The 62,279-nt window shown below is 34.9% G+C and overlaps 2 protein-coding genes across 2 annotated transcripts; both read right to left on the reverse strand.

Moving 5' to 3' along the window:
- Nucleotides 1-17,834: 17,834 nt before the first annotated feature.
- On the reverse strand, nucleotides 17,835-25,460 carry LOC133296087 (peptidyl-prolyl cis-trans isomerase CYP21-4-like). The gene is made up of 8 exons (XM_061495037.1): nucleotides 25,290-25,460; nucleotides 24,649-24,805; nucleotides 24,059-24,098; nucleotides 23,751-23,801; nucleotides 23,510-23,595; nucleotides 19,108-19,233; nucleotides 18,835-18,985; nucleotides 17,835-18,331 (listed from the first exon to the last, which is right to left on the reverse strand). Exons 2-8 carry the CDS (start codon nucleotides 24,798-24,800, stop codon nucleotides 18,245-18,247), a joined length of 693 nt encoding a protein of 230 aa, XP_061351021.1. The 5' UTR covers nucleotides 24,801-24,805; nucleotides 25,290-25,460; the 3' UTR covers nucleotides 17,835-18,244.
- A 24,058-nt stretch (nucleotides 25,461-49,518) lies between these two features.
- Nucleotides 49,519-51,758, reverse strand: LOC133296084 (membrane protein PM19L-like). The gene is made up of 3 exons (XM_061495032.1): nucleotides 51,632-51,758; nucleotides 51,147-51,324; nucleotides 49,519-49,741 (listed from the first exon to the last, which is right to left on the reverse strand). The coding sequence occupies exons 1-3, from the start codon at nucleotides 51,756-51,758 to the stop codon at nucleotides 49,519-49,521; spliced, it is 528 nt and encodes a 175-aa protein (XP_061351016.1).
- Between the last annotated feature and the right edge of the window lie 10,521 nt (nucleotides 51,759-62,279).

Genomic DNA, 62,279 nt, shown 5'->3' on the forward strand with positions numbered 1-62,279 from the left:
CAAATCCAGAACATGTAGGGACAGCTTGACCGTCTGAGCATACAGGGTGATTACTGGACACGCATGCTAGAGGGCATCTGTCAAGTCACTCGAGTGGATACATCTGCTTATCAGCCACATTTTCCACCACCACCAGTTCCTGAAGAGCCCATTGAGACCACAGTTCCTACTGAGCCAGCAGCCGAGCCTATAGAGACACCACAGGCTGCAAGAGGGAATGACATGGACGAGTCGTGGCTGGATCACTGATCACCATGCTCACCATTTATCTTTTTTATTTTTTATTTTGGTTATGTTTTTACATTTCTGTTTTGTGTTGAGACAATTGAGATGTTATGATGTTTAGTTGTTTTTTCAGTATGTTGAATTGATGTTTTAACCAGTGTGAATGTGTTACCTGCGCAGAAATTCTTATTCTTCGACTAGTTTAGTTTTATTGCTGGGGACAACAATTTTCTAAATCTGAGAATTGGGCGCACAACATGCGGTACAGAGGAACCAAACTGAAAAAGACCTCTAACAGAAAATTTTTCTGAATCAGGGGAGATATCTGAACCCTTCTGTCTCATTCTCTTTTGTTATTTTTGTCTTGATAGAAGAATTCTCTAAGCAACATACCTGGATTTACATTAGCTATTCATGCAATAAGATGATTAAACCCTATAGAGCATATAAGATACTGTGTGAAAAGTCATAATGGATAAATGTTTTGAGTAATGCATTAAAGTATAAGAGTTATTATTTCTCGTTTGATTGAATTCTTTGTTGAGAGTTACAGTTGATATGTGATGATAATGGAATTTAGATTCTAGTTTGATTGCACAACTGTGAGGTTTGCGGCTATACAATAATTTTTCCTTGTAGAGAGACCTCATTGTGATAATACTCTAGAACTTGATCTGTTTCTCTGTAATACATGGATGATCTTAAATGATAAAGGAAATTCTTTCTTGTTAACTACTTGGCCAAATAGCTGACCTTAAAAATTTCCATTATTAGCCCCTTTGAGCTTTAGCCTGTCTCTTGTTGAATTTCACCATAAACACTGAACTTATCTCCCTGTCAGTATATCCTGAATGAGATTGAAGCACTAATTATAGAGATTCAAGGAAAAAGTTCACAGAAGTTAAAGTGATGGCAAAAGCAAAAGCTGAGACTAAAGAGAAAAAGAACAAAATGAAAAAGTTGCATAGCAACGAAAAAAGCATGAAAAGGTCAAGAAGAAGAAGAAAAAGAAAAAGTATGAATAGAAAGGAAAAGACTAAGTGAAATTGTGTCTGAGGGTGAACAACTGAAAATAAATAGTTGTGTTCCAATCTCATATACAGTAAAAAGTAGCCACTTTCCCAGATATTCCTACCTTAAGCCTAAGCCAAGTTACAACCCTGCAAAGACCTTCGGATCTAATTGTGCATGTTTTACATGTTCCTCATCTTTAAGAACTTGAGAATAGGATCAAGCTTATGGTAGTCTTATTGCACTGATGGATTGAGAGTTTAAACCCTATACACAAGAGTGAAAAGTGCAGTGATTATCCCAGTAAGGAGTGATTAAGCTAGATTCTAATTCCTTATACAAAAAGTGATTCTTAAAATTCTCAATGTTGAATTTACTCATGCATATCATTATAACTCTGAATCTCTTCCATGTAGAAAATTGCATTAATGACATAAATTCTTCTCACAAAGCTTATCATTGCTGCCTAATGTTTGATCTTATTTATTGCTGGGGACAACAATATCTAAATCTGAGAATTGTTTGATGTGCCTTCGGCATATAGGTATTCCAGAGTAAAAAGAACAAGGACTTGATAGTAATTCAGTGATAAAAAGTATTATTTTTAATGAATTATTAATAATCCATCTTCAAGCACACTTTCACTCTGATTTTATGTTTTTATAGGAGGAAAGCATGGAAATAAGCTGTGTTGCAAACAACCAACTCACGCGAATAGCATGAAAATGGCGCGGATCGCGCCAAATTAAGGAAGAAAGAGTCAACATCACTGTAACTTCACACTAATAGCGCGATTTTCACACTAGTTGCGCGAAGCACAGGAATCTCAACTTATCGCCCGCACGAATCGCGCGAATCTGGCGCTGATCGTGCGAGCGTCGTGATTGCAGCTTCCTAATTTGCAGATTAGGACAGAAACAGAAAGAATAATCAAATCTTTTGGAAGATTATAACCTGATTGGGTAATTGGTTATAAAAGGGAGTCAGAAACCCTAAGAAAAATAACTTTTTGCACGGGAGAAATTACGAACAACAGAAATCCGAGCAAGCTCTTGGTGACTGAAGATTCAAGATTTCTTCTTCCCATTCTTCTGGTTATTATTTTATTTTATGAATTCTTTTCTATACATTGAATTGTCAGACATGAACATGTCTGGCTAGTCTTTTATTATTGTGGTAAGGGTCACAATCCTTAATGTGAACCCCTTGTAGTTTGGTTAATTTTTATATTTAAATATTTCAATTGCTTTTATTTTATCTTATTCTTCATCTTATAATTCTTTTAGAACCAATCACTCTATTAGGATTGCGAGGGTTAGAGTTTTCAATAGGAATATTGAGATTCTAGTTCCTGACAACGGGTAAAATAACAATTCATGTACGTACTAGGGATAGGCCTCATGAATTGCAAACGTGAAAAATTCACTCATTTAAAAGGCTTAACTTGAAAAGGAATTTTTAAGGGATTAAGATTCTAATAGGGTTAATAAAGTTAAGATCACAAAGGAATTAGGACTTAACTAATCCATTAACATATGGTGAATTGTTTGATCAATGGTTAAATTAAATGTAAACATTAATTCATATTGCAAGGTGGGGATCATAAAGGTGTTGGCGTCTTTTACCACAATATTCTTTTAAATATTTTCTCAATCTTAATCTGTTATTCTCAAGGTTTGTTTTAAAAGCATATTTGAATTGTTCACAAGTTCTTGAATTGTTCTCAATTTTTACAACCACAATTATTCTCAAATCAATTTTATTAATCCAACAAGAGAGAAATAGTTATAATAATTTTGGTGCCTCAATCCTCGTGGAGACGATACTCTACTCATCCCTTTATTACTTGGAACGATCGGTACACTTGCTGATTTTTCGCAACAAGTGTGTTGAGGAAGTCATGTTAGTCTGATTCAGCATCCCTATCAGTTGTTGATATTATTCCTTTGAAATCTTGAAATTTTCATCAGAATCTTGAATTTCTTTATCATCTTCCAACTCATCAGATTGCAGGTAATTGGCTATGTGGGCTGTTCTGGATCGATACCTTGGTGGGAAACCATGCTCATGATAGCAATTCTCAATTGTAGGATTTGGCTTCTTACAATGAGTGTAGAATTTGGTTCCAGTCTCTTGCCCTTTGCCTGGATTAGGATTAAAGCGATCGGAATTTCTCCCTCAGAAATCATTTTGCCTGTTGGAAAATTCATTTCTATCTTTGTGTTGATCAAATGCATTGACAAAAGCTTATGACTCATTCTGGTTCACATTGACATCAAGATTGAGACTTCTTTCTTGTTGACTTACTAAAGAAAATACTTTGTTGATGCTGGGTAGAGGATCGATCATCATCACCTGAGAGCATACGTGGAAGAATTGTTCATTGAGACCCTTTAAGAATCGAATCACATAATCCCTTTCTTGCTTGTTCTTGATCTTGTTCAAGAGTCCATGGGAGCAAGTACATGCTGGTTGGCACTGACATTTGGGCATTGGCTGTAGGCTATCCAGCTCGTCCCATAGAGAATTAAATTCTGTGAAGTATTTTGCTACCACCTTCTTACCTTGTTGCACTTTCAAGATTTCATCGTGGAGATCTGAAATCTTGAAAATATCTGATTGTACAAATCTTTCTTGCAAATCTTTCCAAATATCTTTAGCCTTATCCATCTATAAGACAGATTGAACAATTGTATCAGCAATGGAGTGCTGCAACCATGACACAACCATCGTGTTGCACCTGTCCCAAGCTCCATAGGAAGCATCATCGATTGCTGGCATAATGATAGTTCCATCAACAAAAGAAAGTTTATTTTTATATCGCAATGCAACCTTCATGGCTCTCAGCCAAGTATGAAAATTTCCTTCCATTCATTGGAGAGGATACAAGAACTAAACCTCGATTTTCATTGGGATGAAGGTAAAACGGGTTCCCAAGATTGTTAGCATTTTCAGTTGGGTTGATATTTTTGGTTTTGGGTTGCCATCTTTCTCAAAAAGAAAAGGGAGAAAGAAAGGTGTTCTTGGGAGAAATACCATAGCTCTAATTAAGCTCTGCTACCATATTGAAATTGAAGAAAAATAATATTATTGAAAACTTGTTTCAATCAATTACAAGTACTGATATTTATATCAATAAAAAATAAAGTGGGAAAACAATAACTGAATAACTAACCAACTAACAATAGCTATTAGCAGTAACTAACTAAACTAATAATACTGTGATATATATATTCCCAACAATTGGCATTAGAATAATTGGAAAATCAAGCTAAATATGGACAAATATGGGGTTAAGAACTATTAATTAAAAGAGGAGGGTTATGTTTATAAATTTTTTATTTACAAATTACACTATGTATTCCAGGAAGTACACTCACTTAGGAATGTATTCCCAGAAATACATCGTATAGTTTGCAAATAAAAAGTTTGTAAATATAATTTATCTCTAATTAAAAAGAGAAAATCAAGTATTGAAGTGCTCTTCCTCTGTTTTGCATGTTTCCTCCCCTACGATGAATCACCCTTGCCTTCCACTCCGACAACTTTACACCAGTCATAGAACCACTCTCTTGCATATGACAGAACAAGAACTCCGATGGTCCAAAAAAATATTTCACTAAGAAATAAAAACATGGTCTACAATGTTACTAAATTCGTATTGGCCAATGATTCGGTCAAAATGTTCAATTAATGAGTAATTGATTCAAATAATGAGTAACTAATTCAATTGCATATAATTAAAAAATATAGAATATTATATCTATTTATATATATATATATTCTATTTATTACTCTCTAATACTGTTAGATCACAATCTCAATTAATTTTTATCATTTTTCTCTTATCTTGAAATTGTGATTTAACGGTATTAGAGATGAATAAATGGAATAAGCATTAAAAAAGATAAGCTTAATATCCTATTTCTAATTGAATATATATAAATATGGAATAAGATTAAAATACTTCAAAACTAAACATGTTTACCACTGGTATTATGATAAAAACTCACAAAACATAATGGTTCCTTTCTTAGGTGGCTAGGGGAGCCCATATGACACAGATAATTATTAATCGGCTAAGTGATAAGTTTAAATTATTAGATAACTTATCATATGAAATAGGTTTGATGCTATATCTAAATCCAAAATTTTAAAATATTAAATTTATAACTCATTCCATTCTCATTTAATTCATTCATAACCAATGTGAAAATTTACCGTTGACATTTGAAGCTGGCGTTATGCTTAAGCATATCTCTACTTTGTTGTCCACGGTGTAATAACATGATATGTTGTATTTCTCGGGGTGGAGAAATTGCGGTGGAGCAACGATGAATGCGGTTGACTTTGGGTTCGAAAATTCCAGCCACATATATGTCTGGATATTTCTTAAACATTTTAAATATATTTCACACATCTTTACTTTCTTTCATATGTCATATTCTCCAGCCAACACTGCCCCACGTACGTCTGTTTATGTTTACAGCTTTCTGGTTTTAAGATTTTTTGCTTTTACACATACTAGATCATTCTTTGAGCGTTTTTAAGAATACCTCCTCGATCGTATTGGCTTATATATATGTTTCGTAAAATTAATTTCCTTAGTTGTTAACTCAAAAATGAACTTGAATAGTAGTGTAGTACATCTCTCTAACTACTAGCTAGCTAGGTTCTACTAGGTTAAAAAATAATATATTATAAAGACCTATATATGCAAGTCATATATTGTGGTTCAAAAATAGAGTTATGACAAGGAAATGAAGGCACATAATAATGAAAATTTAGAAAGTTAAAAAGTAAGAGCATATGTGCATGTTAGTTTAAGAATAAAACATTCTAATGGATGAAACATTTTATTTCTTTGAACCTACCACCACACATCCATATATGTACAGTTGTGGTAGCAGGTGATATAATATAATTTCCTGTTTTCTTTTTTTGAAAAAAAAATTCTGAAGTTTGTCTTGTAACTATGAATGCCATTGGCTCGATGATGGAGTATACGTACCTTTTTGGTTGGTGTAGCCGCCACTAGAAGCAAATGCTCTCTGAGCCATATAGTCCAATATTCAATATGTAACATATAATAGATTAATTAGGATCTACAGTGAGCCATAATAACCAAATAATCCGTATACTTTAATAGTAATTAATAGCTTTTTGTCAGATAGAAAGTTTGATAAGGTTCATGATCATAGGTTAAGTGACTCAATTTGTTCCTTTTGATAGAACTAATTAATTAGAAAATAATTAGTAGCCATGAAAGGGCCGGTTCCATTTTTTATTATTAAGATGTAAACTGAGAAAGAAAGAAGGAAAGAACGAAACAAACGGTGATAATACACTTGGTAATAAGAGAGCTGAATAAGTAAAAAAAAATGATTTCGGTTCGATCCTCACATATTATTTTTGGAAGTGATTTAAATATTACAGCTCAAAATGTTACGTGAAGGAGATAGTTACAGCTCAGCCTGAAGAGAAGGAGTTGTTGAGATAATAACAGTTTTGTTCTCTTCTTTGAGTTTCAAGGTTTATCCATGTTTCTCTATATATCTTTTATGGGAAAAGGGTACCTATGAAATCACTACCTCAAAAATTAGTTCAAAAGATGGGAGTGCTCAAAGTTTTATAAACACCATATTAGTTATATAGGTAATGTAACATCCCGTGTATACCCGGTTTGTTATCATATCATCGTATTAAACTACGCTTAATTAAAATACGGAATTAACTTTTTCTTTTCAATTATGACGTCATTAACATTAACCAAGTTGATTACTCATTCCTTTTTCATAAAACATTGCCTGTATGTAAATTGCAATAAAACAACTAACTAAAATACCTCAATATATAAATAACTGTGAGTATCTAAATCACGGAGCTACAACACGTAGTCCGGACCATAATCCTGATACAATTATACAACTCGAATCTAAATCAACAAAGTCAAAACAATGTGGCATGGACGATGTAACATCCCGAGCGCTGACGAGGGCGTGGAGTGATCGCCGGTGCAAAGAGGCACAGACAAGGAGCGGCTCCTGACAGGCTTCCAGCGGGGGTTACATGCATGAATGAATCGAATCGACACCCGAAAGAGAGAGAGAGATTCCAAAGACTGTGCAAGTATGAAACTGCACAGTTTGGGATAGCTTATAAGAATTAATTGGTACTACCTATACTAACAAGATGCATCTGTTTTTCGGTAGCCCGGATCGGAAGAACTCCACAGTTAAGCGTGCTTGACTTGGAGCAATTCTGGGATGGGTGACCTACAGGGAAGTTTTCTCGGGAAGTGTGTGAGTAAGGAAAAAGCACACTGAAAAGTCTCGTGTTAGTATGTGGGATAGTCATTGATTCTTGAAGCGGTCGGGCGTTACAAGTGATATCAGAGCAGGCCTCTCTTCTAGTACGATGTGGTTCGAGGACGAACCAGGCGGAAGTTAGTGGGCATGTAACATCCCGAGCGCTGACGAGGGCGGGGAGTGATCGCCGGTGCAAAGAGGCACGGACAAGGAACGACTCCTGACAGACTTCCAGTGGGGGGTTACATGCATGAATGAATCGAATCGACACTCGAAAGAGAGGGATTTCAAAGACTGTGCAAGTATGAAACTGCACAGTTTGGGATAGCTTATAAGAATTAATTGGTACTACCTATACTAACAAGATGCATATGCTTTTCGGTAGCCCGGATCGAAAGAACTCCAGAGTTAAGCGTGCTTGACTTGGAGTAATTCTGGGATGGGTGACCTCATGGGAAATTTTCTTGAGAAGTGTGCGAGTTAGGACAAAGCACGCTGAAAAGTCTCGTGTTAGTGTGTGGGGATAGTCGTTGATCCTTGCAAGTTCCCAGACATTACAAGTGGTATCAGAGCAGACTTCTCTTCCAGTACGGTGTGGTTCGAGGATGAACCAGGCGGAAGCTGGTGGGCATGTAACATCCCGAGCGCTGACGAGGGCGGGGAGTGATCGCCGGTGCAAAGAGGCACGGACAAGGAGCGACTCCTGACAGGCTTCCAGTGGGGGGTTACATGCATGAACGAATCGGATCGACACCCGAAAAAGAGGGATTTCAAAGACTGTGCAAGTATGAAACTGCACAGTTTGAGATAACTTATAAGAATTAATTGGTACTATCTATACTAACAAGATGCATCTGCTTTTCGGTAGCCCGGATCGGAAGAACTCCACAGTTAAGTGTGTTTGACTTGGAGTAATTATGGGATGGGTGACCTCCTGGGAAGTTTTCCCAGGAAATGTGCGAGTGAGGACAAAGCACGCTGAAAAGTCTCGTGTTAGTGTGTGGGGACAGTCGTTGATCCTTGCAAGTTGCAAGGCGTTACATGTGGTACCAGAGCAGGCCTCTCTTCCAGTACGGTGTGGTTCGAGGACGAACCAGGCGAAAGCTGGTGGGCATGTAACATCCTGAGCGCTGACGTGGACGGGGAGTGATCGCCGGTGCAAAGAGGCACGGACAAGGAGCGGCTCCTGACAGGCTTCCAGTGGGGGGTTACATGCATGAATGAATCGAATCGACACCTGAAAAAGAGGGATTCCAAAGACTGTGCAAGTATGAAACTGCACAGTTTGAGATAACTTATAAGAATAATTGGTACTACCTATACTAACAAGATGCATCTGCTTTTTGATAGCCCGGATCAGATGAACTCCACAGTTAAGCGTATGGGTACAGGTAAGCTTTCGTGTCCTCGGTTTAGCCACTGTGTGGTTCCACCATACCCCATGGGGGAATGGTTTATATGCATGAAGTGTTTACATGCTTTGATAATTGAAAATGTTGTTGAGCTTTATGTGCAATTGCTTATAATATGTATGTGTTGTTCCACTTTGACGGTTAGCCTGAGTATGTGGCGTCATACAAGACGGTGACACTGTGGGTGGGTGCAAGTGGCGTCTTGTATTAGTGTGGGTAATAGATGTATTCCTGCATTTCTCTGGCCAGTAGATTAGTATTGACACACATGACATGATTATCTGTTGCATTGCACTATTTTGGAACTTATACTATTTAACTGTTTTTGGAACTTATATTGCACATGTAAGTGAGCTTGGGGTGGAAGATCCTTGAGGACCCCTTGCCTTACTGAGATTTCTGTTTAGAGATCTCACCCCACGTTTGTGGCACATTTTTCAGGATCAGGTACCTCGGGGGTTAATACCTCGGGCGGCAAGAGGCCGGAGCTGAGTTGAGATTTATGCTTTTATGATGATATGCTTGGATGCTGACATGTTTTACATTTATTATCATGTTATTGGATTTGAGACTCTATTGGGCTTTGTTGCCATATTTGGTGAGCATGGGGATTGTCCATGCCACATTGATGTTAGTTATGTTTGTAGTTTTGAGTTGTATAAACTATCAGGATGGTTCGGTCTACGTGTTGTAGTTCCGTGACTAGAAACACAGTTACTTAATATATGAGGTATTTCGGTTAGTTGTTTGATTGCAAATTACATACAGACAATGTTTTGAAAATGATTAAATAATCAACTTGGTAAATGATAATGACATCATAATTGAAAAGAAAAATTTTATTCCGCATTTTAATTAAGCGTAGCTTAATACGATGACATGATAACAAATCGGGTATACACGGGGTGTTACAGACAACCCACATGCTCACCAAATAAGGCAACAAAGCCCAACAGAATCACAAAGCCAATAACATGGTAATAAATACAGAGCATGTCAGCATCCAAGCATATCATCTAAGAGCATAAATCTCAACTCAGCTCTGGCCTCCTGCCGCCCGAGGTATCAATCTCCGAGTTACCTGAACATGAAAATGTGCCCCAAACGTGGGGTGAGATCTCTAAACAGAAATCTCAGTAAGGGAAGGGGTCCTCAAGGATCTCTCCACCCCAAGCTCACTTACATGTGCAATATAAGTTCTAAAAGCAGTAAAACATTATAAGTTCAAAAATCAGTGCAATGCAACAGAATAATCATGTCATGTGTGTCAAATATTCTACTGGCCAGATAAATGCAGGATTAACATACGTCTATTACCTACAATCAGTGCAAGACACCACTTGCACCCACCCACAGAATCACCCTATTGTATGTCTCCTACATACTCAGGCTTACCATCTAGGTGGAACAACACATGCATATCATAAGGCACTTGCACATAACAGCTCAACAACATTTCAAATATCCAAACATGAAAACACATCATGCATATAAACCATTCCCCCATGGGATATGGTGGAACCAACAATGGCTAAATCGAGGACACGAAAGCTTACCTCTTAAGCAATCAATCCAAGCCAAGTCCACACAAGCTCAAAGTCACCAAACAACACAATCACAATCTGTTTATACAATAAATAATCATTGCCCAAGGTTCCATTAAGTGATTAAGGCTTTCCAACTTGTTTTAGGTGATTTCATGCAAATTATGTAGGAGGTATTCGAATACTCCTCGATGAGTATTCGAATATTCCATGTCTCCAGAAAGTATCCGAATACTTTCACTTAAGTATCCGAATACCACAAGGTATCCGAATACTTTTCACTCAGTATCTGAATACCAAAAGGTATTCGAATACAATTCCCACAGTATCCGAATACTACCCAGTATTCGAATACTTCTTCTAAGGTATCCGAATACTTTTCTTCGCAAAAAGTATCACAATACTCCTTCAAGGAGTATTCGACTATCCTTTGATAAGTATTCGAATACTACACGAAAAGTATTTGAATACTTATCAGAAAAAATGCAAAAACTCGAGTTGTTCACTGCATAATCCTATTTTTAATGGTCCAAAAGCGATTTGGAGTCCAATGACTCCGTAAACAGATTTTCATTAACATATTTTAGACTTAGATTAACAGTCCTTATCTCAAATGATCAAAGTTTCCCTTTTTAATGGATTAAACAAGCTTAAATCATGAAAATACCAAAGAGGTGATCAAGGTATACCTCAAGTGTCTCAAACTCAGGAAAAGAGAGTGACTTTGAGCCCTCAAAACAGCACCGTGATTCTGACTTTCAAGGACCACGAAAATGCAACACAAGATGGGTCATTTACACTTAAAGATGGCTCCTTGAAGCCTTAAGTGCCAAGACAATGGCTCCCCCAACCAAACTCAGAAACTCAGCACCTTAAATTCACCCAAACTGAACCTACAACTCAGAAATGAAGTCTTCTACTCACTTCCAATGCTAACTTTCACTCACACAAGATATTTTGTTGAAGAGAACAAGAAGAGAGGTGGCCCCTTTGGCTCACAAGAGGAAGGGAGGAACGGTGGCAAGGGCTGCTCCAAACTTCAGAAAAATGGAGGCACGTAGGAATACAAATTCTGACCTAGAGACTTGTGTCATGTCCTTATATAGTCCACTTAAGTATTAATCGCACTGTATTAGCTCTAATAGCTACGCTTAACATTTTAATCCCAAATTTTAGATTTTGAACCTAGCCATTTTTCTAGGATTTATCATATTTTTATTTTATTTTTCGCAGCACTTTGCTGGTACGCGCTTTTATGAAGCAGGTATCAGTTCTGACACCAATTCTCATTTATTTTGACCTGAAACGTGACATACTAGTCCTAAATATTATTCTAAGAATATTCCCATACTTATAATAATTTTCTAGGATACTTCATCGGTACGCATTTATATCATGAGGCAGAATCGGTATCTGCACTTTTCGTCAGAAAAATGACTTTCAACATTATTAATCACTTACCATAATTATTTAAGCCTTCTCATAATTATTAGGGTCAATTATGAAATTATCTCATTAATCTCATAATTAATTAATTAAATTCCTAATTTAACGGAGCGGGTTCTTAACATTTGTAAGATTTGTAACATTGCCACCCCTTTAAGGGTTGACGTCCATAGCGGCATTCACTCTATCAACACTGACCCGACGGTAGCCCTTTCCTCTTTTGGGGCGGCTTCACTCATCTATCAATATTTAGTATCCAAAGGAACCTTAATCCAGCCTATAGATAGCTCTTTCTGTGGCCTCAACTCTCAATGAAAGCATCAATTGTTACGGTCACCACCTCAAAAGCTAGCTCAAAGGATAAGAGTGTTCAAGGCCTTATAAATCTCACATTAATTATATAGACAATCAATATGAAATTTATAACAAATATCGGAGAGAGTCAACTCACCTTAAAAAAATAATTATGGTTGAATTAATTAAAAAAAATAGAAGGAAAGAAAGAGAAAAAGAAAGCCACCAGCAGAGCTAAAGAGACACGGCTGCCGCAAATTTTCTTATGCAACATGTATATGACACAAATTCGTCCATAGGATTGAAAGCTATCATCGTGCTACATTTCATAAAATTTATATACATCAATCACTGAGATCGATTATTATTATTTGAAGTTATGAATAAAAAATCTAAATACATACACCTGCTATTGATACTGACTTGAGCGTCGGAGTGTCATCGCATGTATCCCCCTGTCTGAATCATCGCGTCAAAGGAGAACCAGAGTCCTCACATCATCAACTACAACCTCAAGCCTAGAAAGCTGATCATCCCAAAGGCCTTCTCCATCAACCGTGTGTGATTTGGCCCAGTACACATTGGTCAGCCCATACTGTATTTGGCCTGATCATTTGTGTCATCGCAGGTACTCCCCAGTCTGAATCATCGCGCCAAAAGAGAACCAGAGTCCTCACATCATCAACTATAACCTCAAGCCTAGAAAGTTGATCATCCCAAAGGCCTTTTCCATCAACCATGTGTGATTTGTTCCAGTACACAATGGTCAGCCCATACTGTATTTGGCCTGATCACAAACTAATTTAAAATTTAAAATCCTAAAAATAAGAAAAAAATTGAAGATAAATATAAGGATAGTTATAGAATAATAAAGATTCTAAAAATAAAAATTAATTATAATTAAATTAACCTATTATTTGATAATTTTAAATTTAAAATATTTTCCAAATCTTATACCTCAAAAAAAGTTAAATTTGTTGCTTTCTAATTTTATTCCCAACAAATTGTAACCAAATTTGCTGCTTCATTTATATTGGGTTCCGGTTGGGATCCACTAGAATTTTGATGACTACCTCTTTGAACATTTTGGCCATGCTTAATCAGCCATAGATTTGATTGAGGCTAGAATTCTTGAATCAGTTCATTGAGTGTTCCCTAATGAGCTCTCACAACTTTAACAATTAAGACTTAGACTGGATCCCTTGATGTCCCACCCTTATTTACATTATTCTTCCTTGCTAGAAAAAGATTTGTTGTCGAATTTGCATTGCTTCCGGTGATATTGACTCCCTCAAAATGCTCAGGTTTTTCCGGTATTATATCAAGCAAGAGTAAAACTTTCTGAGGAATTTCGGACATGTCATTTTCATGCAGCTCCCTTCATCTATAATCATGTTACAAAGTTATCAAAGACGGGACTATTATCATAAACTTCAAGTTTAGGAATCTCGAACTTTATCGCGGTATTCTTTCTTTTGTTTTTTAAGATATTTCAATCGATTCATCATTTCGTGACTAGTTCGATTCGGGACGAGTCTCAGGATTATGACTTTAAACCCTTTCCAAAAATAATATTGGAGAGGATCGAACATATGCTCTCATCCCCACCTTCTCAATTTCTTAGCGCCAACTGAGTTATCATCATTTAATTATTATTGCAATATTTAAAAGTGAACCGAGAGAGTGAGCTCCCTCTATCTATACTCTTTCTGTGCTAGACATGAATTTATCTATTCAAACCAGTGTTAATAAAATCAGACTGACCCAGCCGGGTCGACCCGGAACCAGTAAATCGGTCATATAACCGGTCCGGTTGAAGCAACGGACCGGCCATGCATCAGAACCGATGCGACCCGGCCGGTTTTCATGAAAATCGGTGACCCGGTTGATTAACCGGTGACCTGGCCCGGTCCCAAAAAAAAACTCCAATTTTTTAAAAATAAAATAAAATCATAATAGATATATTTGAATATTTTTTTGCTTATTGACTTACATAAATTATGTAGCTACAACAGTAATATTATCTCAATTATGCACTATGCAGAAAATTTTGATTTGATTTATAATTAGAGATGTCATTTTCTGAACCTAAAGCCTCGTATCATGATCATTATATTTTTGTTTAATCCTTTATTGGATAATAATATGTGATTTATTATTTTTATATTAAAATATTTGAAATTTTTATCATTTTTTTTAGATATTTTAGTATGTTTGTAATTTTTTAATATAAATTATAAAATTGCATATAATTACTGGGTCATGCGATTGAATCAGTGATCCACTGGTCTAACCAGTGACCCAATACCTCGACCGAGTCAATGTCGGAGTCAGTTTTAATAACATTGATTCAAACATTTGAGCGAGTGAGCATTTCATAAAAATTGCGATAAATACTTTGTTTATTACAAGTTTACAATATTGAACGAGTGAAGGCTGAGTTACAATAGTTTGAAATATGTTTTTCTAATATTTTTTAGGAAAAAATATTTCTCCAGTTAGCGGAGATAAAGTTATCTCCAGTAAGCTCAAAATGACGTCATTTTTATATTATAAAATTAAAAATTTATAATGATAAAGACTAATGTAACCCTGCAATATATTAGAATTACAAAAATATCTCATTTTCGCTCCAAAACAACGTCGTTTTAGATTCATCGGAGATAACTTATCTCTATTAGTTGAAGAAATCCTTTACTTTTTTTATGGAAAAAACTATTATCATGTTACATAAGATAAGTTTTCCCTTCTACACATCATTCGATAAATGTGCCATTTTTTTTTTTTCAGGTGGTGGAGTCCACAAATTTGTCTCTATAACATAAAATAATTTATCTCCTTTAACATGAGATTAATAAAACTTTTTTTATTGCATTGATTCATAGCTATGATTCCACGGGAAATGAATCATTTCATTTGAATTTTCATACAATAAGATAATGTAAAAGGTAAGACGAATGTAAATCTTAAATAAAATTACACAAATTTTGAAAGACAATGTTACTTTTATATAAGCAAGATATTCTTATATTGGTGTAAGAATAAGAAATTTTACATCAAATTTTGATCATTGATTTACTTATATTTAATGGTTTAAATATATAATAAATCAAAATCGTTAGATATAAATTTAATAAAACCAACAATCAAACTTGAGAGTGTAACTTATACGATATAAAATAAGGAAAATATGTTTGTCTTTTAAAGGATATAACTTTGTGTTGTTTTAGACCATAACCGTTGATTTCCGTCAATCAACGATTATTACTTATTAGGTCAAACTTATTGATTAATTAGTAATTCGCAATAAAATTCAATAAATACAAATCATTAATTAATGAGAATCAACGATTAAAATCTAAAATAACACAAAATTATATCCTTTAAAAACATAAACATTTTTTTCCATAAAATAATCCTCACCCATTTTATATTTATTTCTGTTATTCATTTGCTAGGTAGTTAATCTACCCTTTAGCGAGAAAACTTCAAACAACACCTATGATAAGAGAGAAGGAATCCTCTAATTTTCAATTAAGACTTTTCTTCTGATGGGACAGGTTTGGATTGTAGCCATTGCACGCGCCCTTTGAAGTAATCATTAAAAATAAAATAAATTTGTATGACTTCTTTTGGAGCAGAAGAATACAACACAACATAATTATTAAATTAGAATAACTTACGGTCTAGTGGATCATGCTTGTCTACATTATGCAAGCACAACTTGGAAATGGAATCTGTTATTTAAGATGATTATGTAATATGAGATAATCATAATCATACAAAGATAAATTAATAGTGATGATTTATAATTACCTATTTCAATATTTATTTTTCTCTTTTCGTTATTATCATTGATTCGCATTTAAATAATTATGATTCTTTCACAAAACAAAGTCATGTTAAATAATATATGAGAGAATTCACTCTCTTTTCATGTTAAATATTCGCATATGTGATCGAAATTTCTAAAGTTCTCAACTATCAAGGACAGCATATGGTTTCATGTTTAATCTTTCAAAAAGTTAAACTTTATTCATTTTGGATCTAATAGCTCATGGTCTCTAAGATATCCTAATTATCAAAACTGAAATTCAGAAGCATATTTAGTTGTTTTTTCTGAACTAATCTTTATACGGTGTTAGAATGACTTCATTTAATATATATACATATATAATTTGGACTAATCTCACAACTCAATATTCGGCCAGTCACTAAGCCTCAATATAGGGGTTGAATTTATACATCCCTAAAGTGAGACAAAGGCTCCTTGGTTATATCACATTTTTATCTCATGCACACCATCTCACACACACAAGTGAGAGCCTGCTACCTTAATCTCCTCCACCCCCATGAATACCCTTCTTCACCTTTGAAGACACACCTTTTGTACACTCTACTCTCTTTATTCCGGCGGATTGTAGCCTCATCAAAACCACCGTATCCTCACACTCGCGTCTAATTCTCATCAAAACCTTTATTAAGACCCATTCACCAAGTACGTCAACACTTAGGTTTATGTTTTTTTTTTAAGGTTTGATATTTCTCATATTATAGAAAATAAAATTATTTCTTATATATATATAAAAGTATATGCGGGAGAAAATAAATATGGATAAAAAGACACCAAAAAGTCCAAAACAGAGCCCTAGCCTCTTGCTGCATACGACCCAAAGATACAAGAACAAATATAGCACATTTGTCCACCCCTAGAATCATCTCGGTGATTTTACTTATAAGAATTTGAGGTAGGATATTCTTACTACCAAATGTCTTTACTATCAATCTACCACCATTTTAATATAACTATGTACTTTGGAAAATATATTAAAAGCTGTTTTTTTTTTCTTTTCAAAAACTTTTAGAGATTGTCAGCTGAAAAATGGAATCCAATGGTAATTAGAATAGTAATAGATTGATAGTAGAAATATTTGATAGTAAGAATATTCTACCTCTAAGAATTTTTCTTCTGCCAATATTTTTCTTTACTGAAATAATACTGGTACGTAAGGTGCAAGACACATAAGTCACAAAAATAGGGGGAGGCCATTGATGGTGGGTGAACAGAAAAAAGAGAAAGAAAGTAAAGAGTAAATATTCAGTGATCTAGAGAATTATGTGAATTATAAAAGAAAAAATTATAAGTGGCATTATTTTCTGTATTCTTCCCTTAGCTGATTAAGTCATGACAACTTAACCATATTTTATGTCACGAGAAACTCCTCAGGAGAATGTCCATCTATAATATATTAGCACACACTATTTCAGACCTATGCATGTACGACATTTGATGTGTCATCATATGCCAACAGCACACAAATAAAAGTTTTGCAGCCCTCATTTTATAAGACTAAAATCCTACCAGAATATTTGAGTGTTCAAAGTTAACTTGAATGGCCAATTTCTTAAAACATCAACAACAGTAAGGATGAATTGCGTTACCAAGAAAAACTAACACTGATTGAGCAAAGCAATAGGAATCAGTTCTCTGGTTTTTTAACTTTAAAACATAATACACATCCTACTAATGCTACCTGTAATTTACTTCGTGGTTGTCGCTTATATAACCAACTAAAAATGTGAATTGAGCTTCATTTCAAAATAGATTACAAAACCAATCAGTCTGGCTCACCCCTAAAATGGCCACCAATTGAGACACAAGATACATGAACTGCATAATAAATAAATAAATAAAGGAACCATTTTTGTGATTTCATCGTACCCCTTTGAGGTTACAAAAGAAGATTCATGCTACAAGAAAATTGAAAAGGTGATATCACCAAACCAGCAACAGACCTGCCTATATCCCCCATTGATCACCTGACAAGAAGACCAAACAAAATGACAGAAAGGGGAAAAAAGGAGATTGCATAATGCCTGCATGAGTATTGATTGAGAATTGTGGTTCGTATTCCTGTACAAAAGATTTGACCAGAGTACCAAAACAGGTTATCAGCAAAGAAGTATGAGAAGTCATTATGCTATTGATTCAGGCAGAGAGCCTTCACATCATCTGCCTAAGAGCCACATCAAGTATCCCAATAGAAATTTTTGGTTGGTAATGTTCATCTGTATCCACTTCTTCAATTTCCTGGCATAGGAATGTGAAACTATCAATATTAACTGCAATCATGAAACGGTGTTGATTTTGGACAAAGAGTTTGCGAGCATTAAAAACCATAATTTTTCAGAAATAATAACAAAAATCATATATAAATTATAATCACACAACTTGCTGTTTTTTCATTCCAATCCAGATGTTACTGTCTTTAACCAATTTATCCAGATGTCAAGATTAATATGGTATCTAACTTCTAAAACCATTATTGCTTTTATTACTTTATTTTCAAAAAATGATTACAAATACAGGCAAAGTGATGAATCAACTAATAACGGCATTAAACATCAAATTTAACCTTTATTCTGTCTGAAAATTAGTAAAAATGATATGCACTAACTGCCAATACATGGAAAGATGCACAAAAAGCCTTCTTAGCAAATAGGAATAGGAAAAAGACAAACTATAGGAAAGGGAAAACAAAATTCCACATACATTATCAGACATAATGATGTGAATAAAACAAATTCAGTCACCTGAACAACATCCTCTCCCTTAATGACCCGCCCAAACACTATAAGCTTCTCATTTAGATCTGGTATTGGTGCAGTTGTGATGAAAAGATCAAATCCTTTGTTAAAGTATTTGCCCTTGGAAGTTCCAAGCATGAACGCTTCATGTTTCATACTAGTTAATCATCACAATATTTAGTAATTAGAAATATTATGCAAGTCACAGATGGATTATCACTACAATGGTCTATGGATATCAGAAACATCAAATTGCAAAAACCAAAATGATCAGAAAACCTTGTATATTTCTTTCCTCTCAGGTTCCAATCTTCAGTAGCTCCTGGCCCTTGGTTATGACTTGCCTGAATCACATAGTGCTTAATTACTTGGTGAAAAAGCATCCCCTTGAAGTGCCCTTTTTGACTGAAAACACAATTGTAGTTTGGGCAGGAAGCATAAGCTAGATTCGAAGAAATTTTATACAACAAATCAATTTTACAAAAACAAACTACTAACACAAATTGATGCCAATAAAAGCTAGAGAAATACTACATCCATTGAGCTGTACTGCACTCTAAAGGTTGCTTCACAACCAGCTTTGATCTCTCCAGCCAAGACAGAACACATTCATTTCAGGCTGCGGATGGTATGCTATATCCAGCAATATAGCAACACTCAAAGTTTAGCACTCGACTCAGTTTTCAAACCTGTCACATGGCTTTATAATACCTCCCACATAATCTCTGACAAGGAAGTCTACTCACACAAAATGGGAGTGACCTTGTAGAAAGCCTATAACAGGTAGTGACTAGACTTATGGGTCTATGATTCTTTAACTAAAAAGACCTATCCTTCTTAGGTACTGGAGTGATGAAACGGGAATTCATGCTTACCCCAACAGCTCCAGAAAAAAGCAACAGCGAAACCGTTGTTCTTGGAGCTTTTTCCTTATCCATACTCCAAATAGCTCTCTGAACCTATAATGCACTGACACTGACACGGGACACGACACGATACGCCGACACGTTAATTCTTAAAAATGTCATATTTCGACACGTTGGGACACGTTTTGATATTAAATAATAATTTTAATATATATAATATAATTTATATTTAATACATATAACAGCCCATAATAAGCCATATAAACAATCAAATATTCAAATTTCATAACATAAATATAAACAAAAATAATTTTTCGTACCTTATTAATTTTTCATGTCAAATTTCGTAACAGAAAAAATTGATTTATCAATTATTTTTGTATATTTAGTTAATAAAAAAAAAATGTGTCGGAACGTTGACTGTTTGTCCAACAAAGTTGACTGCATGTTGAAAAAGCGTGTCGGAACGTATCGGAGCGTTGACCGTGTGTCCCAAAATGTTGACCGCGTGTCGGAACTTGTCGGTGTCCGACACACATTTTTTGAAAAAATGTCGTGTCCGTGCTTGCTTGCTCTGAACTTCCTGCTCTTCAAAGGGCCTTTCCAACCATTAATCATCAACCCTTATCCTGAAAAAAAGGACACCAGACTTTCAATAAAGAGCCTGTGGGGGTTTTACTCTGTAAATAAAGCCATATGGAAATGGATAGTTTCTCTTGCAATCACTCAAATGTCTCTAATAAGACTCCCATCCTCAAGAGCCAACCCCTTAGTATGACTTTCCCTTCTTCTTGCTCCATCATCTAACCAAATGAGCCATGAGTTCTATTGCTCATTGGTTTCCACTCTGAGTAGCACCTCTTCAAAATCAATCCTAAACCTGACCATTTGTTTCAAAGAAAGAGGTCGTCTGATTCTAATTTTCCTAAAGAATAAGGGTCTGTTTGATTGTGTTCTGGTTTTTTTTCTTTGTTAAAACTATTTTGTAGAATAGTTATGGAAACAAGTGTTTTCTATGTTTTTTTTTGTTTTAAAAGTTAAAAGTTAAAACACAAAACAAAAACAACTCAGACATGTTCTTTAAATTTGATTCTAAAAACAAGAAAACAGTTACAATTTTTAATATTTTTTTTACAAAACAGGCATCAAACGAGTTTTTTTGTTCTGAAAACCAAAAAACTGTTTTTCGAAACAGTATTCAAACAGGGCCTAAATCTCTGATAATCATAGAATCTCCTCTGTTCTAGTCCCAAGGTTTCCAAAAACATTTTGATTCGAGTCTTTTAACCTTAAGCAACTCCAATTTGTCACAAAGTAAGGACCTTACCACTGCTCTGCTCTAGACGCTTGCCACACTTCCTTAAGAAAAGGAGGAAAGATGTTCAATCACAAGTTCTCAAAGAGGAAAAGGGTGGAGCCAATTTGATATTGCCAGAGATAAAAATAATGGGGTAATGATTAAAAAAAGGAGCAGTAAGGTATCATGCACAAACAAGTCCATGATGTTTTAGTGCAAGAAAAAGCAGTATGCTCTCTAGTAGCTGACCATGTAAAATGGGGATAGGTATTAGATAAGGGTATGGATAGGTCCCTTAGTTTACAAGCTTAAAATATGGTCATCAAAGCTCCTCATAGTAGAAGTATCTGACCACCTTCCAGTTTTTCATTATGGATCTCAAGACATTGAAATTGCCACAAGATGCCAAGAAGGAGCACAAAATCCAAAAACAAAAATTTGAACTACCAGAAAAAAGAGTGTAACCTAGGTCTGGTCGGATTGTAGGCTGAAGTGAATCACAACTGCGCTCTTCCTTTCACATCAACCAAGACCAAAACCAAGAAAGTCTAATAAAGGGAATCAACTTTTGAAGCCACTCCAGTGTCCCATAAGACTAGCATCTACTGAATGCCTCACAAGAGGAGAAGCATTCCCCATCTCTGAACCTCCAATACATAAACTTCTAACCAAGAAACCATCTACCTCCTCTAATATAGTCTATTGAAGCTGAATTATATCGGCAATAGCCTTAGAGATTATGTCCTTAACTTTATTACATTTCCTTGGTTCCCCTAAACTTCTAACATTAAAACTAAAATCTTCAAGAGAACAGTTTATTCCGTACTCTTCCCTTCAAACCTCCATAGTTTACCAATTTTGCAAGTTCCTTCTATCTTTCATGGCATGGTGTTTTCTAGTAGCTTATGAGTTTGGATATTCCACCACAAATACCTCCACCCCATAAGAATGGACCATGCTTAAATTTAAGGAATGAACCAAGAGATGTAATTCTCGGTGATACCTCATTGCCCAGCTACTTAATGGCCATCACATTTTCCTTCAACTGGAACCCTTTATGATCACCATTCAAAATCAGAAAACATCTCGACCTTGGCACGGAGTGGTAGAATGCAAACAGACACAACACCAGGATACTTATCCTAAGTTCCTAGCTAAGACTACCTAACCAAAAAATAAAACCCAAAGATGGAAGATCATGAAGAGAAATAAAACAGGGAAAATCAGATGAAGGGAGGGACAACTGAAAATATAAGTTTAAGAAACTAATCCCTGTTATCGCCAAGCCCTGTATTTGTCAAACTGCATTACCCAAAATGATTAAAACTGACAAGCTAGCAGAAAGGTGACCAAACAATTTGTGATTGCTCCTTTGGAAGAGCATTACTCGCACAAAGAGGAGACATCCTAGTAAGCTGTTCTTTCTCCTTAAGGTGAATTTGTTATAAGCTTATGGCTGCAGCAATTCTTGTAGCTTCTCAGTGAGCAACTCGTCCTTAGACGCAAAAGTATCCTCCTCCACCAAAAACATTTGAATCAGAAACTGATTGTTCACTAGAACCAGACAAAGCTCAAGACCAATACATTTTTTCTGTCGAAAAATTACAGCAACAACAACCTTCTTCCTTGTCACTCATAGGAAGCAACTCTCCTGCTGATAAAGGTCTCATTGAGCATGATTCTGAAGAACAGTTGTCCCCTGAGTTTCTTCTTGACAAAGAGTGAGTTTCTTAGCAATTAAAATATTTTTATTCCATTTATTGTTTAGACAGAATTATTCATAGATATAATTTGAGTCCTTCACTTAATAGTTTAGGTACTTTAACAAGTAAAAAAGAAACAGGTAAAATGGACCATCAGGCATTCAGGCCAAATATTTGAGCACCGTTTTGTTGGAACATTGCATTATAATCTAAAACTTTTCCACTAAGTACTTGAGTTTCTTTTTGTCATCAACTTTTCCAATTCGGTCCAATTCTATATACTCGGTCCAATTCTATACAGTATATAGAATCATCTAATTGAAGGCAGAAAAGGATAATGATATATCTATTGTGAAGGACAATTTCCATCTTCAATGGCAGCTCCACAAGATAAGAGGTTCAATATAAAAATTTAACCAAAAAGTGAGTCAAATTTTGGGAATCAAAACATATTAGATTAAATTATCGAGGTATGCATGAAATTCAATTAGAAAATCAACATTACTGAATTATGCTACAAACATAAGGCTTTTACACTAATTCAGTCAATTTTAATATTATTTGAGAGTACACACCAAACAAAAAAAAAACTCGGAATACTCTAATTACCCAAAAAAATAAACTTTTTCATTTAATGTTCCCCAACTCAAATCACAAATCTAACAAAAAAAAATGACTGAAATCACCAAAAATAGAAGAATGGCTGAAAAAAAAAAGAAACAAGAGTTTGCAGCAAACAAACCCTAAAGAATTCAGTGGCTACCATTTCAAATTGTGGAAGTATAGACTGCATAAAGGGAAGACCAAGTACTCACCATAAGTCAATGAATTCATCAACAACTTCAGGGGCACTTTCCTTGTAAAGTTCTATTATTATAGAACCTTTAGAGGTATTTAAAACCTATGAAAAGGAAGAAATAAGTAGTCGTTTTCTACGATCAAATTTCAAATAATAATTTAAATTGATATGCATTCTAGACATTATTGAAAAATCAATCCAAGATGATTAGAAAATGTGCAAAAGCAATCACTGCAGGCTGGTGAATGAAAGCTTACAGCGTATCCAGGTAAATCAGATTTCTTGGATTCCACAAAAGTATTTTCATCCTACCAAAAAAATAGTTTCTATAAGAATGGCAATGAATATCATTAGAATAATCATGGATCTAGAGAAAATAATAATAATTCTATTTACAAATGAGTTCCAGCAACCCTATCTCAATGGACGAAAATAAAACTCTCACATAATATGCACCAAAGAATAATAAAAGGAAGGAAACACATGGCAAGTGTACAAGAAAACAAGCAAATATAAAATTGCCAAGAGTTATGAAAACCCTTTATAATGTAGTTTAAGACAGTACCTCTGAGACTGATATGTGGTTCTCTGGTTGAAATCTCGTCCTAAATGTACATAAGGTAATGAATTATTAGATAACAGAAAATCCTCTTCAGAAGTTCATCCCATGTGAGAAAATGGGATATATCAAGTTAAAATTAAAATTCATTGCTTACTACAATAAAAAACCATAACACAAATGATTGTTCCATATAAACTCATCTTGTTAAGAGTTTAAATCACTTAACAAATGCAACAAAAAAATGGAAAAGCTTTCGTACATCTTGACAAACAAATTTTTTCTTCTGCCCAAGACAGAGCATTAAATAAAGTGACACCACAATGAAGATAAGGGTTCAATCACCGCAAAATATGTGGAGAATTCAACCAACAACAACAATAACCAATGGCCAAGACTAAAATAAAGCCTGAAGCAATAGCATCCCAAAAATATTCACATTTATGTTGAACACATCCAGATGATTCTCGCACAAGCAAGAGCTAAATTTCAACAAGTACTAATTTTTATCACTTCTTTAACTGTTTTTTGTTTAGGAAGCAAAAGATATAATACATATCATTTCTCACACTCAGAACAGTAAACCTTTTACTAACCTGTTGGACCAATGCCTGTATGTAGCAAACAGGAAAAACGCAAATATGAAAAGAATTAATGAGTAAAATACAATAGACGTGGCACTGATGCGGGAAGGCGCCTTCTTCCTTTTGCTTTGCTGTATAAGAGTTTGAGGTTTGATCCTCCCCATTAAGCCTAATCATCAGTTTCAATGGTCATTAATTTCCAGTCAATAAATCAAAAACAAGCCCTCCAAATGAAAAACCAATCAAACAAAAGAAAATGATGATGAATATCAATAATAATAGGAAAGTAACTACTCATTTCATTCAATATAAATATAAGCCAATTCTTATCATCAACTTATAAACATGAAAAAGCAAAAACCAACCAAATCCCATGACACAAAGTTTGAAAATTCCAATAAGGTTAAAAGGTTTGAGAATTCCCAGGTAAGAATTCCTCTCAGCCTGTTTCCATAGCAAGAATCAATGACAGTTGCAACAACTAAGAATTGGGTCTCAAAAACCAAAACTAGGCAAAACACTGTGTTAAACAAATAATAATAATAATAAAAAATACCCATTATTTAGCAGAACTCAAATATGGCATAATTCTTCTCCTTCTACTAGTATAGTTTGTAAACAAAACAATAAAAGTGAAAATCAAATTATATAACCTGAATGAATGGTGAAAGGTGCTTGAATTAGAAGGAAACACAAGTCGAAAGAGGGTTTTGGATTTGTAAGCAGCACCAATTGAAGGATGAGGAAAGCACATCAATGAGAACGTGTGCTTCTTTTCAAGCAAAACAGGAACCGAGTTTGAAAGATAAATTCGCTCTACTTGATCAAAATTGAAAACAGAGCGCTACCGTTTTAACTTTTTTTTTTTTATTCCTTTTTTATTTGTTCTTAACATTCATGTCGAATTAGTTTATAAATAATAATATTTTATTTTCTAATGTTATTAATTTAGTTTTAATATACACTAATTTTCGGACTAATATTATCCAATGAATTAAAAAAAAAATACTGTTTCTAAGATCAAATTAATGTCATAGTCTTTCAAGAAAGAAATTGATGTTACGAAAATGTATCAAAAGCAAGAAACAAAATGGGGTTTACTCTCTCTTTTTTTAACGAGAAATATTTTAATTCATATCTTACGAAATTAATGTGATATTAAATTTATTTTTTTGTTTTTATTTTTAATTGATATGTTTTTATTGATAATTACAAGAATATTGCATTATTTTTATTTTGTTTTTCATTGTCTCCTTTTTTTATCATTTTTTTAATAAAATCTTGAACCAATGAACAAAATAAATTAATGTGATATTGTTATAATTATTATTAAAAATTTATTAACTGAAAATTAAAAATAAGACAAAATAAACAAACTAAAATTATTAAGGACACGTGGATTATGTTATTAAGATTTATAGAGATTCAAGCAAGTTTCACATTTATAGAGATAATTTATAACCAAATTTTAATTAAAAATAAAACATTTTTCCTTCATATACATTTTTTAGATATTACTGAATATGTAAAATTGACGAAAACAGAGCCTTAATTTACAGAATAGAGGATGTGTTGCCAAATTGAGAGAGGTTGAGATGAGAAGGCCAATGACTTTTATTAATGTCTATTGACTGAAAATGAAGGGAATAATGACTCATGCATGCATATGGTGTTCATAGAGTCCATTTCTTTTTTTCAATAACATACGGAAAAAAATAAAGGGGCATGTTACTAGGGTTTTTTTTACCCTTTTGTCCTTTTTAAAATAAAAATTATCAGTATGTCTTTATTTTTATACTATTTAAAAATTTGACATTTTACTAAAACTTAATATTAATTTTGACCGTTGACTGTTTGATGTAATCGATTATATAAGTCATCTAACCGATTAGATGGCTCAAATTTACTTTAAAATTTTAAAAGATCATAACTTTTAACTTGATGGTCTGAATCAGGTGTTTTTTTTATTTCACTTAACTTTTTTAGATATATATGTTGGAATGATTATTTTTTAGTATTGAAAAGTGAAAATAAAAATAAGAATTAAATAACATCATCCACAGAAATAAAATATGTCAATGAGGCACAAGAAAGCATTTTTTGGAAGAAGAAAAAAATGACAAAGTCCCCTTTGGATACTTGCCAGCGCATTCGTCTCAAAAAGTTATCAAAAAAAGAATCACCTGATTCGGGCACTCGAGGCCAAAGTGATGGCCTTCCAAAGTTTTACAGTAAAATATTCCAAATTTAGTGCCACGTTAGGTCTTGTGATACCTCAAAGCCCCTCCTCAAGTCCAATATTAAGAGTATATGACCTAGAAACTCGTTTGATCCAAAAAATCTCGTGGAAAAAAATTTATATGGCTTCGTTCGTTGATGTAATCGATTACTATATACTAATGTAATCGATTACATGGTCTAGTCAACGGTCAAATAGAAAAAGATTGATGTATAGTTTTGAGATTGGATAAAGTGGTAATTATTAAGTTAATTAGGGGCAAATGGGTAAAAAGAAAGCTAATATTACTCTCATGTTACATGAGAGAGAAATTCTCTCATGCACTTACAAATTAGAGGAGAGAGGACATAGAAAAAATATAGAGTGGTCTCACCTTTGATTTGTTAGTGCATTAGAGAATTTTTCTCTCATCTAACATGAGAGTAATATTCTCCAAAAAAAAACACTATAGACGACACATATGGGGGACTGCTACCCCTATAACATCATTCCTAACCAAAATTATACAGCCTTATGGGTGGAGTGTTCGCGGTCTAGATTGGATCGATTTTGAAGCAAAAATCATATGATCCAATCCCTTCAGTTTGATCATTTAATCATCCATTCAGTTTGGATTTATTTTTAAATCCAATCTAATCCAATTCAATCCAATTTTATTTGATTTGGATTGGATCGGTTTTTGATTTTTTGAAAAGCCTAAAATTTTAGTTTTACAAATCACTAGCTATATCAAATAAAGTCATTCAAAGTTATAAACTACTGAAAAATTCAAATCTTCAAAATAAAACAAGTCTTAAAACTCATGAAGAGTTAAAATGGATTAATAGACAATAAAAAACTAAAACAAGATAGTTTGCTATCAATAACATCCAAGACTCTAAGTCACCATCTTTCAAAAATAATAAATATATAATACATTGGATCAGTTTGGATTGTAAACCGAAAATCGATCCAATCCAATTAAAACAAGCAATTTTTTTCGGTTTTTGATTTTTTCGGTTTTTAGTTAATTTGATTATCAGTTTTTTAGTTCGGTCACCATGGTTTGAATTGGTTTGAATCGATTGATAAACATCCTTGTAGATTCATGGAACTCCTGAACTTGCCAATCAAAGGTGTGGGATCTAGTAGCCAACCAATCTGCAACTTGGTTACCTTCACGCACAGTGTGTGTAATCTATAAGGTCCAACCCTAATGATAAGGTTCTGAATCCTTGCTACCAGATTTGCCATAGGGTGTTCTTGGTTCACAACCATTTAAGATGAGGTTAATAGCCACCAAGGGGTCCCCCTCCAACCAAACTTGTCTGAAACCTGCTGCCCATTCCAGCTCCAGTCCTAGTAAACAGCTCCATATATAGTTCTGCCATTAGTTAGTTGTAGTATCCAAGATTTTTGGAGAAGCCCAAAATCCACTTTCCCGAAAGGTCCCTTAGAACTCCACCGTAGCGTACGCGCAAGCCTCCCTGCGAGGATGCCCCATCCACATTGACTTTAATCTGTTTTTTGTAATGAGAAGAAATGATCCCACTTACTATGGTGCACCAGCTCCTCCCACATGGCTCGAAAGCCAGGGCAGTCTCTGATAGCGTGGATGCCCGCTTCTGTCACCTCCTGACATCGAAAGCATATGGACTACACCGCCAAGTGTCATTGTTGTCTATTATCATTTGTGACGAGGGCCTCTCTTGTGAATAACCAGAGGAAAAATTTTATTTTTTCTGGACCCCTCCTCCCCTACTTCCAAACAATCTTCCAGGTGTTCCTTTCCTCGTTTCTTCTATGATGCACGATGACAGAATATGTAGAGCTAACCGAGAACCGGCCATCATGAGATCTATCCCAAATGGGCTTGTCCTTACCATCGTTATACTTGGGATGCAACACACCATTAATTTTCCCATTGACATGATATGGTAACAGGTGTCTGAAAAGGTGCCAATTCCATGATCCTGTCTTTGATACATAATCCACCACCTTCCATTGTATCTGATGAGTCGGCATTGGTTGAGTTACATGCGAAATCAAAGGATTGCAGTTTGGGACCTATCGACCGAGCCAGAATGAGGTGTTTTCTCCTACGTGCATCGGCATCGACACGGGACACGACACTCCGACATGTTAATTTTAAAAAATGTTAGATTTTGACACGTTAGGACACATTTTGATATTAAATAATATTTTAATTTTGTAGTGTATATTATATTTAATATTCAATAATTTAACAAAAAAATGAAGCTAAACTTATAATACCCTTCAATTTTACAAAGATACTTAAGATATCACAAATATTTATATTCACTACTAGAAAATAAGGTTTTTGCGACGGGCATTTTTCGTCGCAAATCTGGGAATTTCCGTCGCAAACACCATTTGCGACGGAAATTGTGACTGAAAAAAACTGTCGATAAAAACCTCATCGGAAATGAATTTTGCGACGGCATTTTCATGTTATGAGTTCCGTCGCAAATTGCGACCGAAAAAACTCGACACAAAACAATTATTTTCCATCGCAAACTACTAACATGAATACTGAGAATACCGTCCCAAATTACAACGGAATTTCCGTCGAAAAATTGTTCGTCACAAAGTAAATTAGGAAAAAACCCATCGCAAAGTTTGCGATGGAAATATATTACAAAACCGTCGCAAATTTGCGATGGAATTGTTGAAAATTTCATCGTAAAATTTGGATGCAATGAAAATCCCGTAACCATAAGAATTTGCGACGAAAATGTATTATAATACCGTCGCAAAATTTGGTCAACAAATGTACACCGTCTATTAAAAATTTGCGATGGATTAGTGAATATCGTCGCAATAATCTACAGAATTTGCGATGGAATTTGCATGAATTTCCGTCGCAAAATTATAAAAATAAAAAATATATTTAAATTGATTTATTTTCAAACCTGTAAACAATACAACCATAGCAAAAATACTTATGTTTCATTGAAACGAAATAACTAACAAATTATAATCTCATACAAACTAACAAATAATCCCATACAAACAAACACTATAATCTCATACAAACCAACACACTATAATCTCATACAAACCAACACTATAGTCTCACACAATTAGAAAAATGTATTAATAAAGATAGTCATAAACAAAAGTTTCGATACATCATGAGGTATGGGTGTGGGATGAGGATGAGGATAAGGATGAAGAGTCTATAGTCTTCTTCTTCTTCATCATCTTTTTCTGCTTCTTCTTCTCTTTCTTCTTCTCCATTTTGTTCAGCAATTTCTGCAACATATTATCCGTCTTTTTCTGTTTCTCCTTTTGTTGCCTTAGTTCGGTGTCCATTTTATCCCTTTCCTGCCTTAGCTCGGCGTCCATTTTTTCCCTTTGCTCCTTTTGCTGCTGTAATTCTGCCTCCAATTTAGCAGTCATTGCTCGCATTCTGGCGAGCTCATCTGCAATAATAACAACATATACTTAGGTCAATTGTTTTGTACTTAATTTAAATGGACTAGGTAGTGAAATTTTGAACAATTAACTATAAATGCCTTTACCTTCGGAAAAATTTGGAAGTTGTCTAGAGGGGCTCTTGGTTCTCTTGAAGCTGCTAGCAGATGCTCCTAGGCCAAAAATTCTTCCCTTTTTATTAAATGGCTCAGTCGCCTTAATGAAGAGTTCATTGCTATCAACCTGAGAGGAGGCGGTTCCATCATTTGTCACCTGTGTTTTTGTCTCCTCCTGGAGCTTTTCGAATCCCTCCTACATGCCAAAAAAAAAAACAATATATTAATAACCATGAAGTGAATCAAACGCTAATAAATCAAACAAAAATGAAGTAACTAATAACTCACCGCTATTTGTCTGGATGTGTTGTTAATCCACCGTCGAGTCCCTGCTTCAGACTCTTGTGTGTGGGTCCTCTGAAATGTAGCAAACTCAACCCGATCTGGGGGCACCTGCCCAGAAGCTTGCTACAAATAATTGCCCAGGGATGACAACGTGCAGACCTATGAAGGAGTGAACTTAGAAAAGGAGAAAGAGTAGGGATGCGGTTGTGAAGGTGAAAGGGAAAAGGCACCTAGCGAAGGTCAATAGGAGAAGGGTTAACTTTTTTAACCTAAGGGTTACCAAACACCCCTAACTTCACACCTGTTGAGAAAAAAAAATTAATATCTGCATTAACTCTCGGAGGGATTTTACATTTTTCTCGCAAAAGTATGAGTACATATTTAAATTTTAATTTTTGAAATTTGAAATTTCTCAACATCATTAAAAGTGATTTCAAAGTGATTTTTTTACATTTTATAATTTAATTAAAAATATATTATGAATAAATAAAGTTTAATGTCAAATTTTAAAGATTCACAAATGGAGTTTATATATGATTTATTTTAAAGTTTTATGTTGGTTTAAAATTTTATTTTAAATTTTCTAAATTTGTATTAATTTATTATTTTATATACTATATAATAATAAATTTTAAATATTTAAGTATTATCAGTCAAATAATCACAGATGCATCATTAATATGAACGACTTGTTATAATTTTAAATATTTACGGTATGGAATTGGAAACTATGCATGAAGACGAGACGGGCATTATATTTTTATATGAAATAAAAATTATTATTAATTGAGAAAAAAATACAAAACATGTAACATCAACTAATTATATAAATTCAAATATATTATATTTAAATAAAAATTATATTTAAATTTAGCTTTATCAATTAACTTTTCATCATTCCAATTGCCCCGACCCATCATTCGATTTCAGTGCATTGCAGTATTGTGTCCAAATTATAGCAAGGATATTTCGGGGGAACATCTACTCGATTATATATTCCATTTTGATTGAACCAAAGTATTGAAGACCATAATCATCATATACCGATTGGGATATTGAATGAGTGGCTCAAAGGTCCAATCAGGTGTGTCACTGATTGAAAAGCTTGATTTAAATTTATACAAAAGTATGTAATAAATATAAAAATAATAATAAAATAAATATCACAAGAAATTCAATGGTATCATGGTTGTTGTCATTCAATTTCTCCAATGTGTACTGTATTCGAATCTTGTTAGCTAGTTTTTATGATAAAAGATTGTTTGCAATATTGGAAAAACATTTTCTCATGTTGTAGAAAAATTATTTTCTCCTATTACAGTTACAGACCCTTCGATTTTGTGCAGTATTCTTTTTCAATAGATGTAGGCTCCACACAATATGTATCTAGGAACAACGACTCGATTTCGTCAATTGCAGTTGAAGTTATGATTTTCTCAACTTTTCTCTCTTCATCCCATGGCATTATAGATTTACTTTGAGGGTCATTATAGATTTAGGGACATAATATTTTAAAGCATACCCGAAACGCCATTGTAGAACCCATCGCGGTTTGCGATGGAATCATATTCCATCGCAAAAAATGGAGCCATTTTTAATTTTTTGAATCTTGAAAAATTTGAAATTCTACCACATACCCTAAATCCATCGCAAAACCCGTCGCAGTTTGCGATGGAAAAGGTTTCCATCGCAAAAAATGGAGCCATTTTTAATTATTGAATGGTGAAAAACTTGAAATTTTAATGCATATTCAAAAGTCATCGCAACGCAGTTTGCGATGGAAAGGGATTCCATCGCAAAAATGGAGCCATTTTTAATTTTTTCAATGAAAAAACTTGAAATTTTACAGCATACTCAAGAGTCATCGCAAAACCCGTCACAGTTTGTGATGGAATTACATTCCATCAAAAAAAATGAGGCCAATTTTAAATTTTTGAATCTTGAAAAACTTGAAATTTTACCGCACACCATAAACCCATCGTAAAACTCGTCGCAGATTTTTTATCAATTTCCCTGATTTTCTAGTATTGGAAATCCCTTGCAAAACCCGTCACAATTTGTGATGGAAATCAATTCCGTCACAAAAATGGAGGGAAATTTATATACCATAAATACATCGCAAATTCCATTGCAAGTCATATTCAGATTATCGTCGCAAAATCCATCGCAATCTGCGACAGGTTGATTCTAACTACTGTCACAATTTTTTTTCACCATGTTTGCACTGGATGTACCCATCGTAAAATATTCCATCGCAATAAGCCATCGCAATCTTTTCATATTTGCGACAGAATATTTTACCGTCTAAATTTGCGACGGTATTTGTGACAAAAATGGGACGATATTTGCGACTGTTCATTTAGGACGATAATTTACCTCCAGTCCCGTCGCAATTTTAGTTCCGTAGTAAAGTTCGTTGCAATTTGTGACAGTTATTTTCCCATCTCAATATCTGTCGCAAATTGCGATGGATAATTTTCCATCGCAAATTTCCGTCCCTATTTATGAATTTTCTAGTAGTGATTAAACTCAATAAAATAGTATTCATAATCCAACGAATCTAATAGTTGGAACTAAAAACGCAATGCAACACAATCTATGAACCCTTTTTTGAGTCTCGGCAACGCGTGTTGGAATGTCGGGGAGTGTCAGAGTGTTGGGGAGTGTCGAGAAGTATCAGACACGATATATCATATTTTTTGAAGTGTCAGTGTATCATAAGTTTTCTACATTCCCCAATAGGATTTGAGAGTTAGCTTCCATGTGTGGCCACACTTTCGTAATCCTTTTCCACAAATTAGAAGCGTTTTGGCACTTGTTAATTGTAGGAATTACTTCCTTTAGGACATTATACTTATTTCAAAGGACTTGGCACCCCAGCTTTTCCGGCTGAGTGATTACATTGTGTGCCACTTTCATGAGAAGAGCTTCATTTGTCTCCCTCATCCTAGAGTCTATTTCTGCATAGAGATAAATGAATATACTACACGACCAACTAAGAAATGTATCTACCATATATGCCACATCATTATCAGCAGCAACTTCCACTCCAAGCCATTATCCATCACCATTGTCATGTCTAGCCATTAAGAGAGAAACAATTTCATTGTCTTGTAACCCAATTTCTAGTGGATTATCTTCTTTGGAACCACATAAAATTTTTAGCTACAACGAGGAACGAGATACGCTTTGGGGGGAACGACATAAATTTTTTCTGCCTCTTTATTTGCTCTAGTTTGCAACATTATAATTATTGAATTTGCAGAAATATTCACTATGACCCAATTTTTCCTTACCACTGGTATTGGAGCTCGATTTGTTAAGGGATGTCATGAATAGAGGTGGCCCAATTACAGATTGGAGTAGTAGCAGCGCTCGACTCAACAATTTGATTCCAGACATTATGGCTGAAATTAGCAGAATCAGAGTTACTATTTAAAAGTTTGACGACGGTAAGATCAGCTTTAACTTGTGGCAAATGCGCATGATAGTGGTTCTGACGCAATAAGGTCAGAAAAAGGCTTTGCTTGGTAAAGAAATTAAGCCAGACGATATGACGAATGTTGTTTGGGATGAAATGGATGAGAAGACACTTTCAACAATTCAACTATGTTTGTCCAACGATGTTCTTTAGGAGATGTTGTCAGAAAAAATGATGACAGATTTGTGGCTGAAGCTAGAAAGCTTGTATCATACAAAGTATACAACAAATTGACTCGGATAAAGCAACAGTTGTATACGATGCGCATGAAGGAAGGTATCTCGATCCAATCTCATATTGCTAAATTTAATTCCATAGATAACGACCTTGCCAAATTAGAAGTAAAAGTTGGTGATGAAGATTTAGCCATGATATATATTGTTATGCTCTTTAACACCTTCCTTTAGTAATTTTCGTGATACAATGATGTATGGGAGAGAATCGATCTCCCTAGAGGATGTCAAAGTTAGTCTTCAGAGTAAAGCAAAGATAGATGGTGATTTGGCATCGAGTAGGATATATGATAAACCCTTGGTTTACCATATTTTTAGGGTAAATTACATAAGAATTATATGGTAGATTGCATGGAATTCAAGGTTTTACATTAAGATTGGAGATTGAGCTAACATTTTGATATTTTCTTCATTTTGAAGGTAAATCCACATTGATTGGTGCTAAGAAGTGATAAAGAGATCATAGCATAAAATTGAAGCTCAATCTTAGCCAAAAGAAACCAAGATAATGCAAGCCTATGGTCAAATGAGCGCGCTCAAGCACGAGAAAGGGCGCTCAACCGAGTTAGGACAGTGGAAACAGTCAAATTGATTCATCAAAGGCGCTCAAGCGCCCAACAGAGCGCTCAAACGCTCTAGGAAGGCAAAAATTCCCCATCGAGGAGCACGCTCGAGCGCCTAAATGGCCGCTCGAGTGCTATGAGGCAGTCAATTGCAAGAGTTTCAAGCGTGGAAGCGCGCTTAAGCGCCCTGTAGCACGCCTGAGCGCCCAGCGCGAGCCCAGCCAGCCCAATCTACAGGATCTTAAATAAAAAAAGGAAACAACCAAGATTTGATAGAGATTCATGGGGAGATTTTATGAAGAATTAAAAGATTGGTTTCAAGGTTATAAATAGGGAGCTCGGGGCCAATGGAATGAATTCATAGACACACCACAAAAGATACACAGAGACTAAGAAGAGGAATCCTGTTGCGGAGCGTTGGAACACTGAGGAGTCAAGACGACATCACACCAATGGAGTCTAGGGGAATTATTTTCTTTTCAATTTATTTTGAATTCAGTAGGCTAGGCTAATTTTTTATGTTGTTAGTGGTAGATGGAACCCAATTGAATCCTTATATTTTATTATTTAAATTGTCTCTGAATTCTTCTATTTCTATATTTGAATAAATTTATCTTTCTTTAATGCTTTCTATGAGTTTGCTCCTTATAGATTGATTTAGGGGAATTGTATGACAATAGGAATGTTGGTGCATGAACCCTGATTTGATAAATTTATCACAATCCTTATGATCTAGGGATAGACATAGGGCAATTGTGCAATCTTTAAATTCTTGATCTTAATGCATGTTTTCTTGGGAAATAATCGGGGAACTAGAGTTCTTTCAAGATCACGTAGATTAGGGTAACAAGGAATTGAGCCCTAATTAACTTAGAAAAGAATTGATTGGCATAATATTAAGAGCAGATTCTTGACTATTTAATTCATAACATAAAAAGGATATTGGGGGAAGTCAAAACCCTAACTACGCTTGTTTTTAATATTTAAATCAATCATCTTTTCAATTGTTTTTAATTCTGAATTTGCATGTTATTGATTGTTTTTAATTTCAAAATTCTCATCTCAATCTTGGTTGTCCAACTAAATTGCGATTAGTGAACTAGTGTTTGAAATCCAATCTTCGTGGGAATGATCTCATACTCTGGTACACTTTATTACTTAACGATGGTGCACTTGCCGAGTCGCAACAAGTTTTTGGCGCCGTTGTCGGGGATTGGATCCTTCAACATTAGAAGTAACTAAAAACTGTTTAGATTGGATGTTTTAAATTTCTGCAATTTAAATTCTGCAAAATTAAATTCGGCATCAAATTTTTCTGCATTAATTTTCTATTTTCTGCATTTTCTGTTTTTCTGCACAAGCTCTTTATTCTTAATTTATGCGAGGTATTGTTAACCCACGATCCTTGCAGTTTGATCAAGAGATAGAGAAGACATCCAGAAGACTCAAAAAAAGCGCCAAGGAAACAAAAGAAAAAGAAGCATCAAGCTCAATGGAAACAAAGGAATAAACTATGGCTGACAACAACGCACTTCAGAATCCTCCAAGAACCTTGGGAGACTACATGACTCCAGCCCGAGTTCTGCAGACGGAAAGCATTGTTAGACCAAACGTGGATGCTAATATTTTTGAGCTCAAGCCAGCACTGGTGCAAGTGATTCAAAAAGATCAGTTCGCTCTGGAATTGTTATAATAGACTGTCTGTCAACATCATCTTCGAGATCACCATCCCCAACTTTAAGTAGCCACTCAGAAAATTCTTTTATTTCCTTCAAATTGTGAGTGCTACTTCCAGAATTAAGACACATGTTCTTGGTCAAAGTTAATAAATGACAATGGGACCATAGATGAGAAGAATTTATGGTTCCATGAACTATCTCTTGTCTGCTGCCATGAGGAATGACAGGTAATATTTGCCGAAAGTCTCCTCCTAGAACAACTTTTTAACCAAATGACATATCAACACAGCTTGTATCAAAAAATCTAAGAACATCTCTGAGTGTTCTATCTAGAGCCTCAAAGCAAAATCTATGTACCATAGGTGCTTCATCCCAAATGATTAACTTTGTTTTTGACAACAACTCAGCTATAGTTGAATTGGGCTTTATATTACACGTTGAATCTTCATTGATTTGAATAGGAACACAAAATATAGAATGTGTTGTTCGTCCTCTAGGAAGTAGAAGGGAAGCAATTCCACTAAAAACAACATTAAGTACGATTTCAGCTTTTGATCTAACAGATGCTGAAAGAGTATTCCAAATAAATGTTTTTCCTATACCAACGAATCCATATAGGAAAAATAACCCTCATTTACCTGCTCTAACTCCTGAAATGATTTTGTCATAAACAACTCTGCTCATTAGTGAGGGAATTCATTAGTCTTTTATGCTCTTCTTCCAAAGAAAATCTGTCATACATTAATTCATTAACCACTAATCGATTTTGCATTTCAAGCAAAGATTCATTGTTGATGTGAGGCATTGACGGGTAATCAGAGAGGCATTTCCCATTGCTCTGTTGTACCTTATCAATTTCAGCAAGTGTTATGCTTTTTATAGACTCTTATGTAAGAAGTGCATCTGAAAAACCATAAAATACAAAGGAAAAAAAATTAAAAATTAACAAAAAGAAAGCTATAAAGGAAAGAAAAAAAGCGAAATAAATACTAAAGCAACATTTGTTGAATGTGGGTAAAAAAAAAGCGAAATAAATACTAAAGCAACGTATGCTGAATTCGGTTAAAACAAATAAAAGCATGAAATATATATATATATATATATATATATATATATATATATATATATATATATATATATAGGGGAAGGATATTGTGACAACCAAGTTGTGTTACTACCAAGTGACTACCAATCAATCTCACCGTTAGATCGATTATGTTGATCCAACGGTTATATTTATTTCCATCTTTGTATGGTCATGATTCCCCATATTTAAAGTGAAAGCATTAAATATGGGAAATCATGACCATACAAAGGTGAAAATAAATATAAAGTATTAAATTTGGAGAATCATGACCATACAAAGATGGAAATAAATATAACTGTTAGAACAATATAATCGATCTAACAGTAAGATTGATTGGTAGTCACTTGGTAGTAACACAACTTGGTTGTCACAATATCCTTCCTCACATATATATATATATATATATATATATATATATATATATATATATTGTGTTTGTTCATATAGAAATAAATGCATGAAATATTATCATAACACGTACCTTGACGACCTATTCTTTTCCTATGCCGATAAACAACGTCGTCGGATAAAAATTTCCAACACTTTTCCCAAACTTTTTCAGGTTTGTTCATTGAGTTGGCAAATAACAATAGAGAAAACATACATCTAAGATAAACAGCAGATCCCTTGGAACTTGCCTCCTTAACTGCATCAATGTACTCACTGTCATCATCCAGAAGTCCTAAAGAATAGCAGACATCCTTAAATGTAGGAAAAACACGCCATTGATCGTTCTAAGATCTTCATAACTGGTACACCCGCTTTGAAAAGTAAGCAACGTGCGAAGATAGGAATCTTCTCCATTATTGGCAGAAAAATGATTTATTCTTCCAATTGAAAATCTTATTTTTCTTGGATTCCATTCATGCATTTTTTCTTTGTAAAAAAATTCAGTCGGGTATTATGCATAAGTTAGATGCCTACCTTCTGGATATTGTTTATTTGCATCCATCCAAGACTCAAAAATTGATACTCTAGACTCTGCCCTTGTCTTTACATCAGATAGTGAAGCATTGTCACTGAAAATAATGTTCTTTTCATTAGGCAAGTGAAATGGCAATCTCTAAATAGGCAGTATCTTGAATGAATGTCAAATCCAAAAATTCTCCAAGCAGCTTTACATGCGGAGACATACGTATCATAAATAAATAATTAAAACAATAAAGTTGACAAATCCTCAAAAAAGTTATACCGATTTTGTGGTACAGCAAAACACAGTGGAGATCATGTTGATTACCTGCAGTCATAAAATATTTTTATTTCATCACATAATACATACATTGGTTGAACTCAACATAGCAAAACATCACAAAACGATTTGAACATTTAAAAAATGTCACTTCAACAAAAGACATTACAACTGTTTAGTTTTAATAACAACAAAATTCCTTTAAACATCTTGTCTCCAAGACACGAAATAATCTTCTTCAGTCACAGTAGCCCAATCTACTCGATTTTCTTATCTGCTTATGCATCAAATCTATTTAAAAAAAGAAAGAAAAAAGTCAATTATGAGCATCTTCACTTTGCGTAAGCAAATGAAATGGTTTTCACATTATATGCAAAAAAAAAATATGCCAAAGAACTAAAACTACAAATATAAATTAGAAACTACATAACTCTTTTTCAAGCTTTATTTTTTTCCCAGTTCGAACAGTTGAACAATTAAATTCCCCAACAATGGAATCATGAGAATGAATCACCGGTGTCAACAAAGTCAGAGAAATATCACCAACGTCAACATTATCACAGGTCTGACTCTCAACATCATATTGTTTAAAAAAAATGGTACTTCAAGTAATTATCAAAATATTTTTTATCATAACATCAATTTAAATCCAAATAATGGGTTACCGCAGCCTTTTCTGGTTCTGTCGATACAATTTTATTTTCGCGAGCATTATTGAAATTTGCTTCATCCTGTGATATATAACAACAAACAATAGTCAACAAAATGAATAAGAAAACTAGATATCCCACAGAAATAAATAAGCAGCGTACATTTGGGTCGATCATGGACTTAATGAATGCTGAGATTATTTCTTCGCTGATACAAATTTTAGAAACTTGATATTTTGGCTCACTGTATGAGTTCAAATCCTTTTGCTTCACATTAATTTTAAATAGCATTGGCTTCTCATTCAGAACATTTAGTTCTTCTGGAAATTGATCCAAATCCGCACCCTAAAAAAAAGAAATAAACAGGACACAAAACGTTATAACAACTATAGCGCAAACAATGTGCAAAAAACGACAAAATATACATGTTCACTATTTCACAGGAATGATAATACAAACCCTCTTGAAATGCAGCTCGCGCAATTCACCAGCACTCATTCCCAACAAAGAAACACAGTCTCGATCAAACAAAAGAAATGATACAGAATATGTGTTATCCACAACTCTGACTTGAACACTAAATCTATCATTTTGCAAAATTGTATATTAGCAACAAATATTAAGGAGACGAATTAAAGACAAATTATAAGCCAAGAACAATATATTACCTTGGATAATAATCTTCCAATGTTTTTGGCAGTTCTTACAGTACCACTTCTCAAAATCCTCACAAACGGAAAATGGACATTTTTTGCAAGACTTGTACCACTAGTTGTATTTGCTCTCAATAGATTTTGTAGTCCTATACGTAATGCACGTCGTAACCTTAAATATAGCCATCGCAGGCAAAAAGGAAACATCATCAATACAAACTTGATATAAATCAAGAAAAGCATCAACAGACCTTCAATATTTACCTCACAACAAAGCTTCACATCACTGATAGACTTCTTTTCAGTCTCATTAAGAAAATCATTTTCGAAAGAATATGAGGACTGAGTAGACAACTGAGTCAACCTCAGACTACGTTCCACACCATCAGCCGAAAGACTATAAAGCAAAAATTTATAACACTATAAGTGAATAACCGAATAAACGTGAAACATAAGTTTAAGAATAATAAACACGCCATTTTTTGAACTCAACAATCTCTGGCACCTTCGAATCCATGACAATCCTTGTTGTATATTTTTTATTCGTTAACTCGACCTTTCCTATTGAATAAAAAAAGTCGAATAAAAACATAATACATAAGCCAAAATTCAAATAACGTTTTGTTTGGAAAAAAATACCCCTAAAACATTTCATCCTTCCCAGTTGAACTATTATGGTGTTATGAGGAGTGTCGCTTTTTACCAAAAAAGATTGCACCTCATCCACATAATGCTCCCACAAAGTGCACTCCAGCTTATGACCCCTACATATGAGTTGCAACAAGAACAACGTTATACATGAAACATATAAGCTAACAGAGCGGCAACAAAATTATTTTATTTAACTCTAACATTTTAAATATCTTGGTTGTCAAGCTCCTATACAACAATTTTCGTTTTCCTACCAGAAACCACACGATCACAAACTTCCCCAATTCCTGAGATTAAACCAATGACATCTACAAAACAAAGAAGGCAGCGAAGAGTTCGTCATATAAAATGCAATAACTAAAAAATGAACAACAGTAAGGAAAAATATATTACCCACTAAATAAGGAGAGTCAGATGATTCTTTCTCAATGATGTCATAATCAATAAAATCAAATTCATTCGCAGAAATATTAGAATCAACAATCGATTTAACATCAGTCCTCAAGTTGAAAGATAAACGATATTGATGCTTGGTTGGCCTGAAAAAATAAAATAAGATATATAAATATATAGAGAAATATATAATACGAAATTCTAAACTTGTTAAAATTCGTGTAAATAGAAAAAAGTTTTATATAATTTTCGTATGATTGACATTTTATATTACTAAACTCTGAAAAGGTGAGATATTAAATTCAAATAAAAATTGTGATTTTATTTCGTTAAATAGTCACGAATGCCTAAAGTTGGCTGAGATCAAATTTTTGTCATGCTTTTAAAACCTCAATTAATTGATAAAAATGGGTGATATGGATGTGTTGAATGCCACATTAATTTGATTCTTTCGTGACAAATAGCAATGCATGCTCTTTGAAAAATATCTTATAAGGCTTAATTTGTTTAGATGTGAAGAGAAAAAGAAAAGAATAAAAAAGATAAGGACGAAAGAAAATAGCAATCAAATTTACTATTTAATTCTTTCGCAGTTTAACGCAACTTTAATTCAAAATTTACTTTAACACAATCTCTAACAAGATGCAAACAAGGGCATATACTATAAATAAATACTTTACATCTTACAAAGTAATTAATCTGGTAGTGTAATTCACCTGACAACAATCAAATATTTGAAAATGAGACTTCACCAACCAGTTTAATTTCTCTCTCGTATTCTTCCAAAATGGGGAGGGAAAACAAAAAACCCTATCTGATTCTTGGTTCACAGCGATCCCAAAAACAGAAAATGTGTTGTCTCCTTTTTTCCACCAATTTTCTCTCAACAGTCAATACTCAATAGAAACCAAACAAGACCTGAAGTTCACGGACATTTTTTGTTTTTTTGAGTAATACACAAGTGGATTACGATTGATATAAATGTTAAATAATTTATCCACGGTAAGGACCTGTTTGGATGAGCTTTTTTTTCTTCAAAAGTTGCTTTTTTTTAAGAAAAAAAGCAATTCTCGTTTTTAGTTCGTTTGAATGTCTGCTTTTAAAAAAATGAGAAGTCACAAAAAAATCAAAATCTTACTTTTTTCAAAAGCTAAAAATTTTAACTTCTAAGAAAAGCAGAAGTCAAAAGTCAAATATTTTTTTCAAAAACTAAATATTTTTATAAAAATATAAATAGCTATAACTTTTGTAAAAAGTACTTTTAAAAAGGAAGTGATAAAAGTTGCTTTTTTTAAAAGCTGAAACAAACGAAACGACCTCTAAGTACATTTTTTAAAGAATGATTTAACCTTTAGTCCCCTCTCTCTCTCTAAGAATGATATAACTTTTCTCTTTTCTAAATTTTAAATTTAAATTCCATTGAATTTATTATACATATCTTTTATGAGAAAGTTACATTTACAAACTTTTTATTTACAAACTACACTATGTCTGACTGATAATACATTCTTGAGTACAGTATTACCGGTCAAACATATTGTAATTTATAAATTTGTAAAACAAAAAATTTGTAAACGGATCATTCCCTTATCTTTTATATAATGTTAAATATTTTTGTTTTTAGTTATATTTTTTTTTAAATTTACCTACAATTATTATGTGTATATACCTTTTTATAATTTTAAAATATTTTTAAATTCTTTTTAAATTTTCCCTGATTAAGTTTAAAAATACCGGTATAATACACGATATACTTGTCAATTTTCATATAAAACCCAAACAATTTGATAATAGCCTACATATGTACTAATTAATTAAAAACTTTAATTTGACGTACTCCTCGAAAACTTTTCTCTTAACATTTTCCTAATGGCTATTTAATTTATTTTTAATTACTTGCAGATAATAAAACCTTACAATCTCGTAAATTCAAGAGTATTTAATAAGATCACGAATTTTAAAACAATAATATTTTTTGTCTCCTTAATTAATATACAACATCTAATCAATAACTATATTCTTAGAAATAATATATTGTACCCTTATTACCTTTTTTATTACCGATGATTAAATTTAAATTAACTGACTCAATTATAATAATTTTTTTATTCGCTAATTAAATAAAATAAAATCCTACGAGGCCTTATTTATCCTCACTCATTTTAACACAACTCTGACACAAGAATCATCAATAACTAGACAAATCAGTGTTTTAATTTTTTAAATTTAACCTGCCGGGTAGATCGGGTTTCGGTAACTCGATACTCTCGTCGGTACGATCTAGGCATCTTTATTTTGCAAGTAACGAGATTCGAACTTGTGTCTTTTTGTTAGAGAATTAAAAAAGTTATTATTAGAATATTTTTATTTGTTGGATATAATATTCATAATTTAATATTTATTATATGGTAAAATGATTTCTGCAACTGCTGTACCTATAGTTAGTCAGGATCGATGTGCGGATCTTAGAATACGGCAACGGATCCTTGTTTTTTTTTTTTTTTTTTTAAAAACACTATGGGACTCACTTTTCTATGTCAGCCGTAGAAATGTTATCTACGGTGGCTGCAGAGATATTAAACCCTTATTATATATTATTTTGAAATTCGGTGGAACCAGTTTTGATCCGGGTCAACCTGTTCGACTCGATGACCGATTGAATGGAAACGTTGTGCAATAATGTGGAATAACCAATTAGTGAAACTCAAAAAAAATTGGACACCAGTTGAATGGAATGGAAGAAAAGAATGGCTGCTATGTACATGTTTTGTGAATCACATAAATTAAGAGGAACATGCATCACCACCATCATCTTTGGCCATGGAGTTAATAAGCAATTGAATTGCATTGAAGAGGTTGTTCATGACAGCAACAAGGTTGGTGAACCCTTGCTGGTTTACTTGGTTTCGAGTTTCTTCCATCTGAAGCCGTCGTTTGTGAAGTTCTATCATTTCACTATGCCTTTTCTCCTCCTTCTCCTCACAGCTCCCAATAGCTCGTGCCAACTCCGATGCACTCCGCATTATGCTTGATCCAAGCTTCTCAACTTTCCTTCGTTTTGATTCGGATTCATTATCTTCACTGTAATTTGTACCAGATGGTTCTGACCCCTCTACAATAGAAACACAGTACTTCATGAAGAAAGAAACCAACACAAAATAAATAGTGGCAGGTTAAAATAACGTGTAGGTTAGAATTCAAACTCAATTTTACTTTTATCTCCTTCTCATCACTAGAGAATTCAAATTCAAATTGAATTTCTCCATCGCCTTTCAAATCTTATAAAACCTTGTATTAAGTTATGGATGCTTGAAGAAAACTCATGGAAGCTTGCGGAGATTTGGAGAATCTTGAAAACTCTAGAAGAATCCAAATTTTTCTTGAATTCTATCCATTCTCAACTCATGATGAGTTGGAAATCTTATCCTATCACTATGAGCTGTATTTCGTGTGTGGTTGTTATAAGTTGTCAAATTTAATTTGAAAACTAGAAAGTTGTAAGAATGGTCAAGACCGGTGGCTAGTGATTGTAATAGGTTGTAAAATTCAAGTTAAACTCTTCCATGTATATCTATATATATGTAGCATGTTAGGCATTAGATGAGTGAATGGAAAGATTAAAAGTGTGTGAAGAGTGTGAGAAAATAAAGTGTTTAAAGACTTGTGAGAAAAACAGAAAAGAGATTTGTGAGAAGTATAAAAAGGAAATTACTGTTGTAATTTTTTATTCTTGAGTGAAACTTTATTATAGTAAAAGTTCTTCTTCTTCTATTATAACAAGGGCATATTCTAGCTTGAGCATGAAATAATAAATGAGCCAAAAAAAAAAAATGTTTTAACGGGCTAAATAAAAAAAGTGAAAATCGTTAAGTATTTAATTTGCATGAGTTTGATTATGTGAAAGTATATTGGGATACGTGGAAAATTAATTAACATTGTTTTAACCGAAATAAGATTTGAGCTTTTGCTATTATTAAGGATTAAGGATTCTGTTAATTATTACGCCCTCGGGGATTAAGCAGCCATATAAGAATCTATTTTCTTGGACAACTCAAAAAATCCATTACTATCATGAGATTGTACCGTATCACACACACACACTGGCCTGCATCATTCTACTACAGTGTAGGAGGAGGCCCATTTTTTATTTTCTCTATTTACTTTTTGAAAAAAAAAAGGACAATAGGTCAAAAGAATCGTTAACAGTTTTGAGCTGTCTTCGCGTACTTTTTGTTTTTTCCCCTTAGGTCCTATTTAAGTACCAAATAATAATAAGAGAATATTAATTTCATATCGAGAAAGATTAGTATCTCATGTTATAGGTATAAAATATGTGAATTCTACTCATTTATTTATTTATTTTTAAAAGAATTGACCCACATATTTTGTGTCAACGACAATGAGATATTATTCTGATATAAAAAAAAGGGAGAGATCTTTTGACTATAGAGTAAGATTTACAACTCTTACTCCTCATCTCAATCATTGATTTCCGTTCATCTAACGGTTATCTATAACAATTATTTATTTATTTATTTCAAATAAATAATAACCGTTAAATGAACGAAAATCAACAGTTGAGATGAGGAGTAAGAGTTGTAAGTCTTACTCTAGAGTCAAAAGATCCCTCTCCAACAAAAAATTTGTATATTCCATAATAATAATACTGACTGTACTTTACTAAGAGAATAACGGGTCACATTAAATGTGGCAGGGTTTGCAGACACTGCAAGTTTGACCAAGAAATTAATCACATATACAAAAAAATCCAAAATTTAAATAAGAAAAAAAAAGGTTAATATCTAAGCTGTGAAACACGTTGATTATTACTGATAGCATTACCTGAAACAGTCGGAGCCTGCGGCGGAGGAGGAGGTTGCGGTGGTGGTTGTGTAGCCACCATTGTTGATCGTGACAGTGATTGTGGTTGTGGTGGGTGTAATTTCCTCTGCAGCACTTGGGTTATAGCTTGATAAACTTCAAAGACCATATTTGAAGGGAGTTTTCGGTCTTTGCGTTTGTGTTTTTCAATGGTCCAATAAGAAGGAAAATAAGTGAAATTTGAAGACTCTGATTTGGACTCATAGTCACGAACCTTCTTGTAATCACGTAGCAAGTTGTCCCATTTATCATTGCATTGGTTTTGGCTTCTCAAGCAACCATGACTCCAGCAATAGTTCTCCACCCATTTCCACCTTAGCTCGCTGAACCCACTGCTTCTGCTTAATGCAATAGCAGAAGAAGAAGAAGAAGAAGAAGGTTTTGTGGGGTCACGTGGTGGGGTTGAACTTGTTTTCATGAGCCTACGCTCGTCGTCTAGCTTCTTTGCTGTGATGAGGATCAGTGTTTCTTGGATGGTCCAGTTACCCTTGCGGTATTCTCTAGTTAAGGAGGAAGAGGAAGAGAGGGTGGTGGCGCCACCGTGGATAAGAGGTGGTGTGTGAAGGGGTTGGAGGTGTGGGTCATGTGAGTTTGGTGGAGGTTCAGACATGGTTATGTTCAGAAGTGAGACTACGAACTACGAAGCAGTGTAAATGACTTTTAGACCATTGGGTATAGAAGGCTGCCACGTGCGGAGTGTGGCAAAGACTGGCTTCATTGCACGTGGCAATTGAAGAAAGATTCTTATATGCCGGTGAAGTAATACAAATTTATTTTCTTATGCTATTATACCACTTCAATTATTTGATTATTGTCGTTATCTTTTATTTTAATTTTTTAAAATTGTAATTCAAGTGATATATAGATATATATGATTGAAATTATTTTATCTTAATATAAATTATGTTATATATATGACTCATACTTTGCATAAATATTTTTATTAGTCGGACACAGAAAAAGTCGACAGATTGCTTAGAGTTTCTAAATTTATTTATATTCTCATTGTAAACTGTGTGTTTTGTAACTGAAGCAATAAAGAAAATATAGTTAAACATAGTTAGACACACTCGCATTGAGTAAACCAAGATAAATCTATATCTCGATTCTCTCTTCTCTTCTTTCTTTTCTGTTTGCCATTTGTCTGTAACCAACAAATCTCATTCTCAATCTTAACAATTGACTCTATGTGTGTTTAATAATTAATTTATTAAATTTTGATAAGTTAGATGCAAACAAATTAATGGTCAATATTAATATAAAATTTCTCATTCTTACCTAAGAATGAGATAGATCACAAATTTGGATGAATTTTGATTTTTGAGTTTTGAATGGTGGAGAACAAATAAGTATCATGATACAACGAAGGAGTTACTAGTCAGTAATTTTTGCAATGTACAATTTTTTTCTTTTAAATTTAATGTGTTTAAATAATAGTTTAATGACTTAGCGTTTAAGGGGATGTGAAATTTTATCTTCCATGTAAATGGAGATCACTAAAGGTTCAAATGGTCGATACAACTTTAAGTGAGCATAATTTTTAATTCAAGAGGTTGTTTAGGTATTATATATTAGCAGCAAAGCCAAGTTGTCCGGCCACCATCAGATAAGTTAATCAAGCCAAATAATTAATTTCTTCATTTCTAATTACACTCAAAAACTAAGTGTATTCAAAATTGAATTAATTAATTAAAAGTAAATGCTCCACTTTTTTCTTTAATATATATATATGAAAAAATATTTTTACAGCCACTTTAAATAAAGTTGTTCACAGCTACCTTTTTTAACTAAGTATGACTGATCATACATTAAATGGCTATGTTTATCCCATTTTACATGAAATAAACAACTTTCTTACACACACAAAAGAAGTTGGGTCCCACCACTCTTTTTTTCTCTCCTCTTACTTATGGATCTCACTTATACTTTTGTTTTTACAACATAAGGTAACTTTTTTCCTACAACATAACATAAGAAAAATATATCCCTACATTAAAATTGTATTTTCTTTCTCTCCCACGTCATAGTGTCTGAAGAAAGAGAAAAAAAGTCATTATTGTTATAACTAAGTATGACCGGTCATACTTAGATAAAAAAGGATAGTTACAGTCTATAAATAACCTTATCTAAAGTGATTATAGAAATACTTTTTTCATATATATATATATATATATGGAGTTAATTCAAATCTAATTATTTCTTTGAGGCGAATTAGCTTCTCCGGTATCCCCACAAACTTCGACTCTTTGAGCCGGCTATGAGATTAATACGGAGTATGAGACAGATCAAGAATAAAGATATTTAAACTCCTCTTAAATATGAGATGTATGAATTGAACCAATACCCTTTTTCTTTCACTTACTCAATTTTCTTGCTAGCAAGGGAGCTAGCACCATTTAATTAAAATATTTTTTAAACTATCATTGAATGGTATATGACACATTATTTAAAAAAAAATATGGTAGTCAAGTTTTTTTTTATTAATTTTATATATAAAAAAGAACACACTGATGGATGGAAATCAAATCCATCTACATATACACATGGTGTTGACATGATATTTTGTTGGAGACTTCAAACTTTCTGTATACAACGATACAGACAAAAAATGTAAATTAATTATCGCTGGCAAAAATATGCAGATAATGCACACGCACACAGCGTATATAGGTGAACACATTTGGGAGGACATAACTTGGTATAACGGCTATCTTAAAAAAAAAAAAAATACTTGTCAATCGAATCAAAAATACTTTCTACAATACTGATTAAATTAAAGGTCCATTTTTTTCGTATAGAGCATAGAATTGTAATATTAAAATTATTTTTTCAGAAGATTTTTTTAGCAACATGAAAAATAGATTACCCTTAAATTAAATAGAATATGCTGATAAATTATAGACATTTCCTTATTATCTATTTCTTTTTTGAACACATTATACTTTTTAATTAAAGTAAAATGAAAATAATTTCTTCAATTTTGTTTTTATTTATTTATGGACACGCGAAGTGTTTTTGAAAAATTCTAGTTTAATAATATGAACGATTTTAGATTCATCAGTTGCGCATAAATTATGCGTTTAGCTTTTCTTCATAAAGAAAAGAGAAGGGAAAATGTGAGAGAGAGATTAAAGCAAATACAAAATAAATTGCAGCAATTGGACCATGCATCCCACTATACACAATGGCATGTGACTAGGTGATAATTCACACACAACAAACAACCCAAAAAGGCAGTTACCCCACCCCAAAAACAAAGGGCAAATTAAAGAAACACAGTTCCAACACGGAAACTAGAACTTCATGATGACACACATTTAAAAGAAAGACAAGAGACAAGTACAGCGAATGAAAGTTAAGGATTATCAGACGTGAGTTCCAGCAGTACCACCCTTGTGAATTGGTTCTCCGGTGGTTCCACCGTAATCGCCGTCACGGTACCCGGGACCGTACCTGCTACTAAAGAGCCCTGCATGGATCAGCAATACATAGAGCAGCTGTGTAAAAGTGAGGATGATTATGAAAGCCTCTACTATCCTCAGTCTCCACCCTCTGTGCCCTCCAATGTTTATCTCCTTGCAAGCCAAACTGTGTCATTGCACAGAGAGATACAATAATCATTACTAACTCTCCACAAAGAAAATCTTAGATGCTCTTAGGACTCTATTAAATATGAGACATATTATATGTTGGTTATTAGTATTTTGGTTTGTTAGTATTATACAAAATTTCTTCTACTATACCATTAATAAATGTGTGTCTCACTTGATCTACAAAATTCAAATTTTTTAGATTAATCAGTTACTTTAATTAGTGTAAAATTTAAGGTATATAATTAAATAATTAGTATAATTTATAAATTGTTATATGGACGAAAATCTAACAATTAACAACGTTTATAGGTTTAAGACTATAGTTGCTTTTTTTGAGTTCCTCTCCCAGTAGTTGTAGTTCTCTTTCTTTTATCGCTTCAGTCGTGGGCTTGTTTGTTCAGTCGTGGGCTTGTTTGTCTTACTATCCCTTGATGTGCTTTGAAAAACAGAGATATGATTAAGATAGAAAATAAGTCTTCTAAATTTTAAAGGTAAAATCATTTCTGCAGCCGCATTTAATGCTTTTAAATATATATATATATATGACAAGTATTTAATTGTTGCACAACAGCTGTAGAAATATAAATCCTATATATATAAAATTTAAATATGTATATATAGGTAAAAGAATCAAAAATCTTATCCTCGTTGATTTGATTTTTTTTGTATATTTACTGGTTATAATTGATTGAAAGTTAATAATTAATTGTCATGTTACTCTAATATATTTGATGTGAGTCTCACTCACAAAGAAAGAAGAAAGGTAAAAGAATCAAAAATCTTATCCTCGTTGATTTGATTTTTTTTGTACATTTACTGGTTATAATTGATTGAAAGTTAATAATTAATTGTCATGTTACTCTAATATATTTGATGTGAGTCTCACTCACAAAGAAAGAAGAAAGGTAAAAGAATCAAAAATCTTATCCTCGTTGATTTGATTTTTTTTGTATATTTGCTGGTTATAATTGATTGAAAGTTAATGATTAATTAATAAAAATAATTGAATCAATTATATATATGTATTTATATAGGGTTTTATATATGTCATGTTGTAAAAAATTTGTAATGTCATGTTAGTCTAATATATTTGATGTGAGTCTCACTTAAAAAGAAAGAAGAAAAAAACAAGGTGGGACCATCACTTTTAGTGAAAGTAAAAGTGATATTGTAAGTTTCTTATATAAAGGATTTTATAAGAGTTATGTTGTAGGAAAAATGATATGTGTAATGTTATAGAGATTCGTTTTGCATGTCGTAATTTTTACTTTTATTTTGTTTTAAAAAATGTGAACCCCACAAAATATTGTGTGTGTAACAAACTTTTTTGTGTCATGTTAAATAATAAATGTAAACTCCGTATATAAAACCCATTTATATATTTAAGATTAATTCTTTACCCAAAGGCTAGAGCAGTCACAGCCCAAGCAATAATTGATGTAGCTCCAGCCCCAGCTAAACTGTCACTCCTCCACATCCTGAGGTGGTTTCCACCTATAAATTTCGACACAACGCCGAGAACGGATGCAAGTATGGAAAAGGTTAAGAAGAACATGGTGGCACCATTTCCTCCAAAACCTGAAAGAAAGGAGGGAAAAAAAAATTAAATAAAAAGGGCCATTTTCTATATCGGTAGGTACAACTTGTCTTTCTTACAATATTTTTCTCTTTTTCAAATTTGGAATGTGTGAGGTGAGGCAATGTTTTTTATTTTGTTTTAGCCAAGTGCTAGTACTTCCAATTCAAATAGCAAATACTTTTGAGGTCAAATAAATTAATGAGGTAGAAAAAGAAAGGGCTAATTCTATGTAAGATGAATTCAATCAATCAATAAATGTGTATGCTATAAATGCTGAAAAAAGAGATCTAGAGAGGGTAAACTTACTAGGGTGATGGGTTTGGCCATTGATGAACCTGTTGAGACACCAACTAGCAAAACCAAGAACAAGGAGATACATGATCAAGTTAAGAAACATTAATGGACCTGCTACATTCCTTCCAACTGTAGCCATAATTCACAATTAGTTTTTTCCTTTACAAACCCACCGAAATTTTTCTAAGATAAAGTAGAGATCGAATAGCACCGATTTTTATGTTCATCTACAAATTCAGTATGAACCGATATATAGAGTCCTTAAAAGGAAACTTAAAGATACGTGTCAAGCAACAACGTTTAGCATGTGTTCTTTCGTGTACAGGTGGTAGGACACTTGTCATATTTCGTCTATGCGTTTCCTATGTATCTATCTCTGTCTAGATCTCTCTTGGAATCTCGAAGTTTAATCAAACGGTGCGTTAGCCGATCGAAGAAAAGAAAAAGAGAAAAAGTTCAAAGGTTAGGTAATGAGAAAAATCAGTTGAAGGTATGCTATTGGAATAATGTTCTTTATTATTTGAAGTCTAAGTTTGTAGTCCTCTTTTGAATCTTATTCTAAGATATCACTTTTTGCTTTGAAGATAAAACATTAAACACTCAATTATTAGAGTGAAAAATTAAAAATGTACACGAACTAATAATAACACAAATTAATCAAACTTCAATAAGTTCACTCTAACATTGTGGGTTGTTGAAATTTTAATTATTTTATGGTGGATCAGAGTGAGTTTACTATACCCAACTGTCATGATAAGCTTCTGTTTATAGGTTGGTTTTGCTATGACTTTCTTTGGCAAATTAATTTGACCGTAATATAACATGGTTGTATACTTTTGTGTAGAAGTTTTGTTCTAAAGATATCGTTCTTATCCACATACTTTAAATTTGATGAGGGTTTGGGGTTACATGTTTTCAATTCACCTACCCTTTTAGGAGCTCAAGCATCGAGGTTTCAGTAATATTAAATTCAGAAAGCTATTTATTCTCCATCAAAAGATGAATCATGATGCCACAAATTGTAGCTATATGCAGACACAATAATAGATGCCTACATATCTCAATTCCTTTTTTATTTTACGTAATTTGCATATGTATGTGTTGGGCTTCCTCTTTCAATGCTAAGCTCAAGTTCATTGAGAAGTTTTTCAAAAAATCCTAAACTTTAAATCCTAAATTCCACCTCCTCTATATATTCATTAGTTGAGGGTGGAGGCTAGGTTAGATGAGAGAGATTTGATATTTGAGAGAAAATTGTTTGAGATTTGAGAGCAAAGCTTTATGCTTTGTATTTGAGAGATCTCTAGAGAGACGTTGAGTGAAACATCTATATGGAGGTTTGATTATCACCATTGTTGGAGAGGTTGAGTTAACCACCACATTGGTGATTCTGATTATTTGTAACCTATTTTTATAGTGGATTTTTGATCTGGACTAGGTCCCGTGGTTTTTACTTCTTCATTAGAGAAGGTTTTCTCACGTTAAAACTGTTTCTGTTCTCTCTCTCTCTCTCCTTCTTTCTCTCTCCTGTTTTGCGTTTTGATTTTCTACTGCGCTGCTCGACCTGGTGAAGTTCAGGCCGAGGTATTGTCGAGATCCGAGATCGAGGATCTTGTTGATTGACTTCTGCAAAAGGCTGCTTAGCCGAGCTTGAGGGAACCGAGTTCCCAACAGTGGTATCAGAGCCCAAGTTCGACGGGTTCTGAGGGAAACGAGATGGAGACCAATGGCATAACCAATGATGGAGACATGTTCAAGCTGACCGCAGACAATTTCACCTATTGGAGACCGATGATGGAAGATCATCTCTACTGCAAAGATTTACACGAGCCCATTATCCTTGATAAGAGGCCGAAAGGCAAAACCGATAAGGAGTGGCAGATTCAAAGTCGTCAGGCGGTAGCTACTATCAAAAAATATATTGACAAGAGCCTCTTTGAGCACGTGTCCGAGTTCACGAACACGTATGAGTTGTGGACGAAGTTAGAGTCCATGATTCAAAAGAAGACTCCCAGGAACAAAGCACACCTGGTTCGCCGACTTGTGAAGCTTGAATACAAGGACGACATGAGTATGATTGAACACCTCAACTCCTACAAAGGTATTGTGAATCAGCTGTCAAAGGCTGAAATGAAAATTGATGACGAGATGCAGGCCTTGCTGCTATTGAGCTCGCTACCAGAAAGCAGGGATACTCTGGTGGTGACCTTGAATAATTCGACTCCAGATGGAAAATTGAAGATGGATGTCATGGCAGACAGCTTCCTGGGCGAAGAAGCCAGGAGAGGAGAACGAGGTATTTCGAGCACGGCTGAGGCCAACGTTGCTGAGAACAAAGGGAAATCCAACTCCCAGGGTAGAAGCAAGAGCCGGGGTCGAGATCGTGATAGAAGAGGAAAGTCCAGAGGTCAGTCAAAGCCGAGATATGAATTGAAGTGCTTTTACTGTGGAAAGACAGGTAATAAGAAGCCAGACTGCTGGACCCTGCAGAATGACGAGAAGAACGGCTCTGTGAAGCCGGATCAGATTATTCCCAAGAAGAGGGAAGAAAAGAGCACCACTGCGATGGTTGCCAACCCGGATGCCGAGATATTCCTCCTAGGTGAGGATAATTATTTAAATGTTGCCTATGATGACTACACCTGGATTGTTGACTCCGGTGCCTCCTTCCACGTTACTCCACACAAGATTTTTTCTCTTCTTACCGAGGTGGTGATTTTGGAGTCGTGAAGATGGGAAATCAAGTGACCAGCAAAATTGTTGGTGTCGGTGATCTAACCCTGACCACAGATTTCGGATGCCGACTTGTGTTGAAAGATGTGAGGCATGTACCTGACATGCGTTTGAACCTAATCTCGGTAGGCAAACTTGACGATGCCGGGTTAGTGAACTACTTCAGTAGTGTTAGATGGAAGCTGGCCAAGGGAAACTTGGTCGTGGCCTGAGGTAAGAAGGAAGGCTCCTTGTACGTGAAGCAAGGAAAGATCAATGGTGGACAAGCCAATTCTGTCCGAGATGAACCTAGCTTGGAGCTATGGCACAAGCGCCTCGGTCACATGAGCAAGAAAGGGCTCCAAATCCTGAACAAGAAAGGTTACTGACCGGGTTGAAAGGTCAAGCGTTGAAGAGTTGCACGCACTGCCTAGCTGGAAAGCAGCACCGGGTTTCTTTTGTGAGACCAGAACAACCTAGACGACGCAGGTATATTCTTGACCTCGTCCATACTAATGTCTGCTCCATGTCGGAAAGATCCCTTGGAGGAGCTCATTACTTTGTTTCAGTTATTGATGACCATTCCCGCAAAGTGTGGGTATATTTGTTGAAGTCTAAAGACCAGGTACTCCAATCATTTAAAGAATTCCATTCTATGGTAGAAAGGGAGACTGGCAAGAAATTGAAGGTGGTCTGATCTGATAATGGTGGTGAGTATTGCGGCCCATTTGATGCATACTGCAGAGCGGTCGGGATCCGACTTGAGAAGACGCCCCCTAAGACTCCACAGCTGAATGGACTTGCTGAGAGGATAAACAGGACTATTGAAGAGAAGGTTCGAAGTATGATATCCAATGTCGGATTGCCGAAATCATTCTGGGGAGAAGCCGTTGATGAGTCTCCAATTTATTATATATTAAGGGTCAATATGAGTGTGAAATTGATTTAAAAGTAATTAAAAGTTATGAGAATTATAATTAAATTGTTATTTTATTCTCAATAATATTCTCATAAGATTTCTGATATTTTGCAGTAATTTCAGCTCAATAAAGAGATAATTGGAGATATCAAATAAAGTTGTTTTGGATTTCTGAATCATTAAAGATTTTATCAAATCTTCCTTTAAATATTTTTTAGGAAAGTTTTCCATTAAATTAAAAAGAGGAAGATTTGAAGGATTTGGTCAAAGATATGATTAGAAGATTTGGTGGAGATTGAAATCAAGAGATATGATCAAGATTTGAATCAGAGGAGATTGGACCCAAGATATAGAATGAAGATTTGATCAAGATTTCTAAGCAAGGCACAACTCTATAAATAGAGACTCAGACCTCAGAGACAAACAATCTTTGGCTGGAGAGAATTCTTGGAGGCTCACGCTGGAGATCAGGATTCCGACGGAGTTGAAGAACGAAGACCATTGATCCTTCTTCTTATTCTTATTCTTTTTCTTTATTGCTTTTATGAATACTTTTTATTATTTTAATTTGTTTAAGTCAGACATGAATATGTCTGGCTAATTTCTTTTTGTAGTTGGGATCACGGACCCAATGTGAATCCTTTATATTTTCTATATTGTTTTTATAATTTAATTAGTTAGTTTGTTTTATTCTACCTGTGTTAATTTTTCCATATCCTGTTTAGAATTGACCACTCTAAATTATAGGGCTTTGAGGGTTATGACTCACAATAGACATATTGAGGTCTTAATCTGGACAAGGGTAGAATAACAATTTGTGCATGACCTAGACATAGGCTTACATAGATTGCAGACTTATAATTCATTTGCTTAAAGCTTAATTTAAGAAGGATTACTAGGACACTAGGATTTTAATTAAGTTAAAGGGTCGAAATCACTAAGACATTAGAGTTCAACTAATTTATAGGGAAATAATGAATTGTCTGAGCAAACCAATTAGTTAATTATAAAATACAATATAGGAATATAAGAGAGGATCAAAAGTGAAGTGCATCCTGGCTACAGTTTTTATTCTTGATTTTAAACTCAATTCTTATTCTTATTAGCTTTTAATTAATTTTTTTTACTGTCATCTTCATTTGAATTCCTAATTAAATCTTGGCTACCTTTGCAAACACCTTTTGGATTTGTCTAACTTAGATAAAAACGGTGAAAATATTGCTTGAATTTAGTCCTGTCCGAGCTGAAGCAGGGGGAGAAAATCAAGAAAATGATGACCAGTAACATGCCGATGATGACCAAGACACTGAGGTCCGAGTTGATGATGAGATCCGAGATGAGAATGATGAACCGGGTTCTCAAGCTAAAGAACATCCGAGATATCCAACTCGAGAAAGAAGACCTCTACAAGATATCCATCTGATGAATACACCGTTGTTGCTGAAGACGGTGAGCCTCAGAGTTATGATGAGGCTGTGACGAGCTCAGAGAAAGAAGAGTGAGAAAAGGCAATGCAAGACGAGATGAAGTCTCTGCACGAGAATCAGACTTATGAGCTGACCGAGTTGCCTAAAGGAAGACGAGCTCTGTAAAACAAATAGGTCTACAAGATTAAGAATGAAGAGAACGGGCAGAAGCTGAGATACAAAGCCCGGATTATAATGAAAGGCTGAAATCAGAAGAAAAGAGTAGATTTTGAGGAGATTTTTTCTCTTGTGATTAAAATGACCTCGGTCTGAACCGTGTTAGCCATGGCGGCTTCGATGGACCTCGAGGTAGAACAAATGGACGTGAAAACGGCATTTCTTCACGGTGATGTAGAAGAAGAAATTTATATGGAGCAACCTGAAGGGTTCCGAGCTCCAGACCAAGAAGACTTGGTATGTCGATTGAAGAAGAGCCTCTATGGCTTGCAGCAAGCACCTCAGCAGTGGTACAAGAAGTTTGAATCATTCATGACTGATAATAAGTTTAAGAAGACAGAAGCCGACCACTGCTGTAACACCCCATATATATCCGATAATGTTATCATACTATCGTATTAAGCTGCACTTAATTAAAAATGCGGAATATCTTTTTCTTTTCAATTATGAAGTCATTATCATTACCAACTTGCTTATTAATCAATTAATAAAACATCGCCTGTATGCAATTGAAATAAAATAGCTAACTAAAATACCTCATTAATTAAAATAACATAAGTATGTCTCTAGTCACGGAGCTACAACACGTAGACCGGACCAACTAGCAGTTTATACAAATCAACTCAAAAGTACTAACAACATGGTGGCATGGACAAATCCAATGCTCACCCCAAATAAGGCAACAAAGCCCAACATAAGTCTCAACTCAACAGCAACATAAAGATAAGGGCGGAAAACATAAACAGCATCCAATCCAGTCATGCCAGCATAATATGAACAACACAAAACATCAATTAAGCTCTGGCCTCCTGCCACTAGAGACATCAGTCCCCATACTACCAGAACCTGAAATAAGCATTCCCCAAACATGGGGTGAGATCTCTAAACAAGAAATCTCAGTAAGGCAAGGGGTCCTCAAGGATCTTCCACCCCAAGCTCACTTACATGTGCAATATAAGTTCAAAAGCAGTTTATCATCATTAGTTCTAAAATAGTGCAATACAGTAGATAATCATGTCATGTGTGTCAATTCTATTCTACTGGCCAGAGAAATGCATGATTTATATACGTCTAATACCCACACATAGTGCAAGACGCCACTTGCATCCACCCCGGATCACCGTCTTGTATGACGCCACATACTCAGGCTTACCGTCAAGATGGAACAACACATGCATATTAAAAGCCATTACACATAAAGCTCAACAGCATTTCAAATATTCAAAGCATGTAACACAACATGCATATAACCATACCCCCATGGGACATGGTGGAACCACAACATGGCTAAACCGAGGACACAAAAGCTTACCTTGCAAGCTAACTATCCAAGCCAAGAGTCCGTACAAGCTTAGGACCCACAAACGGCACAATCACAATCTGTTTATATGAGAAATATCATCAATAACCATACTTTAAAGGTTCGTTTCATTATGACAACATTTCCTTATTCGATTACGTCTCTTCTAGATCATAATTATCAAGCACTAAGTCCCTTAATTATAGGTATCACTGTTTCTCAACAGTAACATCAACTTCCTAGGCCATCAAGCCCACATAGGAACTGTCCCACGCGCAACAAACTGATTTCTGGTCATTTTCACAGGTGGTAATCGATTACCAAGGGCTGGTAATCGATTACTGCACATGGTAATCGATTACCAACAGCAAGGTAATCGATTACCACATATGGTAACCGATTACCAATCAAAAGTAATCGATTACCACGCGGGCAGAACAACATTATGCAGATCTTTTCTGCATAATCCGAAGCCAAATTGCCACCCCATGACCCAAGGTCCGGTTTTGACCCAAAACAGAAGTTCAATACCACATTTTAGACTTAGATTAACAACCTTAAGCTTGAATGATTAAAGTTAACTCATTTCATAACCAAAAACAAGCCATTATCAAGGAAATTCAAAGGAAAGTTGAAGGTATACCAATGGAGGTTCAAACTCAGCAAAAAGAAGGCTCTTGGAGCTCTCCAACAAGGCCCAAAGATTCTGACTTTGCAAGAGCACGAAAATACAACACAAGGTTGGACCTTTCTCTTCAAAGATGGCTTTTTTAAGCACCAAATGCCATAACCATGGCTTTCCCAAAGAACACTCACCAACTCAGCCCACTAACACCCAAAAACCAGAAGTTAAACTCAGCAAATTAGGATCTTTAACTCACACAAGGCTTGTCCTCACAATACTCAACCATTTTGGTGAAGGAACCATGACCAAAGGTGATCACTTTGGTGAAATAAGTGAAGGAGAAGCTATGGAGTGGAGAAGGGAAGGTGACAGCTGAAAGGAACCATAAAAATCACGTAGCACAAATGTAATTCTGACCTAGGGCTTCGTGCCAAAGCTTATATAGGCCCACTTGAACATTAAACACACAAAAATAACATTAATTGCTACGCTTAGCATTTTAATCTCAAACTTAGGATTCTTAACCTACTCAATTTTACAAGAATTATCATATTTTTCTTATATTTTTCGGAGCACCTTTTCTGTACGCGCTTTTCATAGCCAGTACCAGTTTCTGGCACCAGTTCTCATTATTTTAAGTTGAAACTCGTTTTACAAGTCCTACATGTTATTCTAGTAATTATCATGCACTTATTATAATTTTCTGGAATACTTTTTCGGTACGCATTTATACCAACTAGCAGAACCGGTATCTGCACTTTTCGTCAGAAAAGCGACTTTCAGCATTATTACCCACTTACCATAATTATTAGAGCCTCATAATAATTATTAGGGTCAATTATGGAATTATCTCATTAAACTCACAATTAACTGATTAATTTCCTTAATTAACGGTGCAGGTTCTTACATTCACCCCACCTTTTTAGGATTTTATCCTCAAAAACAGAATATACATGTCTCGGGAATCGGGATACTGCCGGAGAAGCTCACCCTCTCGTTCCCAGGTACACTCCTCAGGAGTCCTTCCTGACCATTGCACTTTAACCATCGGAATGATCTTGCTCCTCAGCTGCTTCTCGCCACGATCGAGAATCTTGAGTGGTCCGACGGGAGTTTTCAAGTTCTCCCGAACCTCCACATCATCCGGTTGCACCACATGCGAAGGATCCGCTACATACTTCCGTAGCTGAGACACGTGAAACACGTCGTGGATGTTGGCCAAGTTCGGAGGCAAGGCAAGTCGGTAGGCAACAGGTCCTACTCTACCAAGAATCTGGTATGGCCCAATAAATCGCAGGCTCAGCTTCCTCACTCCGAGTGCCCGTCCAACACCTGTAACAGGTGAAAGTCTCACAAACACGTGCTCACCCTCACTGAACTCCAGTGGACGATGCTTGACATCGTAGTAACTCTTCTGGCGATTATGCGCCTACTTCAGCTTTTCCCTGATCATCTGGATCTGTAGGGTGGTATCTTGGACAAAGTCCAAGCCAAACAACTCACGATCCCCAACCTCAGACCAGCAGGTAGGTGTACGACACCTACTACCGTAGAGCGCCTCGTAGGGTGCCATGCCCAGGCTAGCATGGAAACACATTGTTATACGAAAACTCCACCAATGGAAGGTACCTATCCCATGCCGAGCCCTGCTCCAACGTGCAAGCCCGCAACATATCCTCCAAGGTCTGGAGAGTCCGCTCAGTCTGTCCATCAGTCTGAGGGTGATAGGCTGTACTCAGTCTCAACTGAGTCCCAAAATCTCCCTGCAGCGCCTCCCAGAACCGAGATGTGAACTTCGGATCCCTATCACTGATGATACTCTCAGGCACCCCGTGAAGCCTCACGATCTCGTGAACATACAGTTTGGCCAACTGCTCAGTAGTGAAGCTCACCTACACTGGAAGAAAATGGGCAGACTTCGTCAGTCTGTCCACAATGACCCATATCGAGTCACAGCCAACCTGAGTCTTCGGCAACCCACAACGAAGTCCATGGAAATGCTCTCCCATTTCCATTCCGGAATCTCAAGAGGTTGAAGTTTCCAGACGGCTTCTGGTGCTCAATCTTCACCTTCTGGCAGATCAAACACTTGGACACATACACAGCTATGTCCTTCTTCATTCCTGGCCACCAGAAATTCCTCTTCAGGTCTTGGTACATCTTTATAGCACCAGGGTTAACAGTAAACTGTCCCTTATGGGCCTCCGCCATAACCTCTTCGGTCAAAGGACCTCGAGGAATCACAACACGCTTCTGAAACAACAGAAGTCCATCCTCATTCCAAGACACACCGTCTTAGTTCTTCACGTAGTCGAGACACTCTCTCTGCACTTGCGCCTCGAGGATCTTCTCCATAAGCTCATTCCTGACTCTCACAGTCTCCATCTCGAGAAGTGCACCCCCAAACAAGGTTGTCACCTTCAGATCTTGAAACTTCTTTATGAGGTCGAAGTCACTCATCGTCAAACTGGATAGACTCACGGATTTCTGACTCAAAGCATCAGCTACCACATTGGCCTTTCCAGGATGGTACTTCAACTCAAAGTCGTAGTCCTTCAGAAATTCCATCCATCTCCTCTGCCTCATGTTCAGCTCCTTCTGATCAAACAGATACTTCAAGCTCTTGTGGTCACTGAACACCACAAACAACATACCGAACAGGTAACGCCTCCAAATCTTGAAAGCAAACACAATCGCAGCCAACTCCAAATCATGAGTCAGGTAGTTCTCCTCATAAGGCTTCAACTGCCTCGAAGCAAAAGCAACAGCTCTACCAGACTGCACCAACACACAACCCAGCCCCTTTCCTGAAGCATCACAGTAAAGCTCAAACTGCTCCTCAGGATCAGGAAGGACCAACACAGGTGAAGTAGTCAATCTCTCCTTCAACTCCTGAAAGCACGCCTCACACTCGTGAGTCCACACAAATGGAGTCTCCTTTCGGGTAAGGCGAGTCAAAGGGAGAACCATCGTGGAGAAACCCTTGATGAACCTTCGATAGTAACCTGCCAAACCTAAGAAGCTCCTCACCTCCGTAACTATCTTGGGCCTCTCCCAATCTAGCACGACCTCAATCTTGTTGGGATCCACTGCAACTCCTTCCGCTGAAATCACATGCCCCAGAAACTTTACTGATTTGAGCCAAAACTCACACTTAGAAGGCTTAGCATAAAGCTTTTTCTCCTTCAGCACTTGCAGAATAATCCTCAGATGCTCCGCACGCTTCTCCTCAGTCTTGGAGTAAATCAGAATGTCGTCAATAAAGACGATCACAAACCAAATTCTCAAAGTGACCGTATCTCGAACGAAACGCGGTCTTAGGGACATCTTCCGGCTTCACCCAAATCTGATGGTATCCGGACCGGAGATCAATCTTTGAATACACGCAAGTACCCCTGAGTTGATCCAACAGATCATCAATCCGAGGAAAGGGATACTTGTTCTTGATCGTCACCTTGTTC

Source organism: Gastrolobium bilobum, unplaced genomic scaffold (genome assembly GCF_033153095.1).
Source record: "Gastrolobium bilobum isolate Gb01-03AN ecotype WA unplaced genomic scaffold, APGP_CSIRO_Gbil_v1 utg10943, whole genome shotgun sequence".
Classification (NCBI taxonomy): Eukaryota; Viridiplantae; Streptophyta; class Magnoliopsida; order Fabales; family Fabaceae; genus Gastrolobium; species Gastrolobium bilobum.

What these genes read in the sequence shown, in the direction of transcription:
- LOC133296087 (XM_061495037.1), bottom strand. Translation starts at nt 24,800, where the DNA reads ATGGGGAGGATCAAACCTCAAACTCTTATACAGCAAAGCAAAAGGAAG. An exon ending in TACAGGCATTGGTCCAACAG is followed by an intron (nt 24,099 to 24,648) that starts GTTAGTAAAAGG and finishes ATGTACATTTAG; the next exon opens with GACGAGATTTCAACCAGAGA. An exon ending in AGGGAGAGGATGTTGTTCAG is followed by an intron (nt 18,332 to 18,834) that starts GTGACTGAATTT and finishes TTCCTATGCCAG; the next exon opens with GAAATTGAAGAAGTGGATAC.
- LOC133296084 (XM_061495032.1), bottom strand. Translation starts at nt 51,758, where the DNA reads ATGGCTACAGTTGGAAGGAATGTAGCAGGTCCATTAATGTTTCTTAAC. An exon ending in TGGCCAAACCCATCACCCTA is followed by an intron (nt 51,325 to 51,631) that starts GTAAGTTTACCC and finishes CCTTTCTTTCAG; the next exon opens with GTTTTGGAGGAAATGGTGCC. An exon ending in GTGACTGCTCTAGCCTTTGG is followed by an intron (nt 49,742 to 51,146) that starts GTAAAGAATTAA and finishes GCAATGACACAG; the next exon opens with TTTGGCTTGCAAGGAGATAA.